General features: G+C 45.7%; 1 protein-coding gene across 4 annotated transcripts; it reads left to right on the top strand.

The window, feature by feature from the left end:
* The first annotated feature begins 17,366 nt into the window (after window positions 1-17,366).
* Window positions 17,367-45,060, top strand: drc4 (dynein regulatory complex subunit 4). 4 transcript variants are annotated; one of them, XM_077204365.1, is made up of 11 exons: window positions 17,367-17,384; window positions 18,475-18,564; window positions 18,645-18,842; window positions 18,945-19,151; window positions 26,694-26,748; window positions 27,432-27,637; window positions 27,925-28,092; window positions 28,240-28,326; window positions 28,642-28,851; window positions 34,174-34,239; window positions 43,815-45,060. In XM_077204365.1, exons 2-11 carry the CDS (start codon window positions 18,550-18,552, stop codon window positions 43,962-43,964), a joined length of 1,362 nt encoding a protein of 453 aa, XP_077060480.1. In that variant the 5' UTR covers window positions 17,367-17,384; window positions 18,475-18,549; the 3' UTR covers window positions 43,965-45,060. The 4 variants fall into 4 exon arrangements, with proteins under 4 accessions (XP_077060480.1, XP_077060479.1, XP_077060478.1 ...); XM_077204364.1 differs by lacking the exon at window positions 17,367-17,384 and adding an exon at window positions 17,761-17,848; XM_077204363.1 differs by lacking the exon at window positions 17,367-17,384 and adding an exon at window positions 18,142-18,256.
* Window positions 45,061-72,089: the final 27,029 nt, after the last annotated feature.

Here is a 72,089-nt window from a genome sequence, read left to right as displayed (position 1 = left end):
GGAGAAAGTGGAATGAGCCTAGGAGAGAAGGTCCCTACAAAGTAGTGACGGCTACACCAACAGCAGTCCAGGTGGAAGGAAAGACCACCTGGTACCATCTGAACCACTGCACAAGAATTCCCAGACAAAGACAGGAAAGAGAAAATACAGCACGTGAAACGGAGGAACAGGACGAAAGGGTGCAAAATATTGAAAGCTCAGAACAACGAGTGGGTGAGCACAGCAGTAAAAAGCAACAAACTGAAAGGAATGAGTCCGATAATCTGCCTGATAATGATCCTCACATGCTTACTGTATCTGATACTGCAATCTCAAGCTACCAGCATCAGCACCCAAACCTCCTTTCAAGTTCAAATATTAGACAACACCACCCAGACTACCCTACAATTGACTTCTCAGCCCTCAAATAGACCTAGTGACAAAACAACAATAACCTCAGCAGAACAAGAATTGATTGAAAAGCAAAAGATATCAAAGCAACGTAGAAATGTTGAAGATGATAAAATTGAAGGGGCTAGTGAAGAAGATATATTATGGGAGACAGCACAAAATAATGATTGGTATAACTGGGCGTCGTATACAGCCAGAGAAATAGGTATGAGCAATTGCATAATGTGCTCCAAATCCCCCTTGAATAAGGTGATAGTAGTTCCAAATCCACATGACTACGTAAAATGTGCTGAGTTTAATAGTCACTTTTGTCATGTAAATGACTATTTTAGACCTTACTGCTCAGCTGAGTGCCTAGCCTTTTCAGGAAATTCTGTATTTTATGAACAATTTAGTAGACCACATTGGGGAACCTGGTGTCAATATTGGGACGTAAATGCAAATATTAAAATAGAAAAAGGAAAAGTAGAAATCCCAAAATGGTACAGTATAGACTACAGCCAAGAATATGAGTGTTTTAATAAATCTACAGGAACTCATAATTTAGGAGAATTTAAAGGAAAGTGCGATACAATATGGAACCTAGATAAAACAAATGCATGGGATTCAAAAATACCGGTAAGAGCTCCAGAATTTCAAGCACTAGGAACAAGGAAAGGAAAAAAAATAAATCCAGAAGAAGAATGTAAAAACCAAACTATAGCATTACCATCAATAGAGCTGTATGAAGACCAAACAATAGTAGTAGCAGATTTCTTTTGGGCTTGTGGGAAAAAACGACTGCTAGCCTCCTTACCACTAAAATGGAAAGGAATATGTGCTAGAGTAAGACTAATTCAAGAAGTTACTATTGCACAATGGGAACCAGAACCAAATGTAAAGGAAGACAAAAAAAGAACTAAGAGAGCTTATCAACCAGATCCTAATATAGAATTGGATTCAATAGGTCAACCAAGAGGTATACCTAATGAATTTAAAGCTAGAGATGAAGTTAAATCAGGGTTTGAATCAATATTCATTTGGATCACGCAAAACAAAAATGTCGAATGGATCAATTATATTTACTATAATCAGCAGAGATTTATTAATTATACCGATGATGCATTATCTGCATTAGGAGAACAGTTACGTGAAACAAGTAAAATGACATGGCAAAATAGACAAGCGCTTAATTGGTTATTGGCAGACAAAGGAGGAGTATGTGTTATGTTTGGAGATCAGTGCTGTACTTTCATCCCAAATAATACCGCTCCAGAAGGAAAATTTACTGAAGCTATGAATAAGATAAAAGGCTTAAGAGCAGAACTTAAAGCAAATGCAGGAAGAGATGCGCAAATGTGGGACTGGTTCGATTTAAATTTTGGAGCATTAGGCGCATGGTTTGCAAAATTAGGAATGTTTTTAGGTGCTGCAATATTAATAGGAGGATTATTATTCTGTTGTGTACTTCCCATATTAAGATCACTGGTTGTCAAAACCACCGTTAAGCAGATGGAGGTGCTAAAATGCCAAGAAAATGGGAAAATAACTTTAGAGGATAACCAAGGTATATACTATCAGGACACAAATTGGATTTTACAAGCACTGGACAATGATTCCAGTACCTCAATTGAGGATGAAAAAGATGATTGATGAGCCAGACCCTGGGTGTAAGTACTGGCCTGCCCTCTCCCCAGTGGTGACCCTCTACGAAGCGCAAAGCTTCTGGGTCGAAGAAGATGTCTACCCGGCAAGAAAAACTTGAAATGAATGCATGATTTGATGTTTGATGTACAATGTATTCTACATAACTGTGACAACCACAGGCAAGGCTGAACAAAATACACGCTCACGCTTATAACAATGTTTTAATGTTGAGTTTAGTTAATGAGTAAAAGAATCTTTTACTCTCTCTGTTAAAAGAAAAATAAGAAATAACTAAAAGAAAGAAAAAAGTATGGAGAGAGATGTTTGGTTCTTATACTCCTCAGAGTGTGGTGGCAATAATCTGGTTATTGGAAAGAAGAAGGGGTGACTGAATTGAGTCATCAGGTAGTGTAACTGAAGGAACTGGATTTTGAAACTACACTCTGAAAAAGGATAGTAAAAGTGGGGCTTAAGTAAGCCCCAGAGAGGGGAATGTTGAAGATTTTATTAGTTAGAAAATAAGTAATTTAGCTATATATTTATACACAATTATTTCCTCTCTGTGTGACTTTGAATTTCCTTTACTCTCTGTGTGACTTTGAATACCTCTGTGAGTGATTTTTGAGAGGCCTGGAATGTTGTTTGCTGCAGAAAATTCTATTCTAAGAAGTCACGTGGGAAAAGACCTTCACCACAAATAATCTATAGGTTTGTGACCATCTTGGTCGAAAGGCTTGGTATATAAGGTAGAATGAGAAAGACCTCGGGAGCGTGTCTTCTGCAGAGAACGTTAGGCTTTATTTGTTGGAAAATAAAGTCTGTTATTTCTGAAATCCAAGATCTCTGAAGTTATTTCTACAAAGACTGAAAACCACAACAGTTTCTGTAAAACTGTAAAGATAAGTGGAACTGAGACAAATACTGTGAGAAGTAGTTATAATGAAAAATAAAGTTGAAGTTAATGATAAGAAAACAAGAGTATTGAAGAATTAATAAAATACCATGATTTCCCTAACGAGGGAACTTTAAGTGTCACTAGGCTGACAGTGGTGAGAGACTCGGATGCAGAAGGAACTGGCATGTAGGGCAAGATGGAAGAAATATAGTAGAAAAAAAATGTATGTTATGAAAATACAATTTCTGATAGAATTTATGGAAGTCAAATTAAGTTTAAATGGTATGGAAAAGTGAGTTTCAAAATAAAAATAATAAGACGTATGATTGACAGGGATTCAAGTGATATAAGGATAAGGAATGAACAAAAGCTTTATTAAGCAGAATGGGGAACGATCCTATATTTTAGTGGTAAAATAATGACTGAAATGATGATGTGAATTTGTTTTATTTTATTTCTATTTTTTGAAAAGAGTAAAAAAAAGTATAGGATGTTATATAATTAAGATGGTGACTGTAAACTGAAGGATGAATTCATGGAGAGACTTAAAGTGGATTATTATGGGTCTTATTATTATTTTTTATTTTTTTATGTTGTTTATTTTCAGTTTGACAACCTTTGTGTTTTCAACCAGTGTTTTGAACCTTTTGGGTCTATAAAGGGGAGTAGTGAAAAGAATGGATTAACTATTCTTCTTAGTTTATTATAAAATGAATTGGAAATTATAAAAACTAGTGCATATATCCTGGTATTTATGATTAAATATGTACTTGTATTGTATCAGTTAATTTGATGATGAAACCAAATTAGCCAAGATGAGTAATAGCTGTGTAAGACATGTAAAGACAGCTATGTCCAAAGGTTCTGGAGATCAATATTGTAGTATGTGGGATATGTTGTTGATATTAAGTCATTGAAGGAAAAAGATATTGTTTGTTTTATAACAATTAACCTGACAGAGGAACATGGGTCAGAAACCTAACATTTTGAAGCAGCCTCTTTATGGATAGACCTGATGTGGTGTTTAGGACTCCACATTGGTCTAAAACGGGGGACTGAAGGGGGTGGATTGGAATCTACTGCTGCTTCAATGTATATGTAATGATTGATTATAATTAAGGTATTAATCAATATTTTTCCTTCTAAATATCAAATGAGTTGAATGACTTCTCTGGAGATTTTACTTTATTTATATAAGTTACCATTGTGATTACTGAAATGTTCTTTTCATGTATTCTTTAATGTCTGTATTTGATATCTGAATGCAGTGCTTGCTTATTTAACCCAGCTTCCAGAAATGAAATAGGGACTTGTTTTGTGTTTGAGAAAGGTCTTCAATGTGTTAAAACATATAGGGGTCATTGAAGCCAATAGTTTAAGGGACCATTTCTTTGTTAAAGCCTTTCTTTCCAGTTAGACTAAAGTTTAGCTATCCTTGAGAGAAAGAACGCATTATCTTGATGTTTGGAGAGGACTCTCCTGTTTATAGTGAGAGCCTGGCCAAATCCAACCTTGGAAAAGCTGTGTGTCGGTGTGTGTGTTAGTCTTCTTGGTTACAGGTTAAGGAACCACTGGCATTATTGGAGATTGACTGAGTTGTTGTTCTGGACATGCTGGCGCCCAGCAACCCAAATCTGCGACCTGGAAGGTCATGACGTGCCTAACTTCAGCTGCATAATCGATGGAGATATGCTTCAGTCTATCTGTATATGTGTGGAAAATTACTGTGTTTATCTATTTCATAGCCAATGAGAATCATTCATCCTGTAAGCAATGACGTAGCTTAGACCTTGGAAATCGTATAACTGCTGTGATCTTTGTAACTGTAAGCGGGGCGGCCTACGAACTCCTGTGCGAGTATTGAAGCTGACTTCTGATGATGAAACTGCAAACTATCTTCAGTAAATATTTTCTTTAATTTTTTATAATTCTGACTCTGGGTCTTCATTCTTCATATCTGGTTCTGGGTCTTTAACTGTACATCCCTTACAGCACTCACACTGCACACTGCACTCACAATACTCACTGCACTCACACTACACACTGCACTCACACTACTCACTGCACTCACACTACTCTCACACTACACACTGCACTCACACTACTCACTGCACTCTCACTACTCACGCACTCACACTGCACTCTCACTGCACTCACACTACTCACTGCACTCACACTACTCACTGCACTCACACTACTCACTGCACTCACACTACTCACTGCACTCACACTACTCACTGCACTCACACTACTCACTGCACTCACACTACTCACTGCACTCACACTACTCACTGCACTCACACTACTCACTGCACTCACACTACTCACTGCACTCACACTACTCACTGCACTCACACTACTCACTGCACTCACACTACTCACTGCACTCACTACTCACTGCACTCACACTACTCACTGCACTCACACTACTCACACTACTCACTGCACTCACACTACTCACTGCACTCACACTACTCACTGCACTCACACTACTCACAGCACTCACACTACTCACTGCACTCACACTACTCACTGCACTCACAGCACTCACACTACTCACTGCACTCACACTACTCACTGCACTCACTGCACTCACACTACTCACTGCACTCACACTACTCACTGCACTCACACTACTCACTGCACTCACAGCACTCACACTACTCACTGCACTCACACTACTCACTGCACTCACACTACTCACTGCACTCACACTACTCACTGCACTCACACTACTCACTGCACTCACACTACACACTGCACTCACACTACATTCACACTACTCACCGCACTCACCCTACTCACCACACTCACCCACGCACTCACACTACACACTGCACTCACACTACATTCACCCTACTCACCGCACTCACCGCACTCACCCTACTCACCGCACTCACCCTACTCACCGCACTCACCGCACTCACCGCACTCACCGCACTCACCCTACTCACCCTACTCACCGCACTCACCCTACTCACCGCACTCACCCTACTCACCGCACTCACCCTACTCACCGCACTCACCCTACTCACCGCACTCACCGCACTCACCCTACTCACCGCACTCACCGCACTCACCCTACTCACCGCACTCACCCTACTCACCGCACTCACCGCACTCACCCTACTCACCGGACTCACCCTACTCACCGGACTCACCGGACTCACCCTACTCACCGCACTCACCCTACTCACCGGACTCACCCTACTCACCGCACTCACCGCACTCACCCTACTCACCGCACTCACCGCACTCACCGCACTCACCCTACTCACCGCACTCACCCTACTCACCGCACTCACCCTACTCACCGCACTCACCCTACTCACCGCACTCACCGCACTCACCCTACTCACCGCACTCACCCTACTCACCGCACTCACACTACTCACCGCACTCACACTACTCACCGCACTCACCCTACTCACCGCACTCACCGCACTCACCGCACTCACCGCACTCACCCTACTCACCGCACTCACCCTACTCACCGCACTCACCGCACTCACCCTACTCACCGCACTCACCCTACTCACCGCACTCACCCTACTCACCGCACTCACCCTACTCACCGCACTCACCCTACTCACCGCACTCACCCTACTCACCGCACTCACCCTACTCACCCTACTCACCGCACTCACCGCACTCACCCTACTCACCGCACTCACCCTACTCACCGCACTCACCCTACTCACCGCACTCACCGCACTCACCCTACTCACCGGACTCACCCTACTCACCGCACTCACCCTAGTCACCGCACTCACCCTACTCACTGCACTCACAATTTGATTCAGATTGATGCAATTCATAATTAAAAAAATGCTAAAATTTCTTTTTTTATGAAAATAATATTTTTTCCTTCAAATATACATTCACATAGTGATTCACATAGTGGTGCGTGCGTGTGTGTGCACACACACACACATACATTCAGCTCAAACACACACACAGTGTACAGTACAGTATATGTACTTGACATGTATTTAGCTGGAACTTATATTATAAAAGTAAAACAAAGCAATAATGTAATATAATAAAACGAGTAACAGTGTAGTGTGTGTGTTGTGTGTGTGTAGCTGTGGTTCTGTTCGGCGAGCCGATCCGATGGGAAACGAACTTACAGCTGATCATCGACGTTCTTCTGACAAGTGGCGATCTGAGCGGTTCATATGAGAGCCGTCACACACATACACACACACACACACACAGACACACACACGCCAGTTTCAACACACTACTAACTAACTAACTCAACCAGGCCCCGCCCCTTTATTCTGCGCAATAATTATTGTAATGAGGAATATCGTGACGTGTTCGTTCCCGGAAGAAACTCAAGACTACAATGGAGGCGTTTCAGGAGTTCAGAAACACTGACACTGATACAGAGTAGAACTGGAGCTTTCTCATGATCAAACAGTGACACTACACACTAAACACAGATGAACACTACACACTAAACACTGATGAACACTACACACTAAACACTGATGAACACTACACACTAAACACAGATGAACACTACAAACTAAATACAGATGAACTCTACAAACTAAACGAAGATGAACACTACACGCTAAACACCGATGAACACTACACACTAAACACTGATGAACACTACACACTAAACACTGATGAACACTACACACTAAACACAGATGAACACTACACACTAAACACAGATGAACACTACACACTTAACACTGATGAACACTACACACTAAATACAGATGAACACTACACACTTAACACAGATGAACACTACACACTAAATACAGATGAACTCTATAAACTAAACACAGATGAACACTACACACTAAACACAGATGAACACTACACACTAAACACAGATGAACACTACACACTAAACACAGATGAACACTACACACTAAACACAGATGAACACTACAAACTAAACACAGATGAACACTACACGCTAAACACAGATGAACACTACACGCTAAACACAGATGAACACTACACTAGGGCTGTCACTTTTGAGAAAAATCAAATTCGAACGGTAATCGAATATCAAGTAATGTATTCGTATATATATTCGAATTTCCACTAGGTTATCTTCCATTTTCAAAACAGGGAGGCTATTATTCGCTTGATTTGGTCATGGGCTTACGCTACAATACGTTTAGAGCGCCCGCTCCTGGATGAGATGGCAAACAATAATAAAAAATAAAAAACGGTCTAATCATAGACTGTAAAAAATGCACTAAACATGGCACTTTAAAAACCGGATAGTTCATTTATAGTTCAAATACGGATATTTCACGTCATGTTCGAATGCATATTCGAATATCGAATAAAAGTGACAGCCCTACACTACACGCTAAACACTGATGAACACTACACGCTAAACACTTATGAACACTACACGCTAAACACAGATGAACACTACACGCTAAACACTGATGAACACTACACGCTAAACACTGATGAACACTACAGGCTAAACACTGATGAACACTACACGCTAAACACTGATGAACACTACACGCTAAACACAGATGAACACTACACGCTAAACACTGATGAACACTACACGCTAAACACTGATGAACACTACATGCTAAACACTGATGAACACTACACGCTAAACACTGATGAACACTACACGCTAAACACAGATGAACACTACACGCTAAACACAGATGAAAACTACACGCTAAACACAGATGAACACTACAAACTAAATAAGATGAACACTACACGCTAAACACAGGTGAAAACTACACACTAAACACATATGAACACTACAAACTAAATACAGATGAACACTACACGCTAAACACAGATGAACACTACACGCTAAACACAGATGAAAACTACACACTAAACACAGATGAACACTACACACTAAACACAGATGAACACTACACGCTAAACACTGATGAACACTACACGCTAAACACTGATGAACACTACACACTAAACACAGATGAACACTACACACTAAACACTGATGAACACTACACACTAAACACAGATGAACACTACACACTAAACACAGATGAACACTACACACTAAACACAGATGAAAACTACACACTAAACACAGATGAACACTACACACTAAACACAGATGAACACTACACACTAAACACTGATGAACACTACACACTAAACACAGATGAACACTACACACTAAACACAGATGAACACTACACACTAAACACAGATGAACACTACAAACTAAATACAGATGAACACTACAAACTAAACACAGATGAACACTACACGCTAAACACAGATGAACACTACACACTAAACACAGATGAACACTACACACTAAACACTGATGAACACTACACACTAAACACAGATGAACACTACACACTAAACACTGATGAACACTACACACTAAACACAGATGAACACTACAAACTAAATACAGATGAACACTACAAACTAAACACAGATGAACACTACACGCTAAACACAGATGAACACTACACGCTAAACACTTATGAACACTACACGCTAAACACAGATGAACACTACACGCTAAACACTGATGAACACTACACTCTAAACACTGATGAACACTACAGGCTAAACACTGATGAACACTACACGCTAAACACTGATGAACACTACACGCTAAACACAGATGAACACTACACGCTAAACACTGATGAACACTACACGCTAAACACTGATGAACACTACATGCTAAACACTGATGAACACTACACGCTAAACACTGATGAACACTACACGCTAAACACAGATGAACACTACACGCTAAACACTGATGAACACTACACGCTAAACACTGATGAACACTACACGCTAAACACTGATGAACACTACACGCTAAACACAGATGAACACTACACGCTAAACACTGATGAACACTACACGCTAAACACAGATGAACACTACACGCTAAACACTGATGAACACTACACGCTAAACACTGATGAACACTACACGCTAAACACTGAACGCTAAACACTGATGAACACTACACGCTAAACACTGATGAACACTACACGCTAAACACTGTTGAACACTACACGCTAAACACTGATGAACACTACACGCTAAACACAGATGAACATTACACACTAAACACTGATGAACACTACACGCTAAACACTGATGAACACTACACGCTAAACACAGATGAACATTACACACTAAACACTGATGAACACTACACAGTAAACACAGATGAACACAACACACTTAACACAGATGAACACTACACACTAAACACTGATGAACAATACACGCTAAACACTGATGAACACTACACAGTAAAAACAGATGAACACTACAAACTAAACACTGATGAACACTACACACTAAACACAGATGAACACTACACACAGATGAACACTACACGCTAAACACTGATGAACACTACACGCTAAACACAGATGAACATTACACACTAAACACTGATGAACACTACACAGTAAACACAGATGAACACAACACACTAAACACTGATGAACAATACACGCTAAACACTGATGAACACTACACAGTAAAAACAGATGAACACAGCACACTAAACACTGATGAACACAGCACACTAAACACTGATGAACACTACACGCTAAACACTGATGAACACTACACGCTAAACACTGATGAACACTAAACGCTAAACACAGATGAACACTAAACGCTAAACACAGATGAACATTACACACTAAACACTGATGAACACTACACGCTAAACACTGATGAACACTACACGCTAAACACTGATGAACACTACACGCTAAACACTGATGAACACTACACACTAAACACTGATGAACACTACACACTAAACACAGATGAACACTACACGCTAAACACAGATGAACACTACACGCTAAACACTGATGAACACTACACAGTAAACACAGATGAACACAACACACTTAACACAGATGAACATTACACGCTAAACACAGATGAACACTACACGCTAAACACAGATGAACACTACACGCTAAACACAGATGAACAATACATGCTAAACACAGATGAACACTACACACTAAACACAGATGAACACTACACACTAAACACTGATGAACACTACACGCTAAACACAGATGAACACTACACACTAAACACTGATGAACACTACACACTAAACACTGATGAACACTACACACTAAACACTGATGAACAATACACGCTAAACACAGATGAACAATACATGCTAAACACAGATGAACACTACACACTAAACACAGATGAACAATACATGCTAAACACAGATGAACACTACACACTAAACACTGATGAACACTACACGCTAAACACAGATGAACACTACACGCTAAACACTACACGCTAAACACAGATGAACACTACACGCTAAACACAGATGAACACTACACTACTACTGCTGTCGGGTGAGTGACACACACCAATCACAGCGCTGTATGCTGTCGGGTGAGTGACACACACTCCAGTTACAGTCAAGCTGTTTAAAGGAATGAAAAATTCCTAAATTAAATATGTCATTTTGGTGAGTTCACTAGTGTAACAGCGCAGCGCCTCTGTTGTTGTAGGTCACATGCAGGCTCACTATTGGCCGACGCTGGTCATGTGTGTGATGCGTGTGACGTACAAAACAGAAGCGCTGCGCTGTAACACTAGTGAACTCACTCGAGGCCCACAGAGAAGGAAATCAATAGTTGAAATAAAGTCGTTATTTTTGGGTTTTTTTGCGCACAAAAAGTATTCTCGTCGCTTGATAAACTTAAGATTGAGTCACTGTAGTCACTTGGACTATTTTAACGATGTCTTTAATAACTTTTCGGGGAACAAGTTTCAATCCCTTAGAAGCCTACATCACAACATGAGGGAGAGTAATCACTGACAGAATTTACATTTTTGGGTGAACTATCCCTTTAATGACTTGTGTTGTTGTTAAACTTTTAGGGACAACCTGATGACTGACATCTACGGTGCCAATCTCTACAACCGGTACCTGGAGGAGCGCGTGGTGCGCAAGAGCCGAGCCGTGGCCAACATGGGGTCGGGATCCGTCCCTCGGGACTCAGACTCAAAGTGAGCTCGCGTTAGCCTGGCTCCGCCCTCCTACACACTTCCGCTCAATTTAATTTTCCTTCAGTACTACGTCTGGGATTGCGCTGTAGACTTTGGTTTTCTCTGATCAATTTTTTACCGGCCCAATCAGCGAACAGAGGGAGTGGCTGAGAACGATGACGTTGATGTCGACTCGTGCGTTATTTTGAGCTGTAGTTCAAAATAAGAAAGATGCGAGCGAAGCCATTCGGTCCGTTGTGAAAACGCTGCAGAATATCAAGAAGTTAAAGCCGAAGCAAGAACAATCTTTGCTTAGTTTTGTGTTTATGGCCATCCTCCCACGGGGTTCGGGAAAAGACATATGTCACGACCAAACGTCAGCGATTGGTTATGGCAGATAGAGTGACTCTGGGCAGATCCAATAGTTTTAGACTTCAATAGAATACCCGCCTACAAGGAAGTTAACGCTTGTCAATGGAGCGGTGCCAGACTCTCTGTACAAATGAAATGTACGAGAGTCTGGTAGAACCAGGCTAAGCTCGCGTCACCATCCGCAACCTCCTGCAAATCCATCCTGGTGTGCACAGGTGTGTACAACCCTCACCTGCAGTTACCCAGAGACGCCAGCAGGAGCGTGACGGAGACGGTGCTCCACGGGCACAGGGACTTCTGCTTCGACCCGGCGCTGGTGGAGCCCGAGAGCACACTAAACACAGATGAACACTACACACTAAACACAGATGAACACTACACTACTACTGCTGTCGGGTGAGTGACACACACCAATCACAGCGCTGTATGCTGTCGGGTGAGTGACACACACTCCAGTTACATGTCATTTTGGTGAGTTCACTAGTGTAACAGCGCAGCGCTTCTGTTGTTGTAGGTCACATGTAGGCTCACTATTGGCCGACGCTGGTCATGTGTGTGATGCGTGTGACGTACAACACAGAAGCGCTGCGCTGTAACACTAGTGAACTCACTCGAGGCCCACAGAGAAGGAAATCAATAGTTGAAATAAAGTCGTTATTTTTGTTTTTTTTGCGCACAAAAAGTATTCTATTTTAACGATGTCTTTAATAACTTTTCGGGGAACAAGTTTCAATACCTTAGAAGCCTACATCACAACATGAGGGAGAGTAATCACTGACAGAATTTACATTTTTGGGTGAACTATCCCTTTGATGACTTGTGTTGTTGTTAGGGACAACCTGATGACTGACATCTACGGTGCCAATCTCTACAACCGGTACCTGGAGGAGCGCGTGGCGCGCAAGAGCCGAGCCGTGGCCAACATGAGGTCGGGATCCGTCCCTCGGGACTCAGACTCGAAGTGAGCTCGCGTCACCATCCGCAACCTCCTGCAAATCCATCCTGGTGTGCACAGGTGTGTATAACCCTCACCTGCAGTTACCCAGAGACGCCGGCAGGAGCGTGACGGAGACGGTGCTCCACGGGCACAGGGACTTCTGCTTCGACCCGGCGCTGGTGGAGCCCGAGAGCATCGTGCCGGACGTGGACGCCGCGGTGCAGCTCATCTTCCAGATGGAGGAGTTCGGGAGCGAGCGTTAGGCAGTCCCGTTTCAGCTGGAACACGTCCCAGAAATCAAGACTCGACATCCTTTACACTTAAAACAAGCACTTTGAGTTTTAGTCGTGAAACGCACAGTAGATCCACGACTGATCACTACTGGAAGTGTACAGTTGTGTTTGTAGCACCCTCACCACCTGATGCAACCAGTCGTGATCAGGGCCATTTGACTGCTTTAATTGGGATAACCAGCCCCAAAACCTCAATCATACAAAAGAACATAATCTTATCAACAGATGCATATTAAATTAGCTAGCGAGGCAGGAACAGAAAACACAAAAACTGCCAAAAATAAATGGTTTCCTGCCACTGGTGGGTCACGTGACCTACCTCCTGCCAGCCAACTGAAGATTGAACCCCTACTGAAATGATGTGTTAGTGGTGTGGGCGGTGCAGTCGAAACGTTTTAGGCGTGGCGTCATGATGTTTCTGCTCTCTGCTAGGTAGATGCATGAGTGATTCAACCAGGTCCGCTATCAACCCGTTCGAGGCGGGGCGCTAATTCTTTGTTCATTGTATATGCCAAAGCTTCTTAATTTCTCTTTAATCTCTGACAAAAGAAATTTAAGAAGCACCCCCATTTGCCTCATATACTTCACTGAAAAGGTAATGTTTCTTTTTTTTATATATATATATATATATATATATATATATATATATATATATACAGCCTATAAAATCCAAATTTGCAGGCTGGAGAGAGAAAACGACCTCACACTGAGTCAGAAAAGAGCGGCATTCCGTCGGCTCGCCAGGGTTATTAATTCTGGGTTCAGGAGTCTCCGGTGATCTCGAAGAGGCAGGCGGATCTCGACGGAGATGATGGCCTTGCAGAGACAGATCAGACATCTGAACGGCCAAGGCCTCCAGAGCGTGTCTAGCGGCAGACAGTTCCTCCTGATGCCTGCCCAGCACAGCCCCTTGGAATTTGACGACCGCCTGAAAAGGGTTCTCCTTCGCTGGGTCCATGGTGGCCAGATTATTCTGTTATGCAAAGTAAGAGAGGACCCAAATACGAAATAGCGATATAACAATGTCTTTAATGAAACAAGGAAAAAGCTCCAGAAAAACGGGCATAAACAGAAATCCTCTTCTTGAATGAATACACAGAGTAGAGCACAGCAGTCTGAACCCTGGATCTGGCGGCGACAAGCCTCAGGTCTCTCAGAGAGGAACAGGAAGGCAGCAGGCAGAGGCAAGGCGATGAAAAGCCTTCAGCAGCAGGTAAACTGGGCAGAGTATAGAGCAGACGAATAATTCAGCACACACAAAGTATAAACGGTACAGACCAGATCCCGACGAGACATAGACAGGACAGGAACGCGAAGGAAATAGACAGAGAGCTCCTTGCATAGCGATAGTGATGTGTCCTCCAGTATCGAGGCTTCGAAGCGTGTGTCGAGTAATCCGGGATGATTTCTGTGAAGCGCGTATCGAGGCTTGTGTCGGTGACGTATGTGGTGACGTTTGAAGCCTCGCGAGCCGCCTGTACCACGTGACTGCTTCAGGAAGTGATTCGCGGTCTATTTGAAATATAAGGGCCAGCAGCAAAATGCAATGGATTCCCCCTCACATTTTGTTGACTTGGGACTTTGCGAGTTTGTTAGCGATCTATTCAAGCTTCTTTTTTTTGCGATGGAACCATGCGATGTCATTATAATGACACTGCACGTTTTACATTTATTGTCCACTTGATGGCACAATAGAGCAAATGAAGCACCATGAAGCTTCGGAACATGAGTGAACCAATTGGATGGAACGCTTCAATGCTTTATGAAGCTTCATCTCGCCATCACTACATAGCGATTCATGTAATAATCTGGCAAAGAAGCAGGACAGAGAAAGCTAGAAGTAGCAAACACAATCAGAAGGGAACAGAGAACAGGTGTGGGAGAATTAGCGCGATTGCTGGTAGAAACTAGGATCAGCTGAGACTGATTGAAGGTGTGTGTAATTATGTGTGTGTGTGTGTGTGTGTGTGTGTGTGTGGCCAGAGGAGGGAGAAAAAGGAAAGATACCAAACTAAAACAGATAAAGGTTATTAAAATACATTCAATAGTTTTGTCCCGTATATTTTTTAATGCAATCATTAAACTATTGCATCAAAAAAATTATGTAACTCCACAAACTTTAAATGTTTTTAAACTATTGTCAAAGTGCTAAAATAAATTCTCATCGATCAGTTTAAGTGTTTCATTGTTACTTTTGTAGTAGCTACACCACACCACACCAGACACCTTTACCTTAAAGTATTTCACACGTCTGCAGGTTGGAGACAGAATCTTAATTCTTTGAAAAGCTGTCTTTTGTATGTTTTTTGAATTTGATATTGTCTCCATTTTATTTTAATTGCTGTGCAGTTAAGGCTCAAAATAACTGAATGAAAAAATAAAATTCTCTTAAAAAGCTCTCATTTTACTGATGAGGAGCTTTCAATATTTCGGGCAATATTGTCTATGCTTTTCTTTTTCTTTTATTGTCTGTAAAGTTTATTTAAAATAGTTTAGATTGCCTACTATTTAAAACAAATTGCTAACATTGTTTTTATTGTTGAAAAAAATGATTTTTTAAAGAGTTTTTTTGTTCTCAACTACACATCTATCACAGTGTATTACCGGTGCCAGACAGCGATAAGCCTTTGTCTCTTTACAAAAAGAGACATTTGCTTAAGCTACGAGAACATCATCGTCTCATACATGTTAATGCTGCAGTTACAAGCGACCTTTCAGCTTTAAAGATGTGTACTCTGCATCTAAATTGTGTTTCCTCTTATTTCTTTCTTCACTCCACAGATTCAACTTCATAATTCCCCTTGCTTTCTTTATTTACACATGTAAACTATAAAATAACCAGTGAATGTCAGTTTATTTAAAGAATTTGGGTATAGTTACCGAAGATTGAAGATCAACCACTTTCTCACGTTTAGCCAAAGTGGGTCAGGCAAAAAAAAAAAAAAAAAAAAAATTGTTATTCTTTGAATTTTATTCCCTGTTAACTGCAGTAACAACCCATACAGGAACTGTCACAATAATATGTGTTTACATTTAGTGAGCAACCTTACAAATTAGATGGGGTTCCTATCTCTCACCACGAGGGAGACCTCCTTTGAGATCTGGCCACACCCAACAGTGTCATTACACAGCCAAAACTATTTTATCATTTAAAGAAATAGTCTCTTTAGTTAAAGACCATTGTTGTGCTTGGAATATGTACACCCGAGCACAGTTCAATAAAGCTTAAACAGCCCACTTTACCTATAGGTCCCAAAGTGCAGATATATTTTTATTTTTACGGTTTATTTATCTATAGTTATTTTGTTTTATTGTTTAAAACCTGTCAGTGATTGGTTGGAACACTTTATTTTGTTTTTGAGTGGTGGTTGTACACATTTGATTTTGTGTGCAGATCTCAGAGCCTACGCTGCCTACAGAGACGCGGTTTTTGGACGGCATGCTTATGGGGCGGGCAGCTAGCGGATCGTTAGGAAAGATTAGACATTTATTTTTGGGCCTGAAATCACTGATACAACCTTTAATGTGTTATTTTTTTGTAAGTTTGTTGTCCTATATAATCGTTATGCACAACCAGATGCAGAGTATTTGTCATCTTTAGTGATTTAACTATTACTATTGTTTGTACAAACTCTTTTTTTACAGTCTATGGTACAAACATATCCATGTTAGAAAAGAAACAGCAGGTGGCGGTATGTTCCTAAGCTGAGGAAAACGCCAAACCAGCCCCGAAAGAAGAAGACATTTGCGAAGCCGAGCTATAGAAATGTATACGTAGTACCACATTCGACTGCTCCAGACACGTCGGCGCACCCGCCATCTTGGAACGGTCAGCGTGTCGTCATTCACAGTAAGAACAAGACTTTATGGGACTTTGAAAATAATAATTGTGCCGCAATTAGCTGTGAAACCACCCATATTTAAATTCCCGAAGAAATAGGATAACATTCACAGGTTATATATTTTAAGATTTATATTAACTCAATATTACAGTTTTACTATGGTACTTTTTTTTTTTACTTTTACTATAGTAACTTTTTAATGTCGTGTTAGTTTAGCAAAAATCATCTGCTTTAGTCTATTGCCGATATAGATATTCGTCTGACTGCGGTTAGATGCACAGTCAACTTGCTCTCGAGTGTTTACGGACATGTTTGACGTTCCAATATGGCAGACGGTAGTTGTCCACATAAATACATACGGCGCTGCCATATTGCGGAGGGCAACATTCCCGTACCTCTCATTACGAGAACTGAGAAAAATGACTGCTTCGTGTGCTGCTTGGGGCTGTACAAATCGCCACACAGAAAACAGGTCTCGGGGAATTACCTTTCACAAACAAGGCTGAAATTTTTTTTCTGGTTGTATTTGGCAATTATATAATTAGTAATAGTAACGTACACCACGTACAAACCACTGAAATCGGTTGATAAATGTAAACGTTATTATTATTTTTATCCAGGACAACCGCAGCTCAGCTGTTAACACTTGCCTTTGTTTACAGCACAGTCTTGCCCTCAGCAAAATGGCGGACGCGTTGACGCATCGCAGTCAACGGTCCAAAGCGGCCAATAGGGCGTCTGTATTTATTATGTCTATGGTTGCCCATAGAAACAACCATTAATGAGGTTTCTATGTATATACTGCTATGCGCCTAGCTTTCATGTCGCTAGGAAACCGTTGTTTTCATTTTAGGCGGTGATAACACGTTCACAAATAATGGTAAGCAAATATTAAATAATAATGAAATTGGACTTGTGAAATCGTTCATTTATTGTTAGAAGAAATGTAACCGGGGATAAATAAAGCTTAGTATCGCTGTTGTTGTTGGTCCAAGGGTGAGACGCTAGCTCATCGGTTAATACAAAAGCCAAAGTCTGATAATGTGCAAATTGAAATGTATTATATGATGTATGAAACGTTATATGTTCATATTCCAGCCGCCAAAGAAAAAGTCCAACAAGTCCCCAAAGGGCAGAACTCCAACAGTAGTGGATGGCTTGTCGACAGAGGAGATGTCCAAAGAACAGGTGTGATTTTCTCATATTTAGAGTTGCTTTTCTCTGGAATTTGTATATATATATATCCCCAACTCATGGGTGTTTTGTAGTTGGAGGAGCACATTGTGCGTCTGCGAGAGGAGCTGGACAGAGAACGAGAGGAACGCAACTATTTCCAGCTAGAGAGGGACAAGATCCACACATTTTGGGAAATAACCAAAAGACATCTGGAAGAGAATAAGTGCGAGCTGAGAAACAGAGAGCGTGATCTGGAGGAGGCTGAGGAGCGCCATCAAGTGGAAATTAAGGTATTGAGAAGAGTCCTGTGGTGAAAATTAATTTTCTCCTCAATTAATTGCATGTGGGCTTATAATGAACACTTTGTGTGACATGAATCTGTTGTTGTTCAGGTTTATAAGCAGAAGGTGAAGCACTTACTGTATGAACAGCAAAACATGCTGTCTGAGGTGAAGGCTGAAAGTGTTGTCAGCACCAAACAGCTGCAGAAGGAGAATGCTGTCCTCCAGCATCATCTCCAGAAGGACATGCGCAACTTGAAAGTTGACTTAAAAGAGCAGGAGCTGTCCAGTGAGAATATGCTCAAGAGCATTCATCTGGTATGTGCATGATTATAATATTATATAATCAGGGTGCGAATTACACATTGGCCTTTATGGGGGTTGACTGACTACCTTACAATGCAACTAGGATTATATTAGAGGTGTGATGATCCACTTAGCTAACAAGACGATAGATGATATTGGGTTCAAGAGGAGACATTTTTAACTAAGAAACATTATATTTAAGAAATATTTAAATATTCAATGACAAAAATGACTGGAAAATTTGTTTTTTATTCAACTGAAAGCCACAAAATGCAAAGCAATGCAGGTGCATTTTACTTGTCATTTAACTAATCTAGGGATTTCACTAGCACAATTTTTTGTTATGGAGTTATCAATCAATTATTTTGACAGTTAATTGAGTAGTCAGATAATATTTTTTTTGGTAATAAAAACAGACTTAAGTGAATACCCTTTAAAATGACTCAAAATAAATATGTAATAAGAATGAGGCAGTAATAATTAGTTTACATAAAGTATCAAAAGCAAGTAATTTTATGGTGCTCTGTCGTTTTTGGTCATACAGATAAGAGGAATGCATAATTTAAAGGGTTTACTTGTATTTGTGTACACTCTCAATAACAACAAAACGTTGTGCTTTCGTATAATAAAGGCGTTTTCTGCCATCTTGGTCTCCCTGAACTGCAGTGCGTCACATAAATTAACCCTAAATTAGCTTATATTTGCCTCACAGACATGAGAAATATCTATAGAAAGCTTGAAATGTCCACTTTTAAACGAACCAATTCGATTCAAAAACAAATACTCAATGCTTATGTAATCCGTATGAAAGTGCATTACTCTCTAAAGGTGCATCCACTACTGCGGAAATGACGAGTCGGCATCGTCAACTTCATCTTTGCAGCCGACACTGGCACAGAAAACTAACTTTTTTTTTTTTGCCAAAATATCTTTATTCAGATTTTCTTTATGTAAATACAATCACAATCTTGTTAATACAGATTTACATTTTACATTTACATCTATTCATTTAGCAGACGCTTTTATCCAAAGCGACTTACAAATGAGAACAATAGAAGCAGTTAAACTAACAGTAGGACAACAATACGTAAGTGCAATAACCCCTCTCAGTTTAACTTTAGTGCATTTTTTTTTTTTAAATAGAATAGAAGAGAAGAGAAAGTGTTAGTACTACTGAATCAAGTGCTGCCGAAAAAGATACGTCTTCAGCAGTTTTGTCCATGCAAACATAATGACTGCATTACATGAAATTAAACCCATTAAAAGACAAGAATTAAGCAGGACTAATACAGTGAACAACGCTTCTCTCTTCAACATAGGTCATAAAGCATAAAAATAAAAACATAGCATAACATATAATCTATCTCAAAGTATAAATTTTTCCTTTTTTATTTAAAGTGAAATTTAAATTTAAGCTTAAATTGTGGAACTACAGGTTTCCTTGTCTCAAAAGTCCAAAGAATCATCTATCAAATCTAAGTCTTTAATAAAGTCTATGAAAGGTCACCAAATCCTATCGAATAAATGTTGTTTAGATTTCCTAATGTATGTTATTCTCTCTAGAGGGAGGCTGGACATAATCTACTTTAACCACTGGGTGGCGCCGGGTCTGTCAATGTCATATTTCTGTTAGCTAAGCTTATGGCAAGCCGTCTGAACATTTAATCCTTAAAACCTACTAGTATCTATTTTTATGCTACTAGTACTTAATGGAATAGATACTAGTATTTAAAAAATAAGTACTAGTGCCTATTCTTTAGATACTAGTGCCTATTCTTTAGGTACTAGCGCCTATTCTTTAGATACTAGTACCTTTTTAAAATATACTAGTACTTATTCATTAGATACTAGTACTTATTTCAATAGTGCTCTAGTAACTATTCTTTTGTTACTTTTACAATTTGTCATTTTTGCCATTGACTTCTATGGGGATCTGTCATTCAGATATCAACTATTCAGTTCTGACTAGTATCTTACTCAAGTATCAAAAGTAAAAATCAAATGTATCCGTTCATCCACATTTTAATCAAGTGGTCTATAAAAATCCAACCTACTTTAAAACCTAATCTTTTTCATAAAGAATATCCAAAAGTAATCTTTAGCGCGTAGTACTTCTACGGGAGTTTGCACATCAAGTTGAAGTACAACTAGCCACAACTGCAGAATCTCGAGGTCATGAAAAGGAAGACAATGAAAATTTAAGCTCTTATATTTTCGCATTCTGTTGCCACAATTCGGAAAGGCACAAACACGAACCATTTCTTCTTCACTTGTAAGCAACTCTGATCTTAACTCGTCGCACATGATCAACGCTCCTCCCACCGGGACATTGTTTACCTTTTCCGGCTACAGCACGGGACTGCAGCGCGAGACTACAGTTTGCCGTCTAAAAGACTATTTAGGTGAGTTGAAACAATGGCTAAGTTGCTAAACGTATCTTATTCACATGTAGGGTCCCTGTTCATGTTGGACAGACATTTTAATTGCATTTTGTGTCTGTTAAGAGGCTCAAAAACGCTCTTTATGTCCATGCCCCCATAGCTGCCATTTTAGCTGGGTGGGAGCTCTGGGCATTCGCGGTCGCAGCCTCCGAGTAGCAAGCACCAATCCGGTTCGTTTTTTTTCTATAGTCAGTACTCACAAAGGTCTAACGATCAAGATTAACTTAAAAATTGCCCGGAGTTCTCCTTTAAGGGTGTTGCATATAATCTCTTAAACGGGTTCTCTTAGGTAAGGGAAACATTTAAGTGTTTCACGAAAGCGATCCTGGATTCACCTTATAAAAGTCTGTTGTTGCCATAGATACGCAAAACACTAACACTAGCAATTTCGCAGTTTCATCAAATAAAGTAGGCTAGAAAATCGAATGGAAAAAGAAAACAAAAAGAGAAAGCCTAATTGGATAGAGGAGAAATGCATTCTTCTTGATGAATGTGATAAAAGAAAACATTTTGAAAAGCAAACTAAATCCCAATGTAACTGCTGCTGCTGCTGCAAAAAAAAAAAAAAAACAGAAACAGGGGGAAGAAATAACGGAACAAATCAATGCAATGAATCTTGACGTGAAGAGGACGGTTCAGGAAGTCCTTAAAAAATACGAAAACATCTGGTGGTCGCAAAAAAAGAGTTGAGCTCTTTCTATAAGAAAGAAGCCAACAAAACAGGTAAGATTAGGCAAGACTACGCTTTTAAGATTGTATGCACTGCACCTGTGATGAAGAGTCAGAGGCGTTCGGATCCATGTGCAATCACTTTAATGATGAACTCAAACAGACAGAGAAAGCACAGGGCTGAGAAACATACAGGGGCAGTCCAAACTCGGAGAGGTTACCAGGCAAGGGTCGTAGGCAGGCAGCAAACATTCATAGAGTAGACGGGGAAACAGGCTAGGATCGAGGAACCAGGAATACACGGAGATTGGAAGAATGCTCAGAGTTGCACGCCGTAGCAGAAACAAGACTTCGCAGGGAAAAAAGGGGAGCGAGGTCCAGATAAAGGAGACTGAGTGGGAACAGGTGGCAGTGATGATGGAGATGAGACAGGGATGGAAGGAGATGATTAATGACGGGAGTGATGGGAAATGAAGTCCTAGAATTCAGGAGAGAGAGATCTGGTGAGGCCAGGAGAGGGCGTCGTGGAGTTTGGCCAGTTTGGTGAAGAACTTGGCGGTGCGGAGCATCTCCAGTGCAGCGGGGACCAGTGGCAGAGGATAGCGGTACTTGACCATGATCTCGTTGAGACTGCGATAGTCAATACAAGGGCGGAGACCTCCATCCCTCTTTTTGACAAAGAAAAACCCAGCTGAGGCAGGAGAAGTGGAAGGAGTGATGAAGCCCTTAGCGAGTTGTTCTTCAATGTAAGACTTCATCGAGTCGGTCTCAGTTTGGGACAATGGGTAAACTCTCCCACGGGGCGGTTCAGCTCCAGGAAGAAGCTCAATGGCGCAATCCCAAGGTCGATGAGGAGGTAGTTGAGAGGCCTCTCCCTCACTAAAGGCTAGAGCAAGATCATAGTATTCAGTGGGCACCCCAAACAGGTCAGGATTTTCAGAGCGGCTGGAAACAGTTTCAGGACCTAGGACAGCAGGTTGACAGTTCGTTAAACAGAAAGATGACCACTGGATTACCTTCCTCTCGGGCCACGAAATGTAGGGGTTGTGCTTTTCCAGCCAGGGGAAACCCAGAATCACAGGGTGCAGCGGTGAATTTATGGTGAAGAGTTGGATGGTCTCCGAGTGCTGAGTGCCGACATTAAGGGTTAACTGCTGAGTGACATACTGTATCTTGCCTGATCCCAAAGGTCGCCCGTCTAATGCTGCCACTGCCACCTGGGGTTCATATGGATTGAGAGAGAAATTATGAGCTTTAGCGAAAGCGAGGTCAATAAAATTTCCTGCTGCCCCAGAATCAATCAATGCATTTACATTTAACAATCCCTTCATCAGAGCAGAGAGATACTTCTAAAATAAGAGAATTAGGGAATGAACACAGGAACTCACCGCAGCAGGCTCAGAACTGGCAAAGGGATTTTTAACGACCCGGTGTTTGAGCGATGTGCGTTGCACTCGCATCAGATTATCTAGGCGAATGGTTAAATCCATCAGCTGACAGAGTTCTCCCCTCATCCCGGCAAGCCAGTTCTCCCTGTAAATCGGAATTCAGACCCTTACGGTAGAGCAGTTTCAGAGGATCCTCTCCCCAGCCTGTCTGTGCAGCAAGTGTGCGGAAGGTGAGGGTGTAATCCGCCGCTGAAGATCCTCCTTGATGAAGAGACAATAGAAGCTCGTCCGGTTCCTCTCCGCCGGCGGGATGCTCGAAAACCTCTCTGAATTGGACGAGAAAATCATCATAAGAGGGAAAACGAAGGTGACCACCTGCCCAAAGCGCTATCGCCCACTCCAGTGCCTTTCCAGTCAGCAGCGAGCAGATAAAAGAGACCCGGCTGTCGTCGTTTGGAAAGAGGTGGGATTGCTGGTTAATATACAGGGTGCTTTGCAGGACGAAACCCTTACAAGTTGCTGACGAGCCGTCGTATTTGTCGGGTAATGATAAACGAGGATTATTGGAGGCAGAAACGTTACTCACACTGGACGGTGGTTGAGCTGGAGGTGCAGTGGTTTGAGCAGCGCCGTCGGGTTGCGTCGTGAGGGACCGCATGGATCTCACCAGTTCCTCGGTAAGTGAAGTTAATTTCTCAAGCTGCTGTTGATGAACGATCAGTACGGAAGCTTGATTGGTGACTTCTGTGGTTAGACGATGTAAGGTTGCTGGATCCTGAAGTGGCGAAGTCTTCTGTGATGAAGAGTCAGAGGCGTTCGGATCCATGTGCAATCACTTTAATGATGAACTCAAACAGACAGAAACAGAGAAAGCACAGAGCTGAGAAATATACAGGGGCAGTCCAAACTCGGAGAGGTTACCAGGGTCGTAGGCAAGGGTCGTAGGAAGGCAGCAATCATCATAGAGTAGACGGGGAAACAGGCTAGGATCGAGGAACCAGGAATACACAGAGATTGGAAGAATGCTCAGAGGTGCACGCCGTAGCAGAAACAAGACTTCGCAGGGAACAAAGGGGAGCAAGGTCCAGATAAAGGAGACTGAGTGGGAACAGGTGGCAGTGATGATGGAGATGAGACAGGGATGGAAGGAGATGATTAATGACGGGAGTGATGGGAAATGAAGTCCTAGAATTCAGGAGAGAGAGATCTGGTGAGGCCAGGAGAGGGCGTCGTGGAGCGCATTGTGACAGAGCCCTCCCCCCTGCGAGCGGCTCCCGAAGCGAGGACCTGGACGGCGACGTGGTCTTCCACGGGACTGGGAGCAGGACGATCAGGGTGATTCTGGTGGAAGGTGGCGAGAAGAGACAGGTCAAGGATGTTTTGAGATTTTTCCCAGGAGCGCTCCTCCGGACTGCACCCCTCCCAGCCCTTTAAGGGAAATTCTAAGGGTTTATGACGTTTCACTTAAAGAAACCCTTAAGTAACACTTAAGGGTTTTTTTCTGCAACACCCTTAGGTTTAAGGGAAACATAAGGGCGAACTTAAGGGAAAATTACACTTAAGGTGCTTTATGCAACCGGGCACAGATTTTTTCCAATTATAACAAACAAATTGGTGGAACAGAAATCAAATTCTTAAGAAATAAAGATCTTATTTTATAGTTTTTAGCTTTCATCAAATTTGACCTACATGAGAATCACAAGGTTTAGGAAAGGATGCAGAAGATACTGAGGAGGAGTAACTACAGGTTTTTTTTAAAGCATACATAGACCAGAGGGAATAGCTCACATTACTGTAGCAAATGGTATTCTTTTGGGTTTATTGGTTATTTGGAAAGAAATTCTGAATATCTGAACAAAAGACCTTGCTTATTAAACAACTGCTCCACCAAAAATATACCATTACTGAACCATGATGATAATTGATGTGATATAATTTAGAACAAAATCAGGTCATAAAGTTCGCTTTGGCTAGCTGTCGAAGAACGAATTAATGTGACGTCATTTCAAACAAAATCAGGCCAAAACAAACTTTATGACCTGATTTTGTTCTAAATTATATCACATCAATTTGTTCTTCGATTTGGCTTGAAGGATACAGTATTTGAGCCTTTAGTGTTGTGGAAAAGTTCATGTATCTATAGCCTTCTGTTTTTATCTTCTGTGAGATCTCTTATTTGCTACTCAACATCAGCAAATGCATGTGCTAAATGTATGCATATGTCACATCTAAAGCTAATTGTCGTTATAGTTTCCAAAGGCTTAATTGTGTTCTAACACAGTTTTGTACCCTACCATACTAGTAAGTGATTAGAAAAACAGCAATGTTTAATAGGGGTTGAGTAACTATGACATATTGACATATACAGTGTATTGTGAAAAAAATTAAAAATACTATATTAAACTCTGGATCTTTAGGGAATGTTAGGCTACATTTGTAAATTGGTGCAGCCTCTGTGGGGTTGAATAATTTTGTTTGCAAGTGTAAATCCTAAGTAACTGTGCCCTCTTTGTTCTATTTCTCTGGCTCATGGTGTCTTCTCATTATTAGTTAACTATATTTATTCCTATCAAACATTTTATAACACACCCTGTGTGTAAAAGTCTTTATATTATTCTCAGTTTAAATAAAATGCTACCATTTTCTTTCTGACAGCCAATTATGATTCTGTAAGAAACAAAACGCATTTTATTTCAGTGTTGCTGTTAATGTTTTGTATATTTCAGCAAACAGTTGGCTTTGTACATTGTTTAACAGCATTAAAGACGACAAACTTTATCATTCAACTTAAATGCGGAAATTTATTTTGAACACTTGTTCTTGCTCCGTCCATGTACATCATTGAATGAACAATGTTTTGTAAGCTTATTTAAGTCAACTGCTCAGGAAATGTTCATGGCATGACTATGACCCATTACAGGGTCGCCAGCCCAACACAGCACCCCCATTACCCCCCCCCCCCCAGCCAATTCGCACCCTGTATATAATGATTACAATGACAGTTACATTTCTGATTTACATTTCTCATGACAATTAACAAAATTGTCTGTCAACAGAAACACGCTGAGGAAATTACTGATCTGCGAACTGATTTTGCCAGACAAGTACGAGGTGAAATCACTTTCTTTATACATTTAAATGGGCTAGATTTTAACAACAGTTTTTTTTTATAGAACTACTTTTTGAGAAGTAAATAATACATGTAAATAGTTTTCAGTCTCAGGCTGCAATATGCTGTATGCAATTTTATATTTATCATTTATATTTATATATATTTATCATAAATCTTACATTTATATTTCATTTGCCTCTTTTATACGTTATATACAAATAGAATTGAACAGCTTGAAGCTATTTTGTGTAAAAGCCCTTCCACACAAGACGCAGCAGTTGCGAAGGTCTAGTTCATTTTCAATAGGAGATGTGTGGAAAGCGGCAAAACGTGGGCAGTTTCGCTGGCGGCGTTGAGGCAGCGCACTAGTGCTGCTCGTGCACCAAAAATGCTGGCACTTTCACGAGCACAGCTCGGAAACGCTTCATTTTACAGTACAGTACTTACAGTGTACTTACCTAGAAAGTACTGGGTAATATAAGGTAAGTACATGGGTTAAGGGTAGGTTTAGGGGTAGGTTCAGGGTTAGTACCTAGTTATTACCCAGTTATTACCCAGTTATTGTAATTACTATTAGCAAATATTCTTAGTTAAATACATACTGCCTGTATAACACAGTATTTGTATAGGCAGTGAAGGCTTGCTTTAATGATTAAAAATGAGAGTGAAAATGTTGTCACAGAAATTGGATCCAAATATGAGAAAAGGATGCAGAAGCTGGGTCAGGAGGAAGAACTAAGACACAAGACAGAGATTCATGAGATTGAGGAGCGAAAGAACAGCCACATCAACATGCTTATGAAGAATCACGAGAAAGCTTTCAAAGACATCAGAAACTACTTCAATGACATAGTCTACAAAAATCTGGACATAATCACTTCGCTCAAGGTGAAAACGCACACGTGAACACATATTTCTCCGTATTAATTATAAATCAAATAACATAGTGTCTCTCATAGATCTGTTTTTTGTAACTTTATTCATAGTCATCATTGCATTGGCACAATTATTAAATCTACATTTATGTATGTGGTAATCAAGCTATAAAAAAGTATAATACTGCAGTGTATAAATGCAAGTATGTTTGTTCCTTGGTGTCATGCTACCAGCTGAGGTACAGGAAGTGATTATTTGTCAGTTCTTATTTATTTTCTCTTCTGATGGAATGTGTGCAGGAAGAGTTAAAGGACATGAAAAGGAAGGAGGAGAAAATAAATAAAGAGATGGGGAAAGTGCTTAAGCAGAATAAGGAGCTTAGAGAGCCAGCACAAAAGGCCAAAGAGGAAGTCGCAGAGCTTCAGAAACAGCTGGCCAACTATGAGAAGGACAAGAGTGCTCTAACTGTATGTTCAGGGTCTCAGTAAATTTAGTAATTCTAGTGTATTGTACTGACTGTGAACCGTGGCATAATGTTAAATGTTAATTATAACAAAAGTTTTAATTTATTTTAGTAATGTATGTAAATCTTGTTCTTTGTGTTCTGCTGTCAGAGAACGAGAGCTCGTCTCAAAATACTTGAAAGAGAATTGAAGGAGCTTAAGTGGGAACATGAAGTGTTGGTGCAGAGATTTACTAAGGTGATTGGAGGAACAGCATCAGACCTTTTAAAACACTGATCTATCATAATGGTGTTATGACAACTTACAAGGGTGAAAAAACATATTTCCTCTTCATCTTGATAACATGCCTGCCATGACATAACAAGAATCTCTGTTTGGTGTACACACTGTAATACATATCAGCAAAGTAATTATTAATTGTATTTTTTTGTTTTTATTGTATTTTTCTACAACATTACTATACTGGATAACAGTTGTCTCTTAAAGTTTTTATCTGTTCATAGTGATTCATTGGGACTGCTGCAAGTGTAAGAGCTAAAGATTGTTGTGCAGGTTCAGTCGGAGCGAGACGAATTGTACAGGAAGTTCACTAAAGCCATCCTGGAGGTTCAGCAGAAAAGTGGCTTCAAAAACCTGCTGCTGGAGCGCAAACTGAGTACACTCAATGATACGCTGGAAAAGAAGGAAGCCCAGCTCAGTGAGGTGCTGTCTGTTTCCAACCTGGACCCTACTACCCTCGGTGTGGTCACCCATAAACTGGAGGTACATTTATATAGTAGAGCTGCCCCCTAATAGCTGATTAAGCGCTAGTCGACAAGAAGAGGCTTAACCGACCAAATTTTAATTAGTCGTCTAGTTCCAGAAAAAAAACTCCATAGGAAGTGGTGAAGTCACAGTCTGTAACGAACAGATCGTTAACACGGCTGGTCCATGTAGTAATTACAGTATGCCAGGCAGTAAATCCAAATTTTCGCCTATTATTCACCGGCCTCAAATACGGCCTATCATATGAAACATTGAAGTAGTAGCCTAACATTAACCAACATTAGCTGTAATGTTAACCTGGATAAATGGGCTATTATTTGACGCATATCCAAGTGTTCATGCAGAGATAACGTCTCGGTTATGTATTTAACCCTCGTTCCCTGAGTAGGGAACGGAGACATTACGTCGGATGACGACGAATGGGGTTTCGCTTAGAAAGCCTATCAACATCGAGTATTACAAAACGAGCCAATCATGCCACCTTCTCGGCTGTCTTCCAGTGCCCTGCGTAAATCTGAGATCCCTGTCATGAGACTGGCACGGCCGAAGGACTCCTATATAGCACAGGAATACCAAGGTACACTTGGGAGCATAACCCATAGCTTAGAGGAATATGCAATTATTGCCAACCCGGAGGGGGGGGGGGTGCTTAGAGAATACACATATGACCCGGAGGGATGCATATGGAGAACACTGGGGTGTCCAATATTTCAAACCCAGGGGTGGCAAGGTGGCTTGCCAAGGGAAAGACACAGGCTCAGAGAGGCTTACAGTGGAAATACACATGTGGGGGTCGCTCAGGGGAGGGACCATGCACACGGGAGGCACCTAGCCGACGCGCAGGCAATAGACACTGGCGCCAACATCAGGAGTGCAGGAGGAACTCAGGGCTTTCGGGGAAGCTCACCTGAGGAGAATATCGCACGTATCCAGTCCGTGGAGTGGAATGGCGAGCAAGCGAAGACACCTGAGCGTGTCCAGTACTAGCTGGTTGAAGCGAGTACATGAGAGGACACAGGCTCCACTCGGAGATTCTAGAATCTGGCGAATGTGTTCGGTGTCGCCCAGCCTGCAGCTCTGCAGATGTCTGTTAGCGAGGCGCCATGCGCTAGAGCCCAAGAGGACGCCACACTCGGGGTGGAGTGGGCAGTCACACCAAGGGGGCACGGTCGACCTTGCTGCTGGTATGCCAAAGCAATGGCGTCCACTATCCAGTGAGACAACCTTTTCTTGGAGAGAGCCTTCCCTTCAGCTTCCCACCATAACAGACAAAGAGCTGGTCTGAGGTCCTGAAACACTGCGTTCTGTCTACATAAGCGCAGAGAGTGCGTACTGGACAGAGCAGTGCCAAGGCTGAGTCTGCCTCCTCCAGGGGCAGCGCTTGCAGGTTCACCACCTGGTCCCAGAAGGGAGTGGTAGGAACCTTGGGCACATATCCAAGCCGGGGTCTCAGGATCACATGAGAGTAGGCCGGCCTGAATTCCAGGCACGCTCCGTCAACGGAGAATGCGTGCAGGTCCCCCACCCTCTTGATGGAGGCCAATGGAACCAGGAGCGCAGTCTTCATTGACAGGAACTTAAGCTCCTCCGATTGCAAAGGCTCAAAGGGAGCACTCTGCAGGGCAGTTAGAACCAATGAGAGGTCCCAAGAGGGAACAAGAGGAGGGCAAGGAGGATTTAGTATCCTCGCTCCTCTCAAGAACCTGACGATCAGGTCGTGCTTCTTCACAGACTTACCTTCGATGGTATCATGGTGTGCGGCAATAGCGGCAACATAGACTTTCAGGGTGGAGGGAAACAGCCTTCGCTCCAACCCTTCTTGAAGGAAGGAAAGCACGACACAGATCGAACATCTCCGGGGGTCTTTTCGGTTAGAAGAGCACCAGTTGACGAAGAGGTTCCACTTAAACGCATAGACGTGTCTCGTGGACGACGCTCTAGCGGAAGTGATGGTAGCCACCACCGCTGGTGGTAGGGTACTCAAACCTGCCTCGTCCCGTCCAGGAGCCACACGTGGAGGTTCCAAAGATCGGGACGAGGGTGCCATAGGGTGCCCCGTCCCTGAGAAAGGAGGTCCTTCCTCAGGGGAATCGGCCAAGGAAGTGCTGTCGCGAGGAGTACAAGTTCGGAAAACCAGGTCCGGGTGGGCCAGTACGGCGCAACCAGAATGACCTGCTCCTCGTCCTCCCTGACCTTGTGCAGGGTCTGCGCAAGAAGGCTCACTGGGGGAAACGCATATTTGCGGCCCCGCGGCCAGCTGTGCGCCAGTGCATCCGTGCCGAGCGTGCCCTCGGTCAGGGAATAATATAGGGTGCAATGGGTCGAGTCGTGAGAGGCAAACAGATCTATCTGTGCGTCCCCGAACTGGTCCCAAATCAGCTGAACCGACTGGGGATGGAGTCGCCAATCTCCCGGGAGGGGCTGAAGCCGTGAGAGCTCGTCGGCTGCACAGTTCGGGGCTCTGGGGATATAAATGTCATGAAGCGATCTCGGATGCTTCTGACTCCATATGAGGAGGTGGTGGGCGTGTTGCGACATACGGCGAGAGTGTAGACCACCTTAACGGTTGATGTACGCTACAGTGGCGGTATTGTCTGATTGGACTAGTACGTGTTAATTCTGGAGCACGGTCCGGAAGCGGCGCAGACCAAGTCGTACAGCCAGCAACTCGAGGTAATTGACGTGCCATAGGCGCTGGGGTCCTGTCCAGGAGCCCGCGGCAGCACGTCCATTGCACATGGCACCCCTGCCCGTGGTGGAGGCATCTGTCGTTACAACAACATGCCGGGAAGCTCGTTACAGGGGCACTTCGGCCCGTAGAAACCTGATGTTCGACCACGGGGTGAAGGTCTGACGGCAGGTCAGAGCAACTGGTACTCGGAGGGTGCCGTGTTGCCATGTCCATCTCGGGACTCGGTCGCGAAGCGGTCTCAAATAATGCAATCCGAGCAGCGTTGCCGCGGCTGCAGATACCATATGCCCCAGGAGCCTCTGAAAAAGTTTCAGTGGAACCACACTCTTGCCCTCGTACTGTCTCATTCAAGTCAGCAGTGACTGCGCACGCTCGCTCGTAAGCTGCGCGGACATGGCGACCGAGTCGATATCCATACCGAGAAAAGAGATCCTCTGCACAGGGCAAAGTTTGCTCTTTTCCCAGTTGACCCTGAAGTGGGGAGGAGACCACGCGAACTGAATCGCGTAGCCGAGCCCGATCGTCCGAGCGACCCAGCGGGACAGGTTGGGAAGCTCTAGCCAGGCTCCCAGCGACTGTACCAGCGGGGTCATACGAACCACAGACTTCCCATCGGTGGTGCAGCGAGGCGGAATGACTGGCCCAGACGTGGACGGCATAGCGGCCCGGTGTGGGGGCACAGTCATTGACCGCGCCCTGATAGAGGAGACCAGGGAAGGACGAACGTTCCACGGGGGTCTGCTCTGCCAGGGGACTGGCGACAGAGGAGGATGAGAGCGGCACGGTCCGGGGACAGCGCGCACTGTCATCCGGCTCTAGGACAGAGGAGGACGAGGGGTGCACGGCCCGGGGGCGGCGCACCGTGTTGTCCGAGAACTCTGTGTGCTCAGGGATGGATGTGTTATTTCTTTCTTTAACCACATTAGGGTGCTGCCGAATAGGCCGGCCTGGGACATGGGGGCGAGCAGCCGGGACCGCTCGGCATCCCGCATGTCAGCCAGGTTCAGCCATAAATGTCTCTCCTGGACCACGGCTGTGGACATCACCAGATCCAGGGAGCGTGCGGTCCCCTTCGTCACCCGGAGAGCGAGGTCGGTGGCGGCGCGCATCTCATCGAAGAGCCCTGGGTCTGTCCTACCCTCGTGCATGTCCCTTAGCATCTGGGTCTGATAGACCTGCAGAGTGGCCATGGCATGCAGAGAAGCAGCTGCCTGTCCCGCCACTCTGTAAGACTTCGCCACTAACGTAGACGAAAATCTACAGGCTTCGGATGGGTGCTTAGGCTCGCCACGAGAAGAAGCACTCTGAGGACACAGTTTCATCGCAACAGAGCGTTCAACCGGGGGGAGCCCAGTGTACCCACGGGCAGCTGGCCCATCGATGGCGGATGAAATCAACGAGCGGTCGCGAGAAGACATGGGAGTCTTCCAGGACTTCGAGATTTCATCATGCACATCCGGGAAGAAAGGCATTGGGGCAGGTTGCGGACGGGAACCAGCAGCTGCACCCAAAAACCAATCGTCCAGCCATGAGCGCTCGGGACAGGGCGGAGGGGTCCACTCTAAACCGATGCTCGCGGCCACCCGGGAATGCATGGCCATCATCTCTGGATCAGACTGAGCCACAGCAGTATTCACACCCGAAGATGGCAGCAGTGACGAGTCGTCACTTCCAGATGACTCAGACCCGCCTTGTGATACTGCAATCGACTTAGCGTCTTCCTCTGGATCGCCAAAGGAAACCCGCGGGGCACCCGAAGATGGTCCCGGGGTAATCCCCTGAACACTCACAGGTTGCAACACTGAGGAAGGTGCTGTGGGGCACGGACAGATAGTCGGCGCTTTGTTCCACACAGTCACCCTCAGATCACCCTGGCCACCAGCCGAAGTAGAGCCTCTCGTGGAGGCGCTAAATCGGGTTGTGGATGAGGGGGCTCTCACTCTTACGAGGTCATTGAGTCTCGATCGTAGTGTTGCGATGGTCATGTTCCCACAGAGAGAACATGACTCATTCACGAGCGCTGCTCTAGCGTGATCAATGCCCAAACACACTAGACAGCTCTCGTGCCCATCAGAGTCAGATACAAATCGACCGCAACCAGAAGTGCACGGGCGAGGCATCTTTAAAAAGACGTGCCGGGTGCAAGCTCTTTTGTGAGAGAAAAACTCAAGTCCTGAAGCGCCCACGGAGAAACACACTCACTGGCAAACCACGCACAGATAAGCAGGAAGTGTGCACTCACCGGGAGATCGCCGTCACACCAACACTGGAGAGTTTGCTCGTCTCGTAAGAAGATGACAAAATCAGAGATGGCTTAGGGAGTGAAGAATTACACTTGGCTCCGGAGCGAAAACATATCTGCATGTTGCCAGTGTCCTCCTTTTATACCCACGAGGTAGGGCGGTGTTACGCTATGCAAATCCCACAGACCCATGACATTTCTTTGCCATTGGCTCGTTTTGTAATACTCGAGGTTGATAGGCTTTCTAAGCAAAACCCTATTCGTCGTCATCCGACGTAACTCGGAGTGACAACGAAAGGGAACTTAAAATACTCAATTTTTGGTCATACAGATGAAAACTGTTTGTTAATGTGTGTCTACAGTTATGACTTTTATTTTTGTTTAGGAAGTTTTGGAGTCCAAAAACCATACTATAACAGACTTACAGTATGAAGTGGCACGAGTTTGCAAGGTGAGAAACTATTTCTGTATAATGCGCTGTATAGGGTATAAAGTGCCCCTATTATGGTATTTTAAAGTTTCTTAATGTTATTTTGGAGTCTGCTACAACAGGTTTACATGCATCCGAGGTCAAAAAACTGTTTCATTTTCTCATAATATACATTTGCACATCACCACATTTTCAGTGATTCTAAACGACTCGTCAGATGAATCAATCTCTCTAAATCGCTCCTTTCCACGAGCTACTCTGCTCTGATTGGCCAGACAGCTCAGTCTGTTGTGATTGGCCTACTGTGTACAGTGCACGTGTCGAACACAAAAATGGCCATTGCCATAACAACATCACCTCTGCTTGTCCTGAGGCTTTCTACACCGTAAACTAAAGACCATAATGAACAATGACGTCGATTTTACCAGATCAATCTGACCGCGAGTGTGATGATGAAACATTGAAAGAACTAGTTATTCAACCCGAACCTCCATCGCAAGGACGACTCGAGCAGGGCGTTTCTCAATGATACACTACTCAGTTTGAGGTACATTATGAGATGTTGCAACTGTAATTCCTCACCATCAGCATTAACAAGTACATGTCCATCAACAAACCGATTATTTTACTTGTACTTATTTATTTACTGAGTATTTTTCTAATTTACTGCGGTGAACATGTGGAAACTGTATCAGTGAGAACAACAGACAATCTGCATAAATAGACACAGTTTTAGGTCTGATTGAACTGACCTACTGAACTGGAACTGAATCAGTGGTCTACAACTGATTAGAATAAGTATTTCAGTAAGACAGTAATAATGTGAGTTAGCCAGTTAGCAGGAGACCAACACGATATAAAACTCAAAACTAAGTATTTTGAACACCGTCTTTCTAGAGCAAGCAATTTGCGAGTCCTGCATTGAACTCCAAGGTTTGAATAGCAGTCATCAGTAAAATAAAGGAAACACAGCAAAAGTTTAGGATTATACTGCTGTGGTATCGTGGTAAATATTAATTTTGTTACACACTACATTCCTAATCATCCCCATATATATATATATATTAGGGGTGTGCAAAGCAGCCGGTATTTGTATCTGTATTTGTATTTGTTGAGGGGGAAAAAGTATTTGTATTTGTATTCGAGTAAAATCCAAAATAGGCGTAAAAATCGAGCTTTTTTGCGTTACACTTCTAATTTACGTTATAGTGTAAGTATTCTTTAATTATATAAATCCAGCAATGAACATGTACCAAGGAACGTCATTGAAAAGAAAATAACATAACAGCCATTACCTCATCCATGGTTAAACCAACAACTAATAAAATACCATTGTGAACATTATGAATCCCACCACCACCCGTCCTTGTTGGAGGACTCTGAACAGACAGGGATAATGTATAGCGAGGCGGTTGATTATGAGCCTGACGCGAAGCGGAGGGGTCTTGAATCAGCTTGAAGGGTTTGTATTCGCTATAACAACCACCTCGCTATACATTATCCCTCTTACTACATGGCTACCTACCAAATAAATCAATAATTTGACTCAAAATATTGATTTAAAAAGGAGTTTATTGATTTAAAAACTATTGTATTGCTTCCGCTAAAAAAAATAGTCCGTTCCGTCTCTACGTTTAGAATCCATGGCAACGCTCTGTTTTTCGTGGCAACGGTGTGTTATACTTAGCAGCGGTCTGTTATTAAGAAATAACCATGGAAATAACAGACCGCATTCTACATTAGAATTCAACCAAGCCATGTAATAAAAACAAATAATTACGGAGCTAACAGAGCTACGTAAACAGAGCGAACATGAGAGCACCCGGCTGCAGACGTCAATAATGCAGCGTAATGAAATAATCTCCCGATCAAACTCCACTTCCCGAAAATTATAAACTGCCTCCGGAACCCAGTTAAGGTACAAAAATCTATTCAACAAAAATAGTAATGCAGTTAAGTGTTTTTTCGCTCAGCCGAGCCCTCTCTGTTGCTGTGTGGAGCAGCCTGTGTCAGTCACCTCTTCCTGAACGTCACTCACTCACTCGCGAACTGCGGTCTCGTGAGGAAACGCAGCTTTTTGATATAAAGTTTTTCTTGTTCCCGAATACAAATATTTTCTAAAGTATTTGTTCGAAATAAGTATTCGTAAAAACACGTTATTTGTGCCTTTCCGAATACCGTATTCGGGTTCGGCTTCACCCCTAATATATATATACACACACATTGGCTTCATCACTCTGTCTCCTCTCCACCAGTAAGCTGGTGTGTGGTGGGCGTTCTGTTGCAATATGGCTGCCGTCTCATCATCCAGGTGGTGCTGCACATTGAATGTGGTTGAGGAGATTCCTTGGCAGTAGGGCTTGGCGATAAAACAATAACGATAATTATTGCGATATAATTTTTCACGATAAAATGATATCAAGAGTTCGATAAATGTTCGATAATGTTTATGCGCCAAAAGCGGAACGAAACTCATTTGAACCGCACACCACATGGACCATTTATCCGCTCGGCTCAAAGTCCAAACGGCAGCGCGAGCTCACGAGAACCAAGCGGGTAATCCATCAGCCGGGTACTGAAGCCTCGCGGGAGCCGCCAATGTAGCAGAACTTCAACTGCTGTTAGCATTCCATTGGCTCCCATTCATTTTGGCGTCACTTTGACAGCGAATAACTTTACATCTGAGGCGTCCAAAGACTTCATTTGTCCATTATTTATTTCTAAATAAACACGACAATGTATAAAAGGCTCCATTACTTTGTATCTTAAGTTATGGCTCCGTAGAAGCCGTTTTTCTAAAAATAGGCTAACGATTGCGTCATAACCACGCAAATTTCTGTCGCACAATAGAGAAATTACCGTATAGACAGGAGGAGAAGCTCTCAGGCAATCTTTTACTGTCTATGAGGCAATCGGGGGACATAGAGGCATAAAGTCAAGGGAGAAGCCCATAGATAGAGAGTCCATAAAAACAACGGGACAAAATATTTCAACAACGTGTTTGAGGAATCAGGTGATTCAGATTTGTCTTGGCACAGCTACTAGAAGATTTACAACTGTCAGACTGTCGTCATGCTCAGTTTGAGCCTGCACAGTCGCTCAGCCATCAGACAGGAAGTGCAATAATCGGGCTTCAGTTTTCTCCGTTGAAATCAATGGGGTCGCTGTGTCCATTTCTTTTACTGTCTATGACGAGAACAGACGCGTTTACTCTGATCGTCTCGCTCACGAGATCCAGTGAGACGCGCTTGATCAGTGAAGAACACAAATGTCTCAGTGATTTAAACCAGTTTAAAGGCAGATGAAACAGCGCTGACAAACAGGAGAAACACTGTGCGCAACGATACAGTCAGAATCTGTATTGAAACTGAATCCATTTACCATGGATTGACTGTAACGTTAGCCTAGTAATATTAACTGCACCATGAAATGTGGGACATACAAATTGAATTGTATTATTAATGTAGAAAATGTATTAAAGGACTAATGGAATATAATTACAGTATTGAATAATATATTTAGGCTACTGTTTTTCATAAATACCATAGAAACCATAAAGTTACATTTTGCCATGATAGTGAGGTGCTATAGGCTATGCCTGGTTTTATCTGTGGTTATGATCTAAATGCATGATACTGGATGACCAATGGTTAATTTTAATAAAATTCAAACAGTCAGAAATTTGTTTTGTTTTTTAAGAGAAGTTACTGTTTTTTTTAATGAACATACATTTAACATAGTAGTATTAGCTTGAGTTAGGATGCAGATTTACTGTCAACTCACTGTCAGATATGCGTCTTGAGACAAACATGTAATATTAATATTGCAGCCTGCACTGCAAACTGTGCTGAGGATACGTGCCATCAAAGTCACTTTACACTAAACAATATCCCCCATTAGCACATGCAGAAACTAAGAAATATATTTTTCTATTCAGATATTTATTTTAAGGGAAAATAACAAATGTTTGAATGTTCTACCTCAGATTTGTGAAATGTTCACAAATCTGTGTATGTCCACGCCGAAATCTTTTGCGTGTATGTGTACGCCATTAAATGTCCGAGTGATTCCGCGTGTATGTGTACGCCGTTAAATGTCCGAGCGAAACGAAGCAAAATGTATATCTACATCTGGGGAGCGATCTTTTTTTTCCTAGGATGGTAGGAGAACACTCATAAATGGTATTAACCCCAGTGACGGGTAGGTTTAGGGACGGGGTTGGGGTAGGTCATATATCTATATATACATAATACAGTAATATAACGTTAAGTCAAAGGCGTTGATAAACACGCTGAAAAGCGATTATGCGTGTTGATAGCACGCCAAAAATGGAAATACGAATTGGCGTGTCATACATACACCATTTCATGAGATCAGTCTGCCTCGGCAGTGTTGCCAACTTAGCGCCTTTGTCGCTATTTTAGCGACTTTTCAGACCCCTTTAGCAACAATTTTTTTCTCCCAAAGAGCGACTAGTGACAAATCTAGCGACTTTTTAGACAAACCCCAGTAACCTCCAGATGTTGCCAGAACTGTTCGGCGAGCGCGAGCTCTTGCTTTCTCCCTGCCGTCACTCTCTCTAACTGCGTCTAGTTTGTTCAGTGAATGGCTGAGACGAGCAGCAGCACATTCATGTGTTGAGCGCCCGCCAGTTTTTTGTTTTTCCACGGACTTGTCACTTATCTGCTGCTCTTGTGATTTATATTTAAAGTTTTGTTTGACCATTTTAATTTCCTTTCTTTCGAACTCTCTCAATTCAGTTAATTTTACACATATAAAAAAATGTAGTCATTCACTATTCACTTGTTCTATTGTCTGACAAAAATAATATAGGAAATGAGAACAGCTTTATTGGACATTCGGCTATATTATATTATATCATATTATATTATGTTAAAATACAGAATGTGAGCATGAATTTAGAGAGAAAACACATTAGGCAGGCAGAACGACGCAATGACGTCATGAATATGCTAATTGGCGTATGACATTATCTAGCGACATTTAACTTTTAAGGAAGGCGTTAGCTACTTTCTTTTGAAAATAGTTGTCAACACTGCTCGCGTGTTGTCTCATTCAACATGGAAAAAGCGCAGAAGCACTTTGTTCCTATATCCACTGCCTACCTTGAGTTGAGTTGTTTCATTTTTGAATGAAAAGAAGGCAATATGTATTATTTCTTCCTTTATTTTACAGTTAAATTATTAATTTTGTATACAGGGATTTTGTTTTTAAATGTCGCAGAAGCACTTTGTTCATACATGAACTGCCTACCTCTTTGCACTTCAATAAAAAAAAGACTGTGGTATTTGGCATATTTGTATTTGCAGTAGTTTTTGGGGGGTTATTTTTTCCTGTAAAGATATTGAGATGTATATCGTATATCGAGATATAGCAAAGTATATCGAGATATATTTTTTGCTCCATATCGCCCAGCCCTACTACTCATACTTCTGAAAAAGTAGTTAGCTACACTACAAGTTACTATCAAAAAGTAGCTAGCTATATTTAAATGACTTTATTTATTTATTTATTTATTTATTTATTCACAATGGCATTGTGTATTACAAATAACTGAATTATTGTTAATGAAGAATGTTATAGTAAAAGATTTGGGATTTAAAACAATGTACTGAAATACAATTATGATTTAAACTATTTAAAGACACACAATACGCAAATATAGCCTATATCTCAAACCGACTGTCAAAGTGCAAAATTGCTACAAATGTAACCAATGGTTTAACTAGCAGCACATGCAGTGATGGAGCTCATTTACAACCTATTTAATTAGATCCCAGTCAGTCAGCGTTTTATTCTTTGGTTTGAACCTATAAAGGTTACACTTTTGTATGTATACTGAACAAAATTATAAACGCAACACTTTTGTTTTTGCCCCCATTCTTCATGAGCTGAACTCAAAGATCTAAGACTTTATGTACACAAAAGGCCTATTTCTATCAAATATTGTTCAATTAAATTATTCAATTATTGTTCAATTAAAGATTAAAACGCTGTCTAATTATAATATAAAAATAAGTATTAAAAGCACAATAATCCGCGCAAGAGACGGATTACATTTTCCCCAAAGATGTTAAGATGTCCTGTTTTGTATCACTAGAAATGAATTATAGCTGTTAAATATGTTTCCATGTGTCACTCTTCACAGTTCCTGGTAGTTCATGTGGCAAATGGCTGATTCAGGTTTTTCAAAAACAAAAAGTGCTTCACGCTGGGTCTTTTTCAGCTTGTCATGTTCCCCTGCATGTTGGGCAATGAAGTCAATTTTTTTTTCATGACTAAGCCTTTCAAGTGAAGAAATGCAATAGTCTTTTTCTTCCTTGCTGCAGAGCAGAGGCCGAAAGTATGGAAGTAAAATAATTAAAAAATTTTTGAAACAAAAAAGTTTGTTGAATTGCACTATTTGAGAAAATATGCATTGCATTAAATAACCCTGCTTACATTTCAATGCAAATTCAACATGGTTGTATATTTAAGCTGTGAATATTTCAATTAAAAACATTTCACACACTTTTTCATTATTAAAAATTCAATAATCCATATTCAACTTTTAGATTTCATTTCCAAAATATTCATTCTGTTACAACCTTTAATATTCGACAGGCAATTTTTGTGCCATTTTATTTCACTTTAAAAATTGACTTCCACAAATTCAGTGGTTCAAAGTCGACAGAATGACATCCGGGAACGGCAGGAATATCAATAGATTGCCGATTCATAATCTCCATAGGTATTAGTCGACCTCACCAGCAGGGGGCGCAAGCGACTGTTAACGAAGACCAGAGCAATGGGTAGAGCATTCATTCATAAAAACGGATGTACAGAAATGGAGCAAGTGGTAAGTATTTGTAATGATTATCTACTGATATTCCTGCCGTTCCCGGATGTCAAATGTTGAATTTTCTGTTGAATTTGAACCACTGAATCTGTGGAAGCAAATTTAAGCGAAATAAAATGGACAAAAAAAAATCCTTGTCGAATATTATAGTTTGTATTTTCAAACAGAATGAATATTTTGGAGGTGAAAGGAGAATATGGATTATTGAATTTTTAATAATGAAAATGTGTGTGAAATGTTTTGAATTGAAATATTCACAGCTTAAATATACAACCAGGTTGAATTTCAGCCCATAAAAGTGCAAGCCATAAAAATATTATGCATTAAAATGCAAGCACTGTTAATGTAATGAATATTTTTTCAAGCAGTGCAATTCAACAAACAAACAAATAAAACATTTGTCATTATTTTACTTCGATGTGAAAGGCCTTGTATACAACGCCTAGTTCTCATTCAACTGCTCGAAAAGCGAAGCCCCATTTTACAGCAGCAAATTGAAATGCATGTCACAGCGTGCCACTCGCTTACACAGTGACAGCGTAATGTTAGCCTTAGACATCATGCCCATATGGACCGTTCCCAACGGCTATTCAGCCATAAGGCAAACAAAACAGGAAACACTTTGGGAGTTTCGAAATTGTCAGCTGGTTGAATTCTACAGGATTTATTTTCAAGAAACATGTAAACTTGAATTATTTTATAGTTGAGGTATTTTGAGTTCCCTTTCGTGGGAACTCCTACGTCTCGTCGGAGGAGTTTCCAACAAATTGGGATCACACTAGGGAGACCAACTGCCTTCGAGTGAACTAAAACGAGCCAATAAACAGTGGAATGCAAGATTTACACACAAGATGTGCGCGCCGCCTACCAGTGCGGGTATAAAGCGGAAGCAAGCGCACACACATTTGCTTTTTGCTTCGGAGCCGACCGGTTGTGTCCTCTGAGTGAATGAGTTTCAAGAAAGTATTTTCTTCGTGCTCAACGAGTCTGCTCTTTTTCTGGATCTCTCTGTGTTGGTGTGACGGCGCTTCAGTGATCTTCGCGAGCTCCCGGCTGCCGGTTGTGATTACACGCTATCTAATTCTTTCAAAAGAGCTGTTTTCACAGCTGGTATTCGGTTGAGTGCACACAGCGGGCTTGCAGTTTCCCCGCTGTGTTGCCGCGTTGATCCCTGCGTGCTTCAGCACAATAAGAGAGCATTCTCTAAAAGAGTAACACGGGTGAAAATCGCGTCCTTTTCAGGATGATGTTTCATCCGTGTGTTTCTGGATGCGGTCAATATCTGCCGCCGGTTGATGGTCACGATCGCTGTCTCTCGTGCTTGGGCCTTGCGCACGCTGAGGCAGCGTTCGTGAACGAATCATGTTCTCACTGTGGGAACATGACCGTTGCGATGCTTAGGTCGAGACTAAGATCCCTCAAACGAGGGGGAGTCCCTTTGGAGATTCCCCGATCTAGTTCTTCTTCTGGTTCACTTCAGAAGGCTACTTCGGCTTATCCCATTGGTGGTCTGAGGGTTACAGTGAGGAATGTCCAGCAGGGTGAAAGACCCCCACAGGCTCCTCACTCCTCCGCATCGCTGCCATTGGAGCCTCCGGAAGAGCGCACTGGGCCATCTCGTGTGGTCCCAGTCGTTTCCTTCAGGGCTCTGCCGGAGGACCAGATGTCGATCGCTGCATCGGAGGGAGAGCGTCATGTTCTGGAGATGATGACCCGACTGCGTTGCCCCCTTCGGGTGTGGTAGCGTTAGCCGAGCCGGATCCGGAAATGGTCGCTATGCTTTCCCGGGCGGCCGCGAGTGTCGGGGTCCCAAACGAGTTAACCTTGTAACTGACGTAACCTCGGTTCCCTGAGTTGAGGGAATGAGACGCTGCTATCATGCCGTGTTACTTATGCTCATGGTTTTTCGTGAGTTGCTTTTTTAGTTGACCGTTCCTGAGGAAATGTCGTTCAGCACTGCCTTATATAGGGAGTGATCCCGCCCTTAATTCGAGCACTTGAAGGCCATTTGCCATTGCAGTGCTAGAGCGTTATTCCAATCAGACTTTTCGCAATAGCATCATCTCTCACGCAATGTCTCGATCCTTCATCTCAGGGAACCAAGGTTATAAAATATAAAATATTAGCAGAGTTTACACCACAACTATAACGATATCGGCACAGGCAAACAATATTGTTGGAAACACTTTTGGAATGTTTTTTTTTTCCAGCTGATGAACAAAAACATTGACAGCCAATCAGAATCCATCCAGCTTTAAAGAACTCGAGCATTTTAAGTGGCAGATGACAAAAATGCAGCATGTGCATAAAATAAACAACGATATTGTGCACTGGTTTGGATGATACAGTAGTTATCTTTATAGTTATCGTTCTTGTTGTGAACGGGCCTTTAGACCCTATATGGTGCCTCAAATGTTCCTGTCCAATCCATGCTATGCCAATGACAGAACATTAAACAGTTTGACACTTTTTGACACTTCCATTTGCTGCTTTATCAGATCTGTTGACAGGAAATTCACAATTAACAATCAATGTGTGTGTGTGTGAATTGGTCTCAAACTGTAATAAAGATGTTAGAATAAGACGGGAACCTAATTTGTCTACGAGAATGGATGTTGAAATGAAAGTTTAATCACTGAAATCTGACTAGATGTTGATTGTGACAAAGACAAACTGCCTAATATACCTACCCAAAATATCTGTAGTGTTAAGTGTAGTTGTCTGTTTCTGTCCACAGGCCTATAATGACTTGCTGAAGACTTCTGAAGCAAAGCTGCGGGCATTTGGGATTCCTGTGGAAGAACTGGGCTTTAAGCCACTCGAAAGCAGTGTTGCTGGACAGAGTCTTGGTCAGGGCCCTGCTGCCCTCGTTTCTGTTCCAAATTAGCAAAAAATTAAAAAACATTTTATCTTGATAAAATGATCATATCTTATTCAGATCAAACATTTTGTAAGATTTTTTTGGTAACACTTTATATTACTGTGATTTATGTTACATGTACTAATATTTAAACTCTAAACCAAACCCTTATCCTAACCCTAACTCTAATAGTAAAGTACATGAAGTTAATTAATATTACTCTGTACTTATATATATAATTACACTGTAACAAGGACATCTTTTATTTTTATTTTTTGAAAAATATCAATAAGTATTCTACAATGTCCTTAAAGTGATAGTTCACCCAAAATTAATACCAAAATTATACATTCAAAACCATACATTCGGTTCTTAATCCTGTGGTTAGTTCACTTCCTGATGTGAATCTTGACATGTGTACACAATTTTCTGAATTTTTTGTTCAGATAATACAGGATATTAGATCATATTAGATCACACCTCTCTCCTCTTTACATAGATCACTCTAAATTGGTCCTTACATCCAGTAGCTTTACAAACCTTCAACCAGTGTCTTCATCTTAATTACTTAAAATAATTTCTCAGATGAAATTCACGTTCTGTCAATCAGATGTATTGCCTGGACGTCTGTTTAGAGAGGTTTTAAACTTGACTTGACTTAATATTCTGTTTTTTAATCTTTAGAAAAAAGGTGAAATTTTAGGGAAACAATATAATATGATATATAATACTGACAATCGATTAAAAAATTAACTAATTAAGTCAGTCAGTCAGTCAGTCAAATGAAATCCAGCGCCAGGAAGCAAACCACAGTTTGCAGGATATCAGCACCCCTGTTATAGAGAAGAGGAGGACTTGCACAGTTAGTGATGAACATAATGATACTTGTGAACCCGGTCAGACTAACCAGCATAAGAGAGAAAAGAATCTAAATTAGCGTTTAGTTGAGAACCTCAACTTTCAGCAGCCAGATTGTCGACTACCACCAATCAGAGCATACATGGATGACACAACAACCATGACTACAACAGTCGGCAAGGCAAGTTTATTTGAATAGCACATTTCATACACAATGGTAATTCAAAGTGCTTTACATAGAAGAAATTAAAATAATCAAAAGAAATCAGAATAATTAAAACAGTTTAGAATAAAAAATAAAATACAGTACAAACAGTCAGAGGAACAGTGGCACAGTGTTCATTCGGTAAATGCACAGCTAAACAGAAGTGTTATAAGTTTGGATTTGAATGTGACTGTAGGAGCACATCTGATCTCTTCTGGAAGCTGTTCCAGCATAGTAGCTAAAAGCGGATTTACCATGCTTAGAGTGAACCCTTGGTGTTTCTGGGAAGGCCAGTGAGGAGTCCATTACAATAATCCACCCTGCTGGTGATGAAAGCATGCACACGTTTGAGTCTTGACTGGAAACAAAGCATCTAATTCTTGCAATATTTTTCAGGTGATAGTATGCTGATTTAGTTATTGCTTTGACATGACTACTGAAACTAAGCTCTGACTCTAGAGACATACCCAGATTCCTGACTTGATTTTTAGTTGTTATACCCCTAGGGGCAGGTACAGCATGGAAGAGGGGGTTTTGGGCTCAGTTTAGCTCCTCCTAAATGGCAAAAGGCAACCCCAGCTCAAAGGAGGAAGCTCGTAGTCAACGAGGTGCGAAAGCAGGAGGAGAGGATGAGGTGTATAAAGGCCATTTCCCAGGCCAAGCAGGGAGAGTGGATGAGATGGGAGAGTGTGGAACAACGCAAGATGGGCTGGCAAGACCTCTTTTCAAAGCATCTTTACAGAAATTTATTTAGGCCTATACCTTTATGCCTTATAGTCGCATTTAGCAGATTAAAATACTCTCTATAAGATTTTCACTTCCCATATTCTTTTAACATATTGTAGATTGTAGTACACATCTCTTCATACAGTAAATGAAAAACGTCTCCTTACATTTGTAACCATTGTTCCCTGAGTAGGTCTCTCAACACTGCGATTCAATCACTATGGGAACACCTTTGGTGTGACGAATGTCTGAAGCCCTTATACCATCACACCAATTTGATTGGCCAATTAGTGCTTAGCACCACCCCAAGAATATGTCACGTATGCTGCATATTAGTGTGCTGCGCGCTATTTCCTTAGATTCCATGACGAAGGAAGCACTATTCAAAATATGGGAAGGCCGGCATCGCTGTGTCTCATTCCCTACTCAGGGAACAAAGTTTACATGCGTAACCGAGACGTTCCCTTTCATAGGTTTCTCAACACTGCGATTCCTTCTCTTTGAGAACGATATACCATAACGCCTTCACGTACCTGAGAATAGCTGGAAGACCGTGGAAAGCGTCCGCTCAAGATAAGATAAGACCTGGGAGATAGGAGCCATCCTCACATCCAGACCATAGAACTTGATAAAGGTGTTCGGAGAGGACCATCCTGCAGCAACACAAATATCCTCCAAAGAAGAGCCTCTAAAAAGAGCCTGAGAAGAAGCCATTCCTCTAGTGGAATGAGCACACACACCTAGAGTCAAAGCCAAACCACGCGCCTCATAGGCCGCCGAGATAGCCTCAATCACCCAATGAGACAAAAAGCCTCCAAAACCACTTGCTGGGAACGAAAAGGGGTTGACACAACCTTAGGAACATATGCTGGCCTAGGTCGCATCAAGACTTTAACCACCCCTGGGCAAAGTCCATACAGGAAGGGCTGATAGAAAGAGCCTGCAGGTCCCCTATTGTTTTAAGAGAGGAAAGAGCCAGCTGACACAGATTCTAATGGTGCGAATGGATGACCTGCCCGACCTTCCATAACAATAGCTAAGTCAGTGCAATCGCGAATCTCTCCTCTTCCCCAGCTAACAATTTTAGGTTATAAGAATGTTTTCATAACGTTCCCATTAAGTTATAAAAACGTTAACGTTATTTCTGAATGTTCTAGGAACATTCAAAATGTCCAGTTTCTTAGACGTTGTATTAACGTTATTTCTTGGTTATAAGAACTCCATTCAAAACGTTATAAGAACGTTCAATTCTCTCGTTATATAAACGTTGTATTAACGTTCTTGCTTGGTTATAAGAACATCATTCAAACGTCATTAGAACGTACAATTCTCCCGTTATATAAACGTTGTATTAACGTTACTCCCTGGTTATAAGAACGTTATTAGAACGTTAAGAAATAACAATTTTAGGTTATACTGGGCGCTATTCTATTCTACAATATTCACTAATGACAGTAAAATAGACCATACTAAGTCAATTTACTGCAGTAATTCCTCTCTCAACCAGTACAAAATGCTTTGAACACCTGATTATGCATGAAAAAAACCCCGTAATAAACCGGAAAACCGGCATAATTTTGAAAAAAAACGTGATATACATTTTTGGTCAAACCGCCCAGCACTAGAAACACCTCCCATGGGCACATGCTCTGCGGATATAGCCGTCACGTAAACTTAAAAAGTGGCGGGGGCTTCCCCCTCTGAAAAACGACTTTGCAGGAACTATTGAACTCACAGGGCAATGAACTGGGTCCAGGTCGCATTGGCTGCACCAAAAGTGTTTAGGCTTTTTTGAGGATAAGAAAAAAAGTGAATGGATTTTTTTCATTGTATGGTGGTTGTGTCCACACACTGCAAAGACACATACAGGTGAAACTCGAAAAATTAGAATATCGTGCAAAAGTTCATGTATTTCAGTAATTCAAATTAAAAGGTGAAACTAATACAGTTAGTATATATAACTATATACATATACATGATCATACTTTTAAGAGGGCCGACATTTAAATCCCACTGGTCACAATAGTGACCGTAAAAAAATGTTTCATTTCTAAGGCTATAAAAATGTTACTGAATGATCTATCAATGCATTTCCAGCAGATATTGAAATAATAAAGGGTCTCAATGAAATATGTGCAGTGTCGCATGTTTACTGTAAATTATCACATGACAAGAGCTGTTTACTTCCTGTTTGCGCCAAAGAAGAGGATGGCAGCAAGAAAGCTCCCAAAGAATAGATTAGTAAAGTATGTTAACATAAAGATAGGACATAGATTTTTGGTACACATCATGTTTAAGGTGTCTAGTATTGATATATGCATTTGCAATTACTCAACTTTGTTTAATGTGGTCATAGAACTCACAAACATGTCAGCGGCAACAATAGTGACCGGTGGGATAACCCATTGTATCTACATGCTAATACACATAGGCTAACTGTTCTACCTTACTTTCTACCTAATTTTACACACAAACACACACACACACACACAAAGACTAGCTAGCTAACTAAGTCTACCTAACTTTCCACACACACACACACACACACACGCAATTACAGGATACACCACACACCCCACACACATGCACACCACACACACCCCACACAAACGCACACCACACAACCCACACAAACGCACACCACACAACCCACACACACGCACACCCCACACACACACAAACGCACACCACACACACCCCACACACATGCACACCACACACCCCACACACATGCACACCACACACCCCACTAGGGCTGGTCCGAAGCTTCGGTAGTAATGAACATCGAATATTCGAAGCTTCGGCGAGAGGGGGCTGAACATATTCTTTTCACTAATAAAGGCAGGAATCTCTGTGTTGGTCTGTCTTTTTGCATTTTGATTATTTCGAGAACCGTTCATCCAACCGACTTCACAAGGGAGTGCAGTGTTGCATTTGGTGCAATATAGATGGACACGCGAGACGCGACACATTCAGAATTAATAAACTTTTAGTCAGCTACAGAACAGCGCGAGCGGGAAGCAGCGCACCTCACGCGGGCAGGGTTTATATGCTCCGAGAACGGACACTCCACTATGATATAAAACGCACGCACACAGGTCTGTTAAATTAAGCAATACTTTTAAGGTAGTCTAATATTTGTCTGACTAACAAATTACTGACACAGTAAAGGGTAGATTTAAATAAAGAAAAACGAAATTTAAATAAAGAAAAAAAATAATTTAAATAAGGAAAAACGAAATTTAAATAAAGAAAAAAATTAATTTAAATAAAGAAAAACGAAACTTAAATAAAGAAAAACGAAACTTAAATAAAGAAAAACGAAATTTAAATAAAGAAAAATGAAACTTAAATAAAGAAAAAACGAAATTTAAATAAAGAAAAATGAAACTTAAATTAAGAAAAAACTAAATTTAAATTAAGAAAAACGAAATTAAGTTAAATTAAAAACGAGATTAATTTAGATTGATAATAACGGGTAAAAGGCTAATACATTTTGTTTCTATTATTCTATTTTCCACAATGTCAAAGCAACGCAGCTTAACCCAAAACACAAGCTCAGGCATGCACTTCGGTCCATACAAACTCCGCTGTTCTGCGCTCTAGCCAGAGAACACTCCCGTTGCAGTTAGGCGTCGGTTCTATTTCTAGCATGCACGCATTTTCCGCGTGGCTCGAGCCGCGCCTGAGACGCGTGTTTCACACAGGCAGTGTGCAAACTCCAACCTGTTAACATGGGAGCTGAAATAAAAACGTACATGCCACACAGCTGAGACGCTCACGCCATGCAGCCAGTGTGTCGCCGACCTTATTCAAGCGCGAGTGAGAACCGTTTCGCGGGGGATCCCAGGTGTGCAAAAAAAACAAAAAAAAAACGAATATTCGAATGTCAAATTTTCAAATCGAATACCAACCCACCGAACGAATATTCGAATATTCTGGTCCAGCCCTACACCCCACACGCACCCCCCACACACACCACACAACCCACACACACGCACACCACACACACCCCACACACACGCACACCACACCCCACACACACGCACAGCACACACACACCACACACACACGCACACCACACACCCCACACACACGCACACCACACACGTACCCCACACACACCACACAACCCACACACACGCACACCACACACACACACCCCACACACACGCACACCACACACACACCACACACCCCACACACACGCACACCACACACCCCACACACACGCACACTACACACGCACACCACACACCCCATACACACGCACCCCACACACACCACACACCCCCACCACACACCCCACACACACGCACACCACACACACACACGCACACCACACAGCCCACACACACGCACACCACACACCCCACACACACCACACACCCCCACCACACACCCCACACGCACACCACACACACACACGCACACCACACACACGCACACCACACACCACACACACACACACACACACCACACACCCCACACACACACACCCCACACACCCCACACACACGAACACCACACACCCCACATACACACCACACACGCACACCACACACCCCACACACACGCACACCACACACGCACACCACACACCCCACACACACACCACACAGACGTACACCACGCACACCACACACAGGTAAACCACGCACACCACACACCCCACACACATGCACCCCACACACACGCACACCACATGCACCCCACACACACGCACACCACACACCCCACATGCACACCACACACTCCACACACACGCACACCACACACCCCACACACACGCACACACGCATATCCACACACCCCACACGCACACACACCACATGCACACCACACACCCCACACACACACGCACACCACACACCCCACACACACGTACACCACGCACACCACACACACACACGCACACCACACACACGCACACCACATGCACCCCACGAACACCACACACCCCACATTCACACCACACACACGCACACCACATGCACCCCACGCACACCACACACCCCACATTCACACCACACACACGTACACGCACACCACACACCCCACATTCACACCACACACACGTACACGCACACCACACACCCCACATTCACACCACATACACACGTACACCACGCACACCACACACACGCACACCACACACCCCACACGCACACACACCACATGCACACCACACACCCCACACGCACACCACACACGCACACCACACACACACACGCACACCACACACCCCACACACTCTTAGCTTTCCATCGTGTACGATGATGACGCTTGCTCCAGGGGGTGGGGGTGGTAGGGGGGTGGGTTTAGCGACCTTGCCGCTGGTGCCACTTCTCGTGGGCGTTGAGTCCGATCCTTGAGCCGCACACTCGTCCGCAGATGGAGCAGGGGAAACTAGACACCAGGGGGGTACCAGCCGCCCACTGGTGTCTCTTGATGCGCCTCTCGGATCGTCGGTCTTGGTTGGTTTGATGTATTTGAGAGATTGCAGTTGCACAGGTGACATGCCAGGCAGGTCTGTCGAGTGCCAGTGATTCAAGCTGCGTGGGGGGAATGTTCGCTCTCTTTAGGATGTCCCTGGTGTAGTCCTTAAAGCGCTGCATTTGCCCTCCAGCGGACCGCTTTGCGCCCATTAGTTGACTGTAGAGTACTTGACGGGGCAATCGGTGTTCAGGCATGCGTATGGTGTGCCCTATCCAGCGCAGATGTTTTTTGGCAACAGCTGCTTCCATACAGATTGAGTCAGTGTTGCTGAGCATGACTGTATGGGGGATTCGGTCTTCCCAGGACAACCTGAGGATCTTCTGTAGGCAGCGAATATGGAAGGCCTCTAGGTTGATGATGTGCTGGCGGTATGGGGTCCATGACTCTGCCCCGTAGAGCAGAGTAGAGACACATACCGCATTGTAAACAGCAACCTTGGTACTGACCTTCAGGTTACGTTTTCAAAAACCCTGTTGCGTAGGCGTCCAAAAGATGATGAGGCTTTATTTATCCGGGTGTGTATTTCTTTGTCCAGGGAGCAGAATGAGGACAAAGTGGAGCCGAGGTAGGTAAAGTGGTCCACTGTTTTAAGTGGAACACCGTTTATGTGAAAACTGGGGGGTGTGGGGGCGGAGGTAGTGAGATGGGACATGACCTCAGTTTTTTTAATGTTGACCTGTAGGCCAAAGGATTGGTACAGACGGGATATTGTGTTGAGGGCGTGCTGCATAGAGTCTGGGCTGTGAGCTAAGACGGCACAGTCATCAGCATACTGAAGCTCACAGATTTGGCTGGTCTTTGTCTTTGTGCGGGCCTGGAGCCGACGTATGTTGAAGAGGCTTCCGTCAAGTCGGTATTCCACATGGACACCGTCTTCATGTCCCATGACACGGTGGAAGAGGCAGGTGATGGCAGAGAGGAGGATGTTAAAGAGCACCGGAGCCAAGACACAGCCTTGCTTCACCCCAACATTTACCTCGAAGGACTCTGACTGGAGTTCTCCAGTGAGCACCCTGGCTTGCATTCCGTCATGCAGTTGCTGTAGGATGCGGAGAAACTTGGGTGGTACCCCAAGTTTGGAGAGGTGTTTCCAGAGCAGTTCACGGTTGATGGTGTCAAAAGCTTTGCTGAGGTCGATGAAGGCAACGTAAAGGTCTTTGTGATGTTCTCGGCTCTTCTCCAACAGCTGCCTCAAGACAAAAACCATGTCTGTCGTGGATCTGGTCTTCCGGAAGCCACACTGAGTTTCCGGAAGCACAGCTTCCGAGATGTGATCAACCAGTCTGCTGAGCATGATCTTGGCCAGGACTTTCCCTGCGATGGAGAGGAGAGATATCCCACGGCTGTTGCCGCAGACTGCACGGTCTCCTTTCTGCTTGTAAATTACCACGATGTTAGCATCCTTCCAGTCCTGTGGGAGGGTCCCATGTTCCCAGATGTTTTGGATCAGGAGGTGCAGGCGACGCGTGAGGAGGTATCCTCCGTATTTAAAAACCTCTGCAGGGATTCCATCGGGTCCAGCGCTTTTGTTGTTCTTCAGCCCTGCAATAGCTTGCCGGAGTTCTGAGTAAAGTGGTGGGGTGTCCAGGTGCATGGTAGGTGGCAGGTCTGGGAGATTATCCAGAATATGTGGGTCGACAGGGTTCACGTGGTTGAGGAGACTGTCAAAATGATTTGCCCAACAGGCAAGAATCTCGTGGCGGTCCTTAAAGAGGATGGCGCCGTCAGCTGATCGGACTGGGGCAATCACCCGCTTCCTGGGGCCGTACAATGCTTTTATGGCATCGTAAAAGCCATGACTGTTGTTGCAGTCTGCCAGGTTCTGGATTTCTCGCGCCTTTTGCACCCACCAGGTGTCCTCCATAGTCCTGAGGGCTCGCTGGGTTGCTGTTCTTGCAGCAATGAAGGAGGTTTTAAGGGTGGGAGATCCAGGGCAGGACAGGAGAGCTTTGTGGGCCTCATGTTTGGTTTTTAAGAGTGACTGTATCTCAGCTGAGTTACAGTCAAACCAGTCCTGGTGGTGTTTCCTTGATTGGCCTAGCGCCTCTGTGGCTGCGCTATGAATAGCCTGGCGCAGTGCTGGCCAGTCGGTTGATTCCTCTGGGATCTTGTTGAGGTTTTCAGCAAGTAGCCGTCGGAGGTTATCTTTGGTGGTAAGGCTATTCAGTGCTGTACAGTTGAGTTTCTTGTTTGGAGCCATCCTCGGGCCACGGGGTTGAATGCTCATGAGTAGTTTGGATCTGACCATGAGGTGGTCAGTCCAGCACTCAGCTCCGCGCATAACACGGGTCGTAAGGACCTCTTGTCTGTCCTTTTGACGGACAATCACATAGTCAAGAAGATGCCAGTGTTTTGAGCGGGGGTGCTGCCAGGTGGTCTTAAGCCTGTTCTTCTTCTGGAAGACGGTGTTAGTAATGACCAGCTGGTGCTCTGCACAGAGGGAGAGGAGTCTGAGCCCGTTGTGGTTCATTTTCCCCACACCATGCTGGCCACTGACTTTATTCCATACCAGGTGCTCCGTGCCCACTCTAGCATTGAAATCTCCCATGAGTATGAGCCTGTCCGTAGCTGGGGTTTTCTGTAAGATGGCATCAAGAGCTCTGTAGAAATCCTCTTTGATGTTGTGTTCGGCATCAAGAGTTGGAGCGTATGCACTGATGAGAGTGGCGAAGCGTTCCTTTGCCAGGGGAATGCGCCATGTCATCAGTCTTTCATTGATGCCAATGGGGGATTCCGGAATGCGCTGCAGCAGTTTAGACTTTACTGCAAAGCCAACTCCATGGTTACGGCGAGTGCCTTTAGGGACCCCCTTCCAGAAGAAGGTGTACCCAGCACCAACCTCTGCAAGGGAGTCCTCCCCATGTAGTCTGGTCTCGCTGAGAGCTGCTATGTCGATGTTATATTTTGCGAGCTCCAGGGCCACCAGTGCTGTCCTGCGATGGGGCCTGTCAGGAGTTTCAGCCAGGTCCAGCAGTGTGCGAACATTCCATGAAGCAATGTTTAACTTATTTTTCACTTTAATTTTTCGACCGCAAGGAGGGATGCTCCAACGGTTGCGGCTTACCGTCCGGAGTGTGGGGAGCAGACAATTTTTGGACCACCTTTTCCAGGTCCTTCCCCATCACAGGGGTGAGCAGTGTGGGGCTGCTCAGTCGCAATGGAAGCTGCCGAAAAGACGCGCTGCTCCATCCCGCAGTCCTAGCGACCATCACTCCATTGCCGCCTGTGTGCATGGTTTGGTTAGGCACTCCCAGCCACATCCTTGGCCTGTGCCCGCCACCATTCCACATCGCCACAGGACTTTTGGGGGAGGGGGTGGGGCAAGAAGCTTGCGCATAGGTGAGGATTAAGGTGAGGGTGTGGGTGCGCAGACCTCACTCCCACCATCTTCACTCCTATCAGATGACCTCCAGTGGCATGAGAGAACCCATGACGACCTTCGTCTGGCAGGTGTTGCAGGGGGCTGCCGGTGGTCCGGTCAGTTGGGCTCCGCCTGTGCCTGTCCCCAGGTGCAGGTTTGTCTTCGGGGTTTGCTCCCCTAGCCACTGTACCCTCCTGAGTTAACCCACGTGGCTTAGGGTTGCCTTCTTCTGCCTTCCCAGCCGTTGTGGTGGTGCTCACATCACCATCTTACGCCTGCGCCGCCGTTGAGGTCTTCACTGTTTACCCATAGCTGGGGCTATTTACCCATAGCTGGGACAGAGGTTGACGGGCATCAGGGCGTTTCCACTCACCGATGGGCCTGCATGCCGCGTCTCTGGGGCCCACTGCTGCTCCGAGATCCCGTACAACTTAGCCTGGAACCACAAGGGACCAGTTACCATGTGTGCCGCGGGGAGGCGTGTACGAGATCTTGGCAATGGAGAGGCTATGTACCGGCTGAGGAGGCTTACACACTCGGCTCCTCTTTTCGCCCCTGAAAACAGAAGGCTATCCGGTGGCAGTAGCTGAAAGCAGAAAGTGGCAAGCAGAAGCAGCATGCAGCATGCACTAGCTACAAGTACTACTACTCCAACACTGCTGCACTGACGCATCACACGCCCTGTGTGCGCTGCACACACACACACACACGCACACCACGCACACCACACACCCCACACACACACACACGCACACCACACACCCCACACACACGAACACCACATGCACACCACACACCCCACACATACACACACGCACACCACACACACACCACACACACGTACACCACACACCCCACACACACGCACACCACACACCCCACACACACGCACACCACGCACACCACACACCCCACACACACACACACACGCACACCACACACGCACACCACACGCACACACGCACACGCACACCACACACCCGCACACCACACACCCCGCACACCACGCACACCACACACCCCACACACACACACACGCACACCACACACCCCACACACACGAACACCACATGCACCCCACGCACACCACACACAAACACACGCACACCACACACACACCACACACACACACGCACACGCACACCACACACCCCACACACACGCACACCACACACCCCACACACACGCACACCACGCACACCACACACCCCACACACACACACACGCACACCACACACCCCACACACACGAACACACACACACACCACACACCACACACACACCACTCACACGTACACCACGCACACCACACACACGTACACCACGCACACCACACACACGCACACCCCACACGCACACACACCACATGCACACCACACACCCCACACACACGCACACCACACACACACACGCACACGCACACCACACACCCCACACACACGCACCCCACACACACGCACACACACACACACGCACACCACACACACGCACACCACACACCCCACACACACGCACACCACACACCCCACATGCACACCACACACGCACACCACACACCCCACACACACGCACAGCACACACCCCACACCCACACACACCACATGCACACCACACACCCCACACACACGCACACCACACACCCCACACACACGCACACCACACACCCCACACACACGTACACCACACACGCACACCACACACCCCACACGCACACACACCACATGCACACCACACACCCCACACACACGTACACCACACACGCACACCACACACCCCACTGTTATGTGTGAGTGTTCTAATCTGTATGTCATTGCAGTTTCCCTGGTAGATCACCTGCAATCAACCGGTTAATTGATGTCACCTGACGGGAGCTACTTAAATCTAAGACGCATGCTCTCTCGCTCTCTCGTCTTGCAGCCGGCAGAGCAGTAGCTGTGTTTTGCTTCTACCGTCCCCTTTTTCCTTTTTATATTAAATAAACTTTGTTTTAATTGGCAGACTTCTGTCTTTGTGTCCTTTATGTTGCATCCCTAGAGCCGGGGTTGTAACATAATGGGGGCTCGTCCAATTTGGTTGGTAAAAATTATTTTTTGGGGACTGTTTTTGTTTATTCGCTTTGATTGAGATCATTTGGTGAGTATGGTTGTTTGAGTATTTTTGAATATATGCATGAGTTTTCCCGGTTAGGTAGGTCGAGAGTTCCAGCTGGGTTGATTACTCAATCCTTCCATCGGTTCACTCTTTTGTTATTTTTCCTTTTTTGTTTTCGAGGTTATTCTGGGTGGAGACTTGTTCTCTATCTGGGGTAAGCATTTCAGAACTGTGACCATTGATAGATTGGTTCACAGTTGCTGAGTTTTTGCTTTTAAAGTCGCCTCGTGCCCGGTACAACTCAGAAGATAGATAGGAATTAGAAGTGTTAGGCAGGTGTCCGGGTGTATCTCATGTGTTTTTGTATTGTGTTTGAGCTCAGCAACCATGCTCACTATTTTGATGGAAGTGAAAGCGGAATACTTAAGTTAGGTGAGTTATAAAAAAATTTGAGGTACTGTAGTGTTTATTTGGTCCATGATCCTAACTTTAGTGTGTTAGCAGTGTTTGTGTGAAGTTCCTTTGTGGACTTTAGTGTAGACTAATGCCCAGTATTGCCTTTAGATGTTTGTGATTGCTTGGGGTGAGTAATCTTCTGTGTTTGGGTTAGTTCTACTTATGGTTAAAGCTTTGTTTGAGAGCATGTGTGCTGCTTTTGTCATTTTTGTAGCAGTGTGTAATTGGACCTGTTGTGTCGGCTGAACTTCTGTGTAGGAGCTAGTGTTACTACTTAAGTGTAGTTAGTGTTGAGTTTAGTAATGGCTTCTTTAGAAGACTTCCTAAAGGAACCTTCGGAAGAGTTACTTGAGTTTTTTACAAAGGATCAACTTTAGCAGTTGTCCTCTCATTATGATATTCCCATCACAAGTAGTGAGAAGCGACTGAAGGATGGTGTGAAGGAAATCATTAGAAGTATTTTGATTGACAATGGTGTCTTAAAAGTTAAGCAGTTTTCCCCACAATCCATGACTGCTCCTTTGTCTGAAGCTGCAATTGAGCTTAGGCTCAAAGAGATAGCTTTCCATGAGAAACAGCTAGAGGTTAATGCGAAACTAAGAGAGAAACAAATGTATCTTGAACACGAACGGTCTCTTAAAGAGTTGGAATTAAAAGCTGCTACTTTATCCCCAAGAGGTGATGGTTCTTCATTTGATGTTGGTAGACACATTAAGTTAGTACCTCCTTTTTCTGAGAAAGATGTTGACCGATATTTTTCTCATTTTGAACGGGTGGCAATTACATCAAAGTGGCCTAGAACTGTGTGGACTTTGCTTTTACAAAGTATCTTGGTGGGTAAAGCTCAAGAAGCTTATTCCGCTCTTAGCCTAGAGAAGAGTGCTAATTATGATGAGGTTAAAGCAGCTGTATTGAAGGCATATGAGCTGGTTCCTGAAGCTTACCGCCAGCGTTTTCGAAGTTGTGCCAAATTTGCTCACGACACTTATGTTGAGTTTGCAAAACAGAAGGAGAATCTGTTTGATCGGAAAGTGGGTGAGTGTAACTACTTGGTTAAGACTCCAGATCGTAAAAGGAAAACCCGAATGTGCCATGTGAATTTACTTAAGCCTTACTTTGACCGTAACCAAACTGCGTCTACAGAGGTCAAGACCTTGGCTGCACTGAATGTTCCAACTACTGAGATCGGACAAGGAAGTGTTGTTTCTGAGATTTCTCTGAGTAGATTGCCAAATTCTAAAATTCTGGCTGATTTAGACATTCATTTGTCGTATCTAAATCTTTCTGAGCGCTCTGATATTATTCAGTTAATTGGTCAATATTTGGCCTTGTTTTCTGATGTTCCATCTTGTACCAATGTGTTAGAGCATGACATTGAGGTAGGCCAAGCTAACCCTATTAAGCAGCACCCGTATAGGGTAAATCCTGTTAAACGTCAGCTTTTGTGCAAAGAGGTAGATTATATGTTAAAGCATAACATAGCTGAACCGACTTTTAGTGCTTGGAGTTCACCATGTTTAGTTGAGAAGCAGGATGGTTCGTTTCGGTTTTGTACCGATTTTCGTAAGGTAAATGCTATCACTAAGCCTGACTCCTATCCTCTTCCACGTCTAGATGATTGTATTGACCAAGTTGGTTCTGCATCCTTTGTTTCAAAGTTAGATCTTTTAAAAGGCTATTGGCAGGTTCCACTCAGCCAGCGAGCCCGTGAGATCTCTTCTTTTGTGACGCCGGATAACTTCTGCCATTATAACGTTATGGCATTTGGAATGCGAAATGCACCTGCCACTTTCCAGCGTCTGGTGAATAAGGTGTTGGAACGAGTTGCAGGATGTGAGGCTTACCTTGATGATTTTGTTATCTATAGTGCTACCTGGTCTCAACATTTGGCCCAACTTGGGGATGTGTTCAAACAGTTAAAGGCTGCGAATTTGACCCTAAACCTCTCCAAGTGTGAGTTTGGGCAGGCCACCGTAACCTATTTAGGCAAAGTTGTTGGCCATGGTCATGTGTCGCCAGTAGGAGCAAAAGTAGAGGCCATTGTGAACTTCGCTGTACCCTCATCTCGGCGGGAACTAAAACGTTTCCTGGGTATGGCAGGATACTATAGGAGTTTTTGCAAAAATTTTGCCACTGTTGCTACACCTTTAACTAACCTGCTTAGTCCCAAGGTTCCTTTTGATTGGACTGAGTTATGTCAGGTGGCCTTTGACAATCTGAAAGCATTGTTGAGCAGTTCTCCTATTCTTGCCGCCCCTGACTTTGATAGACCTTTTAAGCTAGCTGTGGATGCTAGTGATTTTGGTGTGGGTGCGGTTCTTCTTCAAGATGATTCAGTGGGAGTTGAGCATCCTGTGTGCTATTTTTCAAAGAAATTTGATATCCATTAGAAGCACTATTCTACTATAGAAAATGAAGCTTTGGCCCTTATTCTTGCTCTGAAACATTTTGCTGTGTATGTTTCATCCAGTGTTACACTTATTGTGTAAACTGATCATAATCCCTTGGCGTTCCTCCACAGCATGAGAAACACTAACCAGCGCTTAATGCGATGGAGCCTGTTTTTGCAGGGATATGATCTTGCAGTCTGCCACATTCATGGGAAGGATAATGTTTTGGCGGATGCTCTGTCAAGGTCGTAAGTGCTTGCGCTTTTGCATGTATTTGTTGACTTTGCCATAGGTTATTCCATAGCAATGTTTTAAGGGTGGGAGTGTTATGTGTGTGTGTTCTAATCTGTATGTCATTGCAGTTTCCCTGGTAGATCACCTGCAATCAACCGGTTAATTGATGTCACCTGACGGGAGCTACTTAAATCTAAGGGGGCTTTCACACTGGCAGTTTAGTTCGGAACGGGGCACGGTTCGCATGAAAAATCGCTAATGTGAACCCTGTCATGGGACCCGGGTGCGCACTGGGGTACCGAACCCGAGACTACCTGGAGGAGGTGGTCTGAGTTCGGTTGCTCCCGAACCGTGCTGCGATTCGCGTGTATGTGAAAACTACACGGACTCGGGTGCGCACTTGTTCAGGAAGTAAAGTATCCTGCGCATGCGTTTTAGTCGATTATGATGTATTTAGTTAAATAAAACGCACGTAAGGGATGAAGATTTACCCTGGATACGAGCAAGAGTGAGTCTGCAGTGTATTCGCGCATAGTGCGTGCAATCAGGGCAACAAATTAATGGAAATCCACTGTCTCCTCAAAAGAGTCCATTTGCAAGCAGTGGAAAAACAGCTTATGCGAAACACACACACACACACACACACACACACAGTTAACCTGGGTTGTTTACTCAGCTATGAATAATGGGCCATGCACACCACACACACCACACCACACACCCCACACACACGCACACCACACACCCCACATGCACACCACACACCCCACACACACACACCCCACATGCAAACCACACACGCACACCACACACACACGCACACCACACACCCCACACACACGCACACCACACACCCCACACACACGCACACCACACAACCCACACACATGCACACCACACAGACCACATGCACACCACACACCCCACACACACACGCACACCACACACACACGCACACCACACACCCCACACACATGCACACCACACACACCACATGCACACCCTACACACACACGCACACCACACACACACGCACACCACACACCCCACACACACGCACACCACACACCCCACACACACGCACACCACACACACACACACGCACACCACACACCCCACACACACGCACACCACACACCCAACACACACGCACACCACACACATGCACACCACGCACACCACACACATGCACACCACACACACCACACCACACACCCCACACACACACGCACACCACACACCCCACATGCACACCACACACCCCACACACACGCACACCACACACCCCACATGCAAACCACACACGCACACCACACACCCCACACGCACACACACACGCACACCACACACCCCACACACACGCACACCACACACCCCACACACACGCACACCACACAACCCACACACATGCACACCACACACACCACATGCAAACCACACACCCCACACACACACGCACACCACACACCCCACACACACGCACACCACACACCCCACACACACGCACACCACACACCCCACACACATGCACACCACACACGCACACCACACACACGCACACCACACACACGCACACCACACACCCAACACACACGCACACCACACACATGCACACCACGCACACCACACACATGCACACCACACACCACACCACACACCCCACACACACGCACACCACACACCCCACATGCACACCACACACCCCACACACACGCACACCACACACGCACACCACACACCCCACGCACACCACACACCCCACACGCACACACACACACGCACACCACACACCCCACACACACGTACACCACACACACGCACACCACACACCCCACACACACCACACACACGCACACCACACACCCCACACACACGCACACCACACACCCCACATGCACACCACACACGCACACCACACACCCCACACACACGTACACCACGCACACCACACACGCACACCACACACGCACACCACACACGCACACCACACACGCACACCACACACAAGCACACCACACACACGCACACCACACACACGCACACCGCACACCACACACACGCACACCACACACCCCACACACAGCACACCACACACCCCACACACACGCACTCCACACACACATGCACACCACACGCACACCACACACATGCACACCCCACACACACGCACACCACACACCCCACACACATGCACACCACACACGCACACCACGCACACCACACACACTCACACCACACACCCAACACACACGCACACCACACACATGCACACCACGCACACCACACACATGCACACCACACACACCACACCACACACCCCACACACACGCACACCACACACCCCACACACACGCACTCCACACACACGCACACCACACACCCCACACACACGCACACCACACACGCACACACACCACACACACACGCACACCACACACCCCACACACACGCACACCACACACCCCACACACACGCACACCACACACCCCACACACATGCACACCACACACCCCACACACATGCACACCACACACACACACACACACGCACACCACACACCCCACACACACGCACACCACACACCCCACACACATGCACACCACACACACCACATGCACACCCCACACACACACGCACACCACACACACACGCACACCACACACCCCACACACACGCACACCACACACCCCACACACACGCACACCACACACACACACACGCACACCACACACCCCACACACACGCACACCACACACCCAACACACACGCACACCACACACATGCACACCACGCACACCACACACATACCACACACACCACACCACACACCCCACACACACCACACACCCCACATGCACACCACACACCCCACACACACGCACACCACACACCCCACATGCAAACCACACACGCACACCACACACCCCACACGCACACACACACGCACACCACACACCCCACACACACGCACACCACACACCCCACACACACGCACACCACACAACCCACACACATGCACACCACACACACCACATGCACACCACACACCCCACACACACACGCACACCACACACACACGCACACCACACACCCCACACACATGCACACCACACACCCCACACACACGCACACCACACACCCCACACACATGCACACCACACACGCACACCACACACACGCACACCACACACCCAACACACACGCACACCACATGCACACCACACACCCCACACACACACGCACACCACACACACACGCACACCACACACCCCACACACACGCACACCACATGCACACCACACACCCCACACACACACGCACACCACACACACACGCACACCACACACCCCACACACACGCACACCACACACACGCACACCACACACCCAACACACACACACACCACATGCACACCACACACCCCACACACACACGCACACCACACACACACGCACACCACACACCCCACACACACGCACACCACACACCCCACACACACGCACACCACACACCCCACACACATGCACACCACACACGCACACCACACACACGCACACCACACACCCAACACACACGCACACCACACACATGCACACCACACACACCACACCACACACCCCACACACACGCACACCACACACCCCACATGCACACCACACACCCCACACACACGCACACCACACACGCACACCACACACCACACACCCCACGCACACCACACACCCCACACGCACACACACACGCACACCACACACCCCACACACACGTACACCACACACACGCACACCACACACCCCACACACACCACACACACGCACCCCACACACCCCACATGCACACCACACACCCCACACACACGCACACCACACACGCACACCACACACCCCACGCACACCACACACCCCACACGCACACACACACGCACACCACACACCCCACACACACGTACACCACACACACGCACACCACACACACCACACACACGCACACCACACACCCCACACACACGCACACCACACACCCCACATGCACACCACACACGCACACCACACACCCCACACACACGTACACCACACACGCACACCACACACACCACACACACGTACACCACACACACGCACACCACACACACCACACACACGCACACCACACACCCCACACACACGTACACCACGCACACACACACGCACACCACACACCCCACACACACGTACACCACACACACGCACACCACACACACCACACACACGCACACCACACACCCCACACACACCACACACACACCGCACACGCACACCACACACCCCACACACACGCACACCGCACACGCACACCACACACGCACACCACACACGCACACCACACATCTCCTTCATCGAACTCTCCACTTCGCTGATTCTCCTGCTGAAGGAGACACCACACACCCCACACACACGCACACCACACACACGCACACCACACACGCACACCACGCACACCACACACGCACACCACACACAAGCACACCACACACACGCACACCACACACACGCACACCACACACCCCACACACAGCACACCACACACCCCACACACACGCACTCCACACACACATGCACACCCCACACACACGCACACCACACACCCAACACACACGCACACCACACACATGCACACCACGCACACCACACACAAGCACACCACACACACCACACCATACACCCCACACACACGCACACCACACACCCCACATGCACACCACACACCCCACACACACGCACACCACACACCCCACATGCAAACCACACACGCACACCACACACCCCACACGCACACACACACGCACACCACACACCCCACACACACGCACACCACACACCCCACACACACGCACACCACACAACCCACACACATGCACACCACACACACCACATGCACACCACACACCCCACACACACGCACACCACACACCCCACACACACGCACACCACACACCCCACAAACATGCACACCACACACGCACACCACACACCCCACACACACGCACACCACACACGCACACACACCACACACACACGCACACCACACACCCCACACACACGCACACCACACACCCCACACACACGCACACCACACACCCCACACACATGCACACCACACACCCCACACACATGCACACCACACACACACACACACACACACACACACGCACACCACACACCCCACACACACGCACACCACACACCCCACACACATGCACACCACACACACCACATGCACACCCCACACACACACGCACACCACACACACACGCACACCACACACCCCACACACACGCACACCACACACCCCACACACACGCACACCACACACACACACACGCACACCACACACCCCACACACACGCACACCACACACCCAACACACACGCACACCACACACATGCACACCACGCACACCACACACATACCACACACACCACACCACACACCCCACACACACCACACACCCCACATGCACACCACACACCCCACACACACGCACACCACACACCCCACATGCAAACCACACACGCACACCACACACCCCACACGCACACACACACGCACACCACACACCCCACACACACGCACACCACACACCCCACACACACGCACACCACACAACCCACACACATGCACACCACACACACCACATGCACACCACACACCCCACACACACACGCACACCACACACCCCACACACACGCACACCACACACCCCACACACACGCACACCACACACCCCACACACATGCACACCACACACGCACACCACACACACGCACACCACACACATGCACACCACGCACACCACACACATGCACACCACACACACCACACCACACACCCCACACACACGCACACCACACACCCCACATGCACACCACACACCCCACACACACGCACACCACACACGCACACCACACACGCACACCACACACCCCACACGCACGCACACACACACGCACACCACACACCCCACACACATGTACACCACACACACGCACACCACACACCCCACACACACCACACACACGCACCCCACACACCCCACATGCACACCACAGACCCCACACACACGCACACCACACACGCACACCACACACCCCACGCACACCACACACCCCACACGCACACACACACGCACACCACACACCCCACACACACGTACACCACACACACGCACACCACACACACCACACACACGCACACCACACACCCCACACACACGCACACCACACAACCCACACACATGCACACCACACACACCACATGCACACCACACACCCCACACACACACGCACACCACACACCCCACACACACGCACACCACACACCCCACACACACGCACACCACACACCCCACACACATGCACACCACACACGCACACCACACACACGCACACCACACACCCAACACACACGCACACCACACACATGCACACCACGCACACCACACACATGCACACCACACACACCACACCACACACCCCACACACACGCACACCACACACCCCACATGCACACCACACACCCCACACACACGCACACCACACACGCACACCACACACCCCACGCACACCACACACCCCACACGCACACACACACGCACACCACACACCCCACACACACGTACACCACACACACGCACACCACACACCCCACACACACCACACACACGCACCCCACACACCCCACATGCACAACACACACCCCACACACACGCACACCACACACGCACACCACACACCCCACGCACACCACACACCCCACACGCACACACACACGCACACCACACACCCCACACACACGTACACCACACACACGCACACCACACACACCACACACACGCACACCACACACCCCACACACACGCACACCACACACCCCACATGCACACCACACACGCACACCACACACCCCACACACACGTACACCACACACGCACACCACACACACCACACACACGTACACCACGCACACCACACACACCACACACACGCACACCACACACCCCACACACACGTACACCACGCACATAAACACGCACACCACACACCCCACACACACGTACACCACACACACGCACACCACACACACCACACACACGCACACCCCACACACACCACACACACACCGCACACGCACACCACACACCCCACACACACGCACACCGCACACGCACACCACACACGCACACCACACACGCACACCACACATCTCCTTCATCGAACTCTCCACTTCGCTGATTCTCCTGCTGAAGGAGACACCACACACCCCACACACACGCACACCACACACACGCACAAGCACACCACACACACGCACACCACACACACGCACACCACACACACGCACACCACACACCCCACACACAGCACACCACACACCCCACACACACGCACTCCACACACACATGCACACCCCACACACACGCACACCACACACCCAACACACACGCACACCACACACATGCACACCACGCACACCACACACAAGCACACCACACACACCACACCACACACCCCACACACACGCACACCACACACCCCACATGCACACCACACACCCCACACACACGCACACCACACACCCCACATGCAAACCACACACGCACACCACACACCCCACACGCACACACACACGCACACCACACACCCCACACACACGCACACCACACACCCCACACACAGGCACACCACACAACCCACACACATGCACACCACACACACCACATGCACACCACACACCCCACACACACACGCACACCACACACCCCACACACACGCACACCACACACCCCACACACACGCACACCACACACCCCACACACATGCACACCACACACGCACACCACACACACGCACACCACACACACGCACACCACACACCCAACACACACGCACACCACACACATGCACACCACGCACACCACGCACACCACACACACACCACACACACCACACACCCCACACACACGCACACCACACACCCCACATGCACACCACACACACGCACACCACACGCGCACACCACACACCCCACGCACACCACACACCCCACACGCACACACACACGCACACCACACACCCCACACACCCCACACACACGTACACCACACACGCACACCACACACCCCACACACACGCACACCACACACCCCACATGCACACCACACACGCACACCCCACGCACACCACACACGCACACCACACACGCACACCACGTACACCACACACCCCACGCACACCACACACCCCACACGCACACACACACGCACACCACACACCCCACACACCCCACACACACGCACACCACACACCCCACACACACGCACACCACACACCCCACATGCACACCACACACGCACACCACACACCCCACGCACACCACACACGCACACCACACACGCACACCACGTACACCACGCACACCACACACGCACACCACACACAAGCACACCACACACACGCACACCACACACACGCACACCGCACACCACGCACACCACACACCCCACACACAGCACACCACACACCCCACACACACGCACTCCACACACACATGCACACCACACGCACACCACACACACCCCACACACACGCACACCACACACCCCACACACATGCACACCACACACGCACACCACACACACGCACACCACACACACGCACACCACACACCCAACACACACGCACACCACACACATGCACACACGCACACCACACACATGCACACCACGCACACCACACACATGCACACCACACACACCACACCACACACCCCACACACCCCACATGCACACCACACACCCCACACACACGCACACCACACACGCACACCACACACCCCACGCACACCACACACCCCACACGCACACACACACGCACACCACACACCCCACACACACGTACACCACACACACGCACACCACACACACCACACACACGCACACCACACACCCCACACACACGCACACCACACACCCCACATGCACACCACACACGCACACCACACACCCCACACACACGTACACCACACACACCACACACACGTACACCACACACACGCACACCACACACACGCACACCACACACCCCACACACACGTACACCACGCACACACACACGCACACCACACACCCCACACACACGTACACCACACACACGCACACCACACACACCACACACGCGCACACCACACACCCCACACACACGTACACCACGCACACCACACACGCACACCACGTACACCACGCACACCACACACGCACACCACACACAAGCACACCACACACACGCCCACCACACACACGCACACCGCACACCACACACACGCACACCACACACCCCACACACCCCACACACAGCACACCACACACCCCACACACACGCACTCCACGCACACCACACACATGCACACCACACACCCCACGCACACCACACACACACCGCACACCACACACGCACACCGCACACGCACACCACACACGCACACCACACACGCACACCACACATCTCCTTCATCGAACTCTCCACTTCGCTGATTCTCCTGCTGAAGGAGACACCACACACCCCACACACACGCACACCACACACCCCACACACACGCACACCACACACCCCACATGCATACCACACACGCACACCACACACCCCACACACACGTACACCACGCACACCACGCACACCACACACGCACACCACGCACACCACACACGCACACCACGCACACCACACACGCACACCACACACACGCACACCACACACACGCACACCACACACCCCACACACAGCACACCACACACCCCACACACACGCACTCCACACACACATGCACACCACACACCCCACACACACGCACACCACACACCCCACGCACACCACACACCCCACGCACACCACACACCCCACACACACGCACACCACACACACACCGCACACGCACACCACACACCCCACACACGCACACCACATGCACCCCACACACACGCACACCACACACACGCACACCACACACGCACACCACACATCTCCTTCATCGAACTCTCCACTTCGCTGATTCTCCTGCTGAAGCCTTCGCCGTCGACGAGCCCTTGCAGCGGCACGAGCGACCTATACACAATACTCGTTCCCTTACTCTCAGGGAACCGAGGTTACATTAGTAACCGAATATGTTCTCTTTTGAGAACGTTCTCTCATATTCCGTAGCCATCCGCTTATGGGAACCCATTTTGAAACGCTGTGCTATTAGCTTACCAACTTCGCCCTACACTATCACCTAGGGCTGAAAAGTCAGAGGTTAATAATAGAGCTAAAAGTCAGAATCCAATGGGGACCAGACAAATGTCGGGCCCAACAGAGGGAGCCAGTAGGCTTGAGCCATACTGGGGCCAAGGCCTTTATACAGAAAGAACTCTCTAGTTATACAATCTCACAAATGTGGACGGCGAGGACCAGCTGGCCACCGCACAAATCTCTTCCATTAGTACACCACTGGACCAAGCCCATGAAGAGGCCTCTCGTGGAATGAGCCCTGATGCCTATGGGCCATCGTAGACCCATAGATGCGTAGACTAAAGAGATAGCGTCAACTATCCATCATGATAGTCTCTGCTTCGTGACCGGAAGCCCCTTGGTGCGCCTTACTCCTTGAAACCACACCCATGCTTACACCTGACTGGTACCAGTCGGCGACTTTCCAAGGAGCCAGGGCACCGATATAGCCGCGGTTCACTTTGTGTCTTAAATGGCCTGAACGCCACACATGGGCCGGTACACGGGGCTTTAGCCAACGCTGCAGGGGACACATATGCAGTAGGCCCAGTTGTAGTACTGACGATGCTGAGGCCATAAGGCCCAGAACCCTCTGAAGCGTTCTGAGGGGCGTCTAAGAGCCCGCTCTGAATGAAGCCAATAGCTGTTGAATGGAGAGAGCGGTCTGGTGTGAGCTGGAGAATAAGGGGTGCGCCACGATTTTGTGAGTTTGTCATGAACCTCAGGAAAGAACAGCGCTGGCCTTTGACAAGGGGCCTGCTGGCGCCCCGGCGGTTCGTGGGGAGTGGGAAACGGGGGAGCGCGAGGGGTGGGGTCGCCCTCTGAGAAGAACGCTAGCGGTGAGCGCAGCGTGGAGAGCGGGATACTGACACAGTAAGAGCAGTCGCCCTCGGCAAGTGCAGCTTCCGCGTGGTGAAGTCCCAGGCATGAAACACACTCTGTGTCCATCCGTGTCACGCAGAGGGGTCCTGCATGAAGCGCAGTTCAGACGAGGCATTTGAAACAACGCCCAGAAATTTGCACTTTTAAACAGTGTCACGGCGCCGAACACACTGAGCTTTCATTTGGAAAGGTTATAGGCTTTTTCAGTTAGATTCAGTCAGCGTTTGATTGTCTTTCAAAGTCTGTTGTATTATTTTTAAGCGTGTCAAAGCTTCCTCGTCTTTCATCACAATTAAAGCCATGTCTTCCAAAGCTTGCTCAATTCTAGATGGAGAATCAGGGCTGCAGGAATGACCAAAGCTCTCCAAGTAATCCTTCGCCATCTATTCGTGAGACAACAGCAGAATGATGAGATCACATGTGACAGATCAGCCGTAGTCTTTATTACATTTGGATGTGTGTGATGCTGTGATGGCTTTAGATGGGACACGTTGTGCACTTACTTTCCTAGCGATCCTGTCAGGTTTGGGTCTATCCACTAGTTGTCTTCGTTGTTTTTGCTTCTGTTCTATGAGCTTAGTCATCTTCAACTCCTCTTTTCTCATGTGGTCTATCTTCTCTGTAATGCAGTCTACCTCCTTTTTCCTGCACAAAAACAAAAAGAGGGTCAAACACTGTTGCTGTCTTCAGGTCCCAGACTTCTCACAGATTAGATAGAGAGTGCAAAGAAATCAAACCCATGGTTGTGCACAAGAAACTTACATCTTTTTCATTTCATCCTGATATTGCTGCTCCTTGAGTTTGTCCTGTTCGTCAGAATTTTCATCTTCTTCTTCAGGTTCACAGACTTTTCTGAAGCGGATTACAGCAACAGAGATGGCTATGAATAATGTTATCAGAAGCAGTATCTTCACTGTGCATATGCAACATCTACATATGCAAAAATAGGAAAACATAAATTGTGCACATTGGCATGACAGTACTATTGTGCTGACCTTTCCATGTATTCAACTGAAGTCTTCGTCTTCCTCTGAGTCAGTGTGTGTGGATACAGGCCTATAAAAACATCACATGTTAATATGGTTCTCATGAAGAAATTAACTTATGTTTACTTCATACTCAAGTGATATGTTTCAGATTGCTGGACTAGCTC

Source organism: Siphateles boraxobius, unplaced genomic scaffold (assembly GCF_051911475.1).
Source record: "Siphateles boraxobius isolate OS27281-9 unplaced genomic scaffold, OSU_SipBor_1 5, whole genome shotgun sequence".
Taxonomy (NCBI): domain Eukaryota; kingdom Metazoa; phylum Chordata; class Actinopteri; order Cypriniformes; family Leuciscidae; genus Siphateles; species Siphateles boraxobius.
The sequence above is the reverse complement of the archived record's forward strand: the minus strand, read 5'-3'. Positions and strand labels throughout refer to the sequence as shown.

Bases quoted from the DNA above. Each gene is read 5' to 3' on its own strand.
- drc4 (XM_077204363.1), top strand. The intron at 18,843-18,944 runs GTATTGAGAAGA...GTTGTTGTTCAG, and splicing joins GCCATCAAGTGGAAATTAAG to GTTTATAAGCAGAAGGTGAA. The intron at 28,327-28,641 runs GTGATTGGAGGA...ATTGTTGTGCAG, and splicing joins TGGTGCAGAGATTTACTAAG to GTTCAGTCGGAGCGAGACGA.